The sequence below is a fragment of the Sorex araneus genome, chromosome X, assembly GCF_027595985.1.
Source record: "Sorex araneus isolate mSorAra2 chromosome X, mSorAra2.pri, whole genome shotgun sequence".
NCBI classification, from domain to species: Eukaryota; Metazoa; Chordata; class Mammalia; order Eulipotyphla; family Soricidae; genus Sorex; species Sorex araneus.
The window spans coordinates 154844741-154905103 of NC_073313.1; the positions used below are offsets into that span (position 1 = coordinate 154844741).

General features: G+C 45.3%; 1 pseudogene and 2 gene segments (V, D, J or C); all 3 read right to left on the bottom strand.

The window, feature by feature from the left end:
* Positions 1-5802: 5802 nt before the first annotated feature.
* Positions 5803-16575, bottom strand: LOC101547922 (immunoglobulin heavy variable 4-39-like). The segment is given in 6 exon segments: positions 5803-5832; positions 7121-7375; positions 7681-7685; positions 7788-7811; positions 16111-16428; positions 16509-16575. Coding segments are annotated over 6 exon segments (699 nt in total).
* A 19553-nt stretch (positions 16576-36128) lies between these two features.
* On the bottom strand, positions 36129-36792 carry LOC105943482 (immunoglobulin heavy variable 3-23-like). The segment is given in 2 exon segments: positions 36129-36646; positions 36747-36792. Coding segments are annotated over 2 exon segments (564 nt in total).
* Positions 36793-48068: 11276 nt separating this feature from the next.
* LOC101540707 (immunoglobulin heavy variable 1-2-like) lies at positions 48069-48508 on the bottom strand (annotated as a pseudogene).
* Positions 48509-60363: the final 11855 nt, after the last annotated feature.

A 60363-nucleotide genomic window follows, 5' to 3' on the forward strand; every position in this document is an offset into this window, starting at 1 on the left:
GTCAAACACCAACCAGTTAGTGCACTAAGAATCTAACCTGGTGACCCCACCTACTACAATAGTGCTGGGAGCACAGTCCTAACTGGCCAGGATCTGAGAATCCCAAACTCATGGCTGCAGTATAGGTCAGGGAACATTTGTGAGAGTGAGGACAAACTGACCACAAGCAGTCCCCCACCCCTGCCGCCTCCATAGGGTCCCACTCCAAGTTCCACCTGGTTGACTGTGGGGCTGAGCTGAGCAAACTCAGGCCCTGTAAGATGCTATAATCAATCAATGTGCTACAGGGCCCTGGACACAGCAAAGAACATGGGACAGAGACCCCCATGGTGGGGTGTGAGATTCTCCCAGAGTCTGTGACACCCTGTGACCCTGAGAGGCACTATGGAGCCCCCTCTGAGCACAGTCTACAGAGCACTGAGCAGTCTGAGGTCTGAACCTACAGCCTCCTGTGGTTATAGATGAAGGAGGCGGACTGGATGGGTAGTTCATGGTAGTTCACCTTTCAATGCAGAGCTGGCCCCAGAACACACCCTGTATCTGCTCTATCGTGCTCCCTCTCCGGGAGTGTTTCCCCTGGAGAGAGCCCTTGACAAAGTTTTGATCCCATTAATAAAACACTCAGATATGATAAGATACAACCCAGATCGACCAAGAGTTTTATGCATCACACCCGATGTTCTTCCCATTCTTGGTGGTTACTGGTTCTGGGCACTAAAGACTGAATGTGGAGAAGAGTAAGGGATTTTAGTCCAGGAGGCTATTATTCCATGAGCCCGTGATTTCCTCTCATATTTCTCTTTTCTTAACTCTAACAGCAGCCTTGCTTCTGGCCTATACAAACAGCTAGTCTAGGCAAAGGCCGTGCCTGACTGTTGGAGATACAGTGTGAGGAACCCAGTCCTGAGAGAGTGAGACTCCTTGAGGAGAGGTGGCTGGTACCATGGCTCAGGGCATCTCCCTGTGGGCACTGGAAGTCCATTCCAGGACTGAGTCCAGGACTTCTGTGGGCCTCAAGACTCACTGAAGAAGTTGAGGGTTCCCATGGGATCTGCCTCTTGTCTCACTGGGTGGGGGGGGGGGGTCAAAGCTGCACATGTCACAGGACTTGGTTTCTCCACTAGAATGGCCGAGATGTGCAAAGGGAATGGGAAACCTTGCACGTCCATCTGAAGAGTGGATGAGGGGACAAAGGTCAACCCATCCCTGAGTGCAGGATAGCAGGTAGAGGCTGCCTCGTTGCAAGTCTGAGGGGAAAAGTCAGAAGGGACAGAGTGTGTATCTGAGAGCAGAGGGACAGGACAAGAACACAGCTGAGTACAGGCCATTGCTTCACTTTCTGAAGTGACTCTTCCCAGAGGGAGGATTAAAATCCTTACAGGGTGATTTTATTTTATGCAAGACAATAATGGGCTTCTCGGCTGAGTTATGGTCCCGCCACTGGAAAATTCCATCAGAGGGCAGATAATGTGAAAAATTTTCCTGCTCAAAATTGGTATGGAGGACTCAGGCACAGGATAAGTTGCCCATAGGGCCATCTGAGAGCTGAGGGGCAAGATAGTCCTGATTACCACAGAAACATGGTTCATCTGGTCATGAGCAACATTTACTCATGGGAGTGTCCTCAGAGGCTTCTGGGGGCCTGTGCCCCTGAAACTCACCCTGCTTCCTCCTGCAGGTGGTTTGTGTCTGGGCCCACAGGGCCTTCCCCTCACTGTGTCTCTCGCACAGTAGTACAGGGCCGTGTCCTCCTCCCTCAGGCTGCTCATTTGCAGAGAGAGCGTGTTCTTGCTGTTGTCTCTGGAGATGATGAATCGGCCCTTCACAGAGTCAGCATAGTATATACCACCATCAGTACTAATGTGTGAAATCCACTCTAGGCCTTTCCCTGGAGCCTGGGGGACCCAGCCCATTTCATAACTGCCAAAATTGAATCCAGAGGCTACACAAGAGAGTCTCATGGTGACCCCGGGCTGCACCAAGTCTCCCCCAGACTCCACCAGCTGCACCTCACACTGGACCCCTGCAAGCACAGAGACATCCTGGTCAGGAAACTCTCCTCACACAGAGGATCTTCCTCTCCCATCTCTCCCATGCTCCATGTCTCGGTCGCCCATGAGTTACCTCCTAACACAGCCACCAGGAGAAGCCAGCTCAGCCCACACGCTATGTTGGTTCTGTGTGAGTCAGGATGGAGCCCCTGGGTACCCCGGAACTGACTCTTCTCCCAGAACTGTGGCTGGGCTGGGCTGTTTTCATCACTGTGGAGAGTCTTATTTGCATGTCCTCCTCCTCTATAAAAAGTTCTCTTTGAACTTGTAGAGAGAAGGGAGGACTCCAGGGCGGGTGAGGGTTCCTGAGTTCCCGTCACCAGGATAAAGTTCAGAAAAATCTCCCTGTTCCAGCATTCATTATTACATGATAACCAATTTAATTGGTTTTAAATATTTATTTTTATATAAATCCTATACTGTATACAGTGTTACTTCTATTTCATAATATGATATGACACATAAAATCATAAATGGTTTGTACAATGTAATCACAGTACATTTTAAGAGTTGATCCCACTGTCTAAACAATAGGAATCCACATCCACAAAGTCACTCACAGTTATCAATGTTTTGAGAACCAAGTGTTAAGATAGAATCAAGAGGAAAGCAGAATGGACAGAAAACAGAACCCTGGTATCTGCAACACTAGTGAGACAGGCTCCTGTATCTGCTCTGTCTTTGCTCTTTCTCCCAGAGGGAACATCTCTGGGGTTAAAGGTATTTATCCCGATGTCCTAAGGCGCTCGTATGTGTAAGAGCTAAACTCAGACAGACTAAGACCATGTTAGAAAATTGACTTTAGAATGTCTCTCTCCTGATGATTCCTGGTTCTAAGCAGTAATTATCAAAGTGCTGCACGTTTGGAGCTCTCAGACCACGAGGCTATTAGTCCCCTGAGCGACACCCTTTCTCTCTTCAGCCTGTCTGTCTATTCACACAGCATCCCACAGTTGGTCCCTGTTCCCCAGGATCGGTCCCGTTAACTAGAGATGCAGGTGCATTAGGGAAGGGAGTCTCCTCCCCTGCATCTAGTTAATCACGTTGATCCCCTGCACTCCATGTGATTTCCATGACCCCATCAGGAGTGATCCCTGAGCAGAGCCAGAAGTATACCCAAAGTGGCACAAACAACACAACCAAAAACACAGGGGCTGAGAGATAGTACAGTGTTAGGGCACTTGCCTTGCACATGGTCAAACCAGGTTCAATCCCTCATGTTCGTTTGTTCTCTGAATTCCTTTAAGAGTCATTTCTGAGTACAGATCAGGAAGAACCTCTGAGAATCACTGGGTCTGGCCTAAAAATAAAAAACAAATGAACAATAAACCAAATCCAGAATCATAAACAAAATTTGGGTTAGATAGCTATCAAGAACTTTTCCCCTGTAATGAAACAAGTTGTTTTTTTTCTAAATTTGTGTTTACCTGGAATATGCTGGAGAGCAGAGTGCATGGAGGTATATGAAGTATGAGTGTTCACATCAGTTTTTGCTCCATCTCTCTTTAATACCATGTGAGCATTTGAATAGTAATAAAATTCACAACAGGCCATCACCTAAACAGAATACTGATTATGGATTAGTAATGTTTCAGGAGCACTGACATATATATATATATACATATATACACCAGTGTATATATATACACCAGTGTGTATATATATATATATATATATATATATATATATACACCAGTGCAGTGATCATGATCCCTAAACAGTGGATAAATCCATCACCCCAGTGTTTCCCCTTGGTCCATGGTATTCCTTCACTCTCACCTCACCCCTCCCTCATGCTCTCTGCAGTACTGATTCTTTGTGTAAGTGTATGTAGTGTGTTTCAACAGAATCTGTTGAGACTGAAGTGGTCATCAAAGCCCTAACCAAACAGAGCATTCAAATTCAGTACATCAGGATCCTCCATCAGCTGTATTATGGTTTCACCACCAGGATCTCACTCTTCTACAAAGGGGTGATAATTGACGTTCTAGAGAGGGGTTCAGCAGGACGATACCATTACACCAGTTTGGCAGGGTGATACCATTTCACCAAAACTCTCCAGTGCCACCCTCGAAAATGTCATGCGACGACTAGAATGGGAAGGAATGGGAGTGAAGATAGACGGTCAGCAACTACACCACCTCCACTTCGCTGATGACATCATTCTCATAACACCAAGCATTAGTCAAGCGGCAAGACCATGAGTGTGGAAAGGTCGAACTGCAGCTGAATCTCATGAAGACAATGTTCACGAGAAACGGAATAGTCTCTGACATTCTTTTTGCCCTCAATGGAGTGAACATCTCTGAATGCAGCCGTTATGTGTACCTGGGTCAAGAACTCAACATGATGAACGACCTCACTCCTGAGCTGCCGATGAGGATGAGAGGGGCGTGGAACAACTTCAAGAGCATCGAAGAAGTGGTTAACAGGACAAAGATCCTCAGGCTCCAGGCACATCTTTTCGACTCCACTGTTCTTCCTGAAGTAACATATGCCTCAGAGACCTGGGCCCTACGAAAATAGGATAAGAACGCTGTTTGGGTGTCCCAAGGAGAAATCGAAAGAGTTATGCTTGGAGTATCACGTCTTACTCAAGTGAGAGAAGGACTCTGGAGTTCCGACCTCCATCAACGATCAAGAATCAGGGATGCTGTCTCATTTGCCAAGGCGTCGAAAATCAAATGGGCTAGACATTAATGCTACTTGGAGATGACTGCTGGACTAGTCAAAATAATGTGTGGCTGCCCACCTATGAGATAGTCAGACTTCTTCATCAAGACCCTGAATGAACGATTTGAGGCTCTTCATGTTTCTGGAGTGATCAGACGCCATTGGGCTACACTGGAGTGAGACAGCTATGATTGGAGATGTTACTGGCACCCACTTGAGCAAATCTAAGATCAACGGGATGACAAGTGATGCGAGTGATGTAGGGTGTTATTAAGAAGATTCAGTCTCAATATCCTTCCACTCTAGGTATATATTATGGGTTTTTCCTCAGTCCTAAAGACTTCTTGGATTCCTCTCAGTCCCAGACTTTTAAAATAGGTCACAGAGCTTTCTAGAAGGAGGAAAAAATTAAGGATAAACTGTTCTACATCTTATATGAATACGAAAGAGAAAGCTATGTAAATAATAACAAACAAGAAAGTACCGGTAAATACTCCCTCATCCAGGCATTGAAGTCCTGGGGGCCTGGTGGGGTGAGTGTTAGGGACAGGGAGGACAGACCACAGGGAGGGGGTTGGAATGTGAGGGTGTCACTGAAAGTGGAGCTGCTCTGGGAGCGATGGGGAAGGGTCCTAGGAAAGATGCTGGAACTGGGCGTGGATGGGAATGGGTGGGATGATGGGGGCTGAGTGTCTCTGTGTTGTGACAGAATATTGGCCTGTGTGGGCTTCTAGCACATGGTGACCCTCTTCGCCCCCTGGTGGGGCTGAGGGCTTATCCGAGGTGGCTCCCGAGTGCCCTCTGGTGGTCGGCAGCTCCCCTGCAGACCCTCCTGTGGTCTGGGGGATCCTTCAGCTTCCCCCAATTCCCAATATGAATAGAGACATGTGTCCTCAGCACCAGTGGGGACAGGAAGTGTGAGCACTGGGAAATGAGCCCAGTCCGATTCACACCAGTTTCCTCAGGGAGGTGTGTTCAGAGACAGCCCGTGGAGAAGGGAATCCTTCCTGCTTCTACATGGAGGTCACTCATGCCTGAGTCCCATCACAGCTCACAGAGACCTCAGAGTAAGTCTGGTTTACAGAGAAAGGGCCGCATGGGGGAAGTCCTACAAAGGGAGAGCAAAGGGCCACAGTACAAGATAGAAATGCTGCGAAAGAAAAGATTAACTTGTGAAAACCAATGTCACTGTCGGTAAATTACTATGGCTGTTTGATTCATAGGCCAGTAGAATTTCCAAGTCCCGTTAAGGATCAATATCCTTGAATATCAGCTGGGTATTTGACATATTGTGAAAACTTGAATGACAATATCTGTGAACAGAAATACTCCTTGCAGTGTCTTTGAATTCAGTGTCTCTGAATATTATGCGAACACTTTTTCTCAAGAAAATAGATTTTCTCTATAAAGTGTGACCATCCAGGACATTCCAGTTCCAAAGGACTAAGATCAAATGCAGGAGCAATGAACCGTTATTCCTGCCTCCTTCTGGGCATGTCAACTCATCTGCCCCCTGCCTGGGGGAAACAACGTGGGGGACCTGGATCTCAGGGTGCAGAATAAGATGTAATCAATCACCTGATTTCCTGGTTGCCAGAATTCACAGGGCACAAATTAATCATCATTGATATATGTGTTTCAGATGATATCTTTTTTGGCAGTCAATGAGCATTCTAGCTACCAGGATTAGTGTTTTACTTTTATCCAGTGCAGTTGTGACACCCACAGCACCCTCATGACCAATAGACACTAGTGAGTAATAGGGACCCTTCCTGAAGGCCCTGCAGGGCGAGTGCCCAGTAGTGAGCTGAGGGGTGTGCGCTGGAGCCTCTCCCGAGTCCTCATGCAGCTCCTCCCTTAGCCCTGCACAGAGGGACACAGTAGAGTGAGGAAAAAATGGGGACTCGGGGGTCACAGGTGGGTCTTCAGGTGACCAGGCACCCCCTGACAGGAGACTTGGCTGAGCCCATCTTTGGGCATCCTTGAGCACAGGAGTGAGAGTCTCCAGGGAGCAGACAGGAAGGGATTATGCTGAATCACTACGGGGAGGGTCAGAGACATTTCCCCCCACCCCCATATGGCTGGGCAGAAACAGGGGCTGCAGGAAGTGTGAGATCCTGGAGGAAGTCGGTACAGAGATCCTTGCGGGAGATTTGAGGATGGGCCTGTCCTAAGAGTGAGTGATGGCAGGACAGGGACCCCTGTGTGACCCTGTGGTCACTCTGAGTACAGTGTGGGTTAGTTACTGTGCTGTTAGGATTCCCTTTGTGTGCCTGACCCCCTCCTGGTCCTTGTTCCCCTTTCAGTCCTGAGCGCCCTCTGGTGGCCCTGGAGACCCCTGCAGCCCAGCCTGTCTCAGCAGGTTTGTGTCTGGGCTCACCCTGACTTCCTCTCACTGTGTGTCTCGCACAGTAATACATGGCTGTGTCCTCAGGGGTCACTGAGCTCAGCTGCAGGGAGAACTGGTTCTTGTTCGTGTCTCTGGTGATGGAGATGCGGCTCTTAAAGGACGGGCTGTAGTAGGTGCTTCCACTAGGACATATGTACCCCAACCAGAGCAGGCCCTTCCCTGGGGGCTGGCGGATCCATTCCCAGCAGTAACCACTGGTTGTGATGGAGAATCCGGAGACAGAGCAGGTGAGGGAGAGGGTCTGGGAGGGGGCCACCAGTCCTGGGCCTGACTCCTGCAGCTGCACCTGGGACAGGACACCTGGGGACAAGGAGAATCAGTCACTGTCAGTTCCTGCAGTCACTCCCTCCCCTAGACCCTGTCATATCTGGGACACTCACCCAGGGGGGCTGTCACCAGGCAGAGGAGAAGACCCCACAGAATCATCTTCTCGAGCACACCTCTGCCTTCCCCAGAGACTCAGCCCTGAGTGAGGAGACAGCTGTGAGCTCCACAGCCCAGAGAGCATTTGACCCCAGAGCCTGAGAGGGATTTGCATGAGGTGACCCAGTCTGTTATAAGGGGAAACTTCCTGACCTTGGATCTCCTTGTCCCATTGGGGCATTGAATTCACACACCCTGTCTGGTGGTTTGAGCACTTGGTAATGAAACACACTGAAACAGGTAATAGGAGGCTCCTCACTTATTTTAATAATCGGTCTTCGTCAAGTTAAAATAATCACAATCATTTGAACTTCAAATTGCTAATGAAAATAGTTTGCATTGTTTACGTTTAAATTTTTTTAATATAACCACCATTTATCACCGTACCACTGTCATCCTATTTCTCATCGATTTGCTGGAGCAGGCACTAGTAACGTCTCCATTGTGAGACTTGTTACTGTTTTTGGCATATCGAATACACCACGGGTAGGTTGCCAGGCTCTGCCATGCGGGCAAGATACTCTCGGTAGCATGCCAGGCTCTCTGACAGTGGCAGAGGAATCAAACCTGGGTTGGCTGGGTGCAAGGCAAACGCCCTACCTGCTGTGCTATAATTATAATCATACTTAAATTTGTTTCATATAAGTCTCTCCTAAAATAATATCCAAATGAAAACTGCCCTCCCCAGTACTCATTTCTTTCCATATTAAATTATGACATAGTTGCATCTGATAACTGTTTGCAATGTATATAGTTAATAAAAAAAATTCTGGGTCCGGAGCGATAGCACAGCGGGTAGGGCGTTTGCCTTGCACGCGGCCGTCCTGGGTTCGATCCCCTGCATCCCATATGGTCCCCCAAGCACCGCCAGGAGTAATTCCTGAGTGCAAACCCAGGAATAACCCCTGAGCATCGCTGGGTGTGACCCAAAAAGCAAAAAAAAAAAATTTAAATTTAAAAAAAATTTAAAAATTCTGTTTGAGTTTTGTTTTTGTGGTTTTGTTTGTTTCTTTGGGACCACACTTGGTGATGCCTGTTGGTAACTCATAGCTTTTCACTCAAGAAATACCCCTGGCAATGGCCATTTTATTCTGGGCTACCCTAAGGGGGGCCGGGTGAAGCCCCTTCAGCCCCAACTGAGCCATCTCCAGCAGCCAAGACTCTGCAGAACTCAACCGCCACTGTGCTCAAGACCATTCTCCACATGGTTGTACGGGCCTCACTCAAGAGCCAGTCTGTCCCTGGACATGTCACACTTCACCCCACCAATATACCAAGAGTAGCAAACCTCATTTGATGGGGTTTAAAGTAGAAGGCACCCGATCTTAGTGTTAAATATATTCATATGTACATATATATATATATATATATATATATAAATGTCCAAAAGCAGATAAGGCTCAACCTTTAACAACATATTACTAATCTCTTATACAAGGGCTTAATGGATCCTGGGTGAAATACAACAATCTTCACAATCTTCACAAACTTTCCTCTAAGCAATCGTTTTTTGTCTCATTTTTGTGGATTATTCAGAACTAGCAATAAAAAATAAATTATTTTTGTTCTGATTTGAGGGCAGGGGTTGGGATTCAAGATGGAAATATGGTAGTAGGAATATGGAATGCTGGTGGGATTGGTGTTTGGATATTAAATATAATCAAATATCGTGAACAAATTTATAAAACTAAAATTAATTTTTTAAAAAAGAATTACTCCTGGCAGTGGTTGGGGGAACCATACAGGATGCTGGGGATGTCCCCTTTTGGGGAGGGCAAGAAAAGAAAGCTACAAATTATACTATCACTCTGGTTCTCTGATATTTGCATTTTGGAGTAGGGATCTACCGTGCATTCTCATGGGGCAGATATTTGATATATTGCAAAATTTGAACAATTCTATATGCTCTTTCATATTTTTCATGGAACCTGTAGTTTTTCTAATTTTCAAAAAAATATCTACAACTGCCACATCTCAATGTTTCCACTGAGGTCACTCTGCTTCTGTCCATATCTGCACATCTTTCATCTCTATCAGAACTTGGTTGTCCCTGCTCAGAGTCCTGCTGTTCCCCCCCTTGTCACCCTCCACCAGTGCCACAGCCGGTTCTGTTGCTCTGTCATGTACCTCTGCCAGTGGGTAACATCAAATGACACTGAAGTGGAACGGAACAAATGTCCCAGGAGGAGTGGATTTCTGCAGATGACTGAAGGGTGTCTGACAGACCGTTTCCCCAAACTCCCTTGTCCCTGCAGACCCTGGCACGAGCTCAGTCTGAACTGACCTGTTCATACTCGGTCACTGATGGAACACTGTCATCTCTGTCTCACTCACTCTGTATCTCTGTCTGTCTCTCTGTATCTCTCTGTCTCTCTCTATCTCTTCATTCTTACTTTAAACAGAGTGATTTAGAAAGTTCTTCACAATAGAGTTGTTTCAGGTACTCAGCATGCCAACACCAATCCCACAACCAATGTGCTCTTCCCCCCACTAACATTCCCAGCGCCCCCCCCCCAAGCAACATCACTGAGCTGGCACTAATTAATTGACTTTACAATTGACAACACCTGTCTCCTAATGCTACTACAATCCCAGCCTGAGGCTTGGGGCTTCTGTGGTGTGTTTCACTCATGAGCCCCGTGGGCTTCCACTCAATGTTCCCATCTAATTCCCCGTTTCTCCTGGACTAGCAGTCTTGTGAAGTTTGCGGATGTTGCACAGTTGCATAGATGGTGGCAGACCTCAGGCTTTGAGCCTGGACACTCAAGTGCAGGTGATTCTCTGGCCTCTCTGAGATCAATCCTGAAGATGAGCCATTTTCTGTCAATGGCAAGAGACAGATGCGGGTGGGTCAAGCACTGGGCTTTGGCCAAAGTAAGGACTCCATCTGTCCCCATCCCACCAAGGGTCAAGAGATCTTGCCCTGGGGGCATTTGGGTCTTCCTGGGATGAATCAGTTGCCAATTTCTCTCCAAAATGCTGTCACCACAAGCAAATGGGGTTGGAAGACGCTGGTCATGGCACGGGGAACTGACTTGGGGTATGAGCTTTACAGGACTTAGCCTCCTCCTGTCCCTCTGTCCCCAGCGGTCACCAGAGTTGATGTGATATCCCCTGGGTATTGTAAGGTGAGACGGAAGGCAGAGAAGCACCCCAGGGTGACCCTGACCTTGTTCCTTTCCACTCTGACCCCAGAGCTACAGAGCCTGAGTTCAGGAGCCAGCCCTCCTGTGAAGAGTGTTGACACCAACCACGTCAGAAACCCAAGAGGAGCCACCGCTGTGCTGGACTGAAGGGGCCTGGAGGGTCGTGAGAGAGGGGAGTCAGAGACCAGCAGTTACTTTCACAAAGGGCACCTTGGAGTGGGAAGCAGGTAACTAGTAGCACTTTCCCTACAGAGCTCAAGCTTCTGTCTACATGTAAAACGTGTGTCAGGAGGAGCATCATGCAGGCCTGGGGGGGGGGGTAAGAAACCAGTGAATCATGTGACTTGCTCAACTTGGAGTGTGTGTTGTTGGAAATCCACAATACTTGTCCCGTGCTGACCACACACACAGAACCAAAGTCACCTTCCGTGCTGGGTGCAAACATCCTAGATTGTCGGTGAATTCTCAGATGTGGAATTGTGAAGAACTCGAATCACAGGGTGTTGGAGTCGGGACACTCCCCTTTCGTGTCTTCACAGTGCGTGTTGCTCTCCCCTCAGCCTCTCTGTGCAAACAGCACAGTCTGGGGTGCGGTTCCAACTTCCACAGTACAAAAGCAAACCAGAACTGACACTGGACTCACAACCCCCAGTAGTTTCTCAGGTGATTCACGGGGTTTGAGACCTTCAGACTTGCCTTCCACACGAAGATGAGCCTTGCATACTTGTATGAAAAGTATTACTCTGAGAGATGTTTGTGTGGTTGTGCTCACTACAGCATGAGGCACGGTGACAAAATGCACACAGTACTTGAAGCCCAGTCCTCGTTTCCGTTTTTACCTTCTTCATTCCCCTTCAAGTCCGTTCTTCAGTGTCTTCATTTTAGTTGGAATGTGTTTTTCTTTTTTGTGTATTATTGTTTTAGAGAGACAGCCAGTTCAGTGCTTAATTCTGTCTCTGTACCCAGAGGCAGGCTTCTGACAGGCTTGGGGACCACATGAGATGCCAGAATCTAACCCTGGTTGGCCATGTGTAATGCCATCACCCTGCCCACTGTATCATCCCTCCAGCCCTCAAACAATATTTTCATTAACTCCTTTATTCCTTCAGTGAGGGTTTGAGTCTTCCTTTCTGTGTTTTCTGAGGCTCAGTGACCACTGAGAGAAGTGTTACTCTCAGGTCTTCCACAGAGAGCATCCATTGTTCAGATGTACCAGAGTGTTTACCTGATCGGTCCCCACGCACTGAAATCATTGCATTTCTCTGTTTTTCATTATTCCTGGTGCTTCGTGGGATCTAGGGGTGTAGGTGCCGGGTAATCTGGACATGGATTTGTGCTCTGCTCACAGTATCTGACCAGTGCTGAGACTCTAGAACTTTGTGACTGTGATGTAATCCCACTATGACTGTCTGGGCCTGAGTTAGGTTGGAATGAGCAGGGTGGGTTCTGGTGCTGGTCAGGGTCTCACTGGGAAACTATGTTTGTTATCAGAATATACATAAATGATCACACACTGGAATGAAATCTGGAGCCCAGAGATAAATCTTTAGAATTCCCACAGTAATTGGTGGCAAGTGGCTGCTTGAATGGACAAGCAGAGCAAGGAAAGCGCACTAATAAAGAATAAAAAGCAACTGAATCTATGACTCACATCGTTTACAGAATTTTATTGAAGGTTCATTAATGGCCTGTAGATTGGGCCAAAGTCTTTATGAACACTGAGGAAAATGTAGGCAGAACTCTCCATACTGATCAGAGAGGTATAGTTAATAGTTTGACTCTGATTGGAAATCACATCTAAAAGTAAAATCAAACAAACAACAAAAACCCAATCAGTTCTAAAGATTTTACATGGCAAGGCAAACTACACTAAAGTAAAAAGATTACAGATGAAAAGGCAGGAAATGTTTACCCATAACACATCATGGCTCCGACCCTAATATCTAAGATACTGATGGCACCCACAGAGCTCACACCAGGAAATCCCTGAATGTAAATCCCCCATCATAACATGCTGTGGGGACATGCACAGAGACTGCCTTAGAGGTAACACCTATGGGCTGTAGGCATAGAAAGTGTTTATCAGCGCTGACATCAGGGAAATGTCAATCAGAAGGACAGTGGTGGATCCTCTCAGCCCAGTGAGAAGGCCAATATCGAGACTGGAAACAACCAGTGTAGGCTGGGATGTCCCCAACGAGAAACAAGGTTTCAAGGTTGGTTTGGGATGTCAATGTTTGGTTCTAACCATGAAAAATAGTAAGGCGATATCTCAAAAAAAAAAAAAAAAAACGTGAACACACAGTTTCCACAATATGAATAGTTTTGTAACTTTGTTATTAATGGTGATTAAATACATAATTAAAATAGTTTCTCTATGACCAAGTGTTTTCACCCAGATAAATACACCCAAACCTGAAAACATTAATTTGAGAAAAATATGTCACTATATGATTGTTGTAGTGCTTTCATTAATGGTAGAGACATGAAAACTATCCAAATTCTTCATAACAGGTTCTCTATTATGTTTCTAACTTGTGGATTGTTGTCTCATTTAATGTCTATGCAAAACACTAGTAAATTTCTACAAAAAAGTGAAAATAGAATTTCCATATAAACCAGTGATTTCACTTTTGGCAACACTGCCCAAATTTGACAACATCAATTTCAGAAGATATAAGTAAATATAATTTCAGTGCAACATTTGAAATACTGTCCAGGACATAAGAATAATCCTAATGCTTAATCACAGTTTCATGGATAAGTTGTGGTGTATATTCACAGTGTGCACTATGCAGTTCCAGGAAAACACAATACCACAGATTATTGCAACATGGGTGGAATTGAAAAATACCAGATTGAATGAAGTCCAGGGGGAAGGATAAATTCGGATAATCTCATTCACCTGTGGTACACAGAGAACAGAGGGTCAGGATGGTCAGAATCCAATAATAATGGCCCCTGCATCCTAACCAAACACTGTGTTCCCGAGAGGAGTCAGGTGGGGGCTCAGATCACTGGGAAGAAGGGGCCAAGTACAGGGGACACACCAGTGTGTGGGGGTCTGTGGGGATTTGTTGCTGGGAGTTTGGGACCCACAAGCATCAGTTCTCAGACTATTTCCTCAGTGAAAATAACACAAAATAAAGTCGGAAAACTCTCAGTTGTTTAAAAGTATTTTTTAAGAAGGAAAATCAGGACACACACAGAAATCTTGGGCCCAAGCAACTTGCGGCAGAGATGGCCGGGACTTTGCAATAGGCCTTCTCCGCTGGGCAGCTCCAGACGGGGGCAGGTGCCATCCAGGTGCCATCCCACCGCCTGCCCTCTAAGAGCCCCAGTGGTCGCCATTTTCTAGAAGCCAGCAAGAAGCACCAGCTCCCACGTGGCCACAATCCAGAGACACACAGGAATCTTGGACATGAGCAACCTGCGGGAGCAATTTTTTCAGACTCTAATTATTAAAATCTTAGAATTCCTAAGGCGGGAGCGGCCTTAGGACATTATATTATATCTATAACAAGCAATATAAAACACATTGTCTACCAATTGCATTTTCGGCAGATAACAGGGGAGGTAGGACTGGTCTGAAATATTGGAGGTAACTAAAGTAGCGACAGGATACCTTCCAAATTGTCTGCCACACAAGGAGGGGGAGGTATGGAAAGGAGGGGGGAATACTGCGGATTTTGGTTTTAGAAAACGTGCACTGTTGAAGGGATGGGTGTTGGATGACCATATGATCAAAGTGCAAACATAAAATTCTTGTTACTCTATCTCACGGTGAACAAGTGAAAAAATAAAAATTTAAAAATAAAATAAACTGACACTGTCACTGTAATCCTGTTGCTCATCGATTTGCTCGCAGGTACAGTAACATCTCCATTGCTATACTTGTGGTTACTGGACTTGGCATATTGAATATGCCACAAGTAGCTTGCTAGACTCTGCTGTGTGGGTGGGATACTGTTGGTAACTTGCCGGGCTCTCCGAGAGGGGCAGAGGAATTTAACCCGGATCAGCCGCGTGCAAGGCAAACACCCTACCGCTGTGCTATCGTTCCAGCCCAAAAAATCAAAACAAAACATAATAATAATAAATTCCATTGTTCATGTACCTGCAAGATCCAGCAAGAAGAAAAATATTTGACAAGCAAAATTTTATACTGTCACATAGTCATCATCATCATCATCATCATCATCATCATCATCATCATCATCCAGTAGATCGTCGAATGTCTTGAGGGGTCTCAGTAACGTCTCCATTCATCCTAGCCCTGAGATTTTAGAAAGCCTCTCTCTACTCATCTTTCCCAATGATGCCACATTGGAGGCTCTTCAGGGTCAGGGGAATGAGACCCAGCTTGTTACTGGTTTGGGCATATTAATACACCATGGGGACCTTGCTAGGCTCTCCCATGTGGGCAGGAAACTCCCAGTAGTTTGCCAGGTTCTCCCAAGGGAGAAGTAGGCTATACGATATTGCATGGCCGCTTCGCGCTTTCAGAGCTTGCTTTTAAGTCTCTGGATGCTGGCCGTTGATGGGGTTCCACAGCGCCAGGAGCAGTCCCTAGGTGTGACTGCCTAGCTACTGGGAAATGGGAAATTTGGAAGGAGGAGGCAAAGTCCTGATTCCAGCAGGCTTGGAGGTCTCGGCAGTTTGAGGTCCCACACACCTAGGTTCCTCTGCCGGTACTTTCATGCATGAGGCTTGTCCAAACCTGTGGATGGGGGCCTTGAGCATGCCTGTGGATAGGCTCTAGAAATCTTCATCTTCCATCAATGGTCAGCATCCAGAGACTTAAAAGCAAGCTCCCGAAAGAGAGCAACAGAGAGAGTCTCTTGCCTGCGCGTCTGGCTGTCTTCCCTGGGGCCCATCAGAGGGGATGGACTCCAACTTCCCTCCCCGCCCAGGCAGAGCTCCTGGTGACTATACTACCACAGCCAGACATATTTTGACTGGCAACTTCCTTCCCCACAATGAATTAAAAATGAGAGATTTCAAGGCTTTCAAGTTTTGACTAAATGAGAAGTAAGTGAGATTCCAGTGCAATTTGGATAGTTTAGTTATGTTAACTCTCCCTCCCATCAATTGATGTTTAATGAAATAAACTATTTTTTTCAAAACAAATAAGGAAAATTAAACATACCTTACATAACAATACATGAGTCTCCATTAGACAAGTAGACAGAATAAACAATTTTGAACTAGAAAAAGTAATGACTAAAACTTATATATGTGGAAAATGTAATATTCATTATATATTTAAACAAAAGGAAAAAGTGAGCCCTTAAAGCCCCTCTCCCCCTGCAGCGAGTGCCTTTAGCTGAGCGCCCCCTGCTGGTCACACGCACCCCTGCAGCTCCCCCATCGCCCTCAGCAGGTTTGTGTCTGGCCTCACAGGGACTTGCCCTCACTGTGTCTCTTGCACAATAATACACGGCTGTGTCCTCAGTTACTGAGTGGCTCAGTTTTAGGTAAACTTGGTTCTTGGAGGTGTCCCTGGAGATGCTGACTCGGGACTGAAGACTTGGGTTATAGTTTGTGCTTCCACTAGCCCATATAGCACCAATCCACTCCAGCCCCTTTCCAGGGGCCTGGCGGACCCAGTCCACAGAATAGTTGGTTAGAGAGAATCCAGAGACAGAGCAGGTGAGGGACAGTGTCTGCGAGGGTGTCACCAGGCTTGGTCCCGACTCCTGCAGCTGTACCTGGGACAGGACACCTGGGGACAGAGACCCACAGTGAGTCACGGGCTCAGAGGCCCCATGCCCACCTTGGAGCCTCTGTTCAGGGAATACTCACAACCGGGAGCTGCCACCAGAAAGAGGAGGAACCAGCGCTGATGCACGTTCCTGCACACAAGGTCCATGATCTCAGACACCGTGTCAGGGGGAGAGGGAGCCCGAGTTGGGGTGAGTGTGAACGTAGTTTTCACCCTGGGTCCCGAGTGCAGATTTGCATGGGGGAGCCTCTGTAGAGAAAGGAGGGGACCCGGGGGAGGCTGATGTGTGGGCTCCCTGGGAGGAGGTGCTGACTGTGCTCAGAGCACTTAGGCCTGTTCCTGGGGCCCTGTCAGAGCTGGGCCTCTTCCTCCAGCACAGGAAACGTGCTGAGGAGTCTCAGGAAACAGGAATTGCTGAGGGGGAAACAGCAGCTGGGGAGGAGAGTCCCTGTGTCTCAGGTCCCTGATGAACAAAACCAGCACCCCCCCCCCCCAGGGCTTCTACCATGTAGACAGATCCCTGTCCCTCCGTGTCCCTGTGTGGTGGCTCCTGTTCTCCCACTGTGAATGCAAATTATGGGATCTAACACACAGTGTCATTGTCCCAGTGAAATACGCACAGGACATGACCAATCCAAGATTATTCAAATTTTTCGGTATTTGTTCACTCACTTACCTTGTGAGTGAAACTCTGACATTTAAAGATAGTTATAAGGGTGGATCTTTTCATTGTCACTGATGGTGCTCAAGCAGACATTCAGGCAAGTATTTAAGGAACCGCCTCCCATGGAATTCTTGGGACATAATTCAAAAGCGCTAAAAACCCACCTGAGGCCTAATAAGACCTTGATAAGCGCCAGCAGAAACCCTACAGTGAGAAGTCACAGAGTGAACAGAAGCCAGGGAAAGAGTATCAAAGGACGACCAGGAAAGTCTCAGCCTCGACTACTTGACAATGACAAGCAACTGGTCTCATCCCTGGGTGACAGTTCCATGTGGCACAGGTAGGAAGATGTGGATATAGACTACACGGGACGGGGAAGAGAGCAGACATGGAGCCAGCCCATTCTGCCCACACATGAGCTGCCCACGTCTCCCCTCTTGAGACGTGACCCTCAGCTCTCTCTGCCTCTCCAGAAGCCCAATTAACTCAGGTGTGTGACTCTCTCTTACTCTCTCTGTCTCAGACTGTTTGTCTCTCTCTCTGTTTATCTCTATTTCTCCGTCTCTCTATCTCTCTCTCTGTCTGTCTCTATCTCTGTCTCTCTCCTGTCTCTCCCTCCCCTTCCTCAGATTAACTAAATAAAAGCCAATTTGCTTCACTGCTTTTCTCCTATTGGAATTCTTAATTGTGAAAAAAACACAAACCCATAAAGCTAGGGGAATGCCTAGGTCTAACTTTCCTTCCTGCGAAGAGCAATTCTCTCCATGTCACAGACAAGCACAGGAATGCGGTGGATCTTCCTCCTGGCTGCGATGCTGCTGTCTCGCTCCTCCTCCACTTCACACTTGTCACCTGTGGAGCCCTCCAACAACTCATTATTGGGACAAAGACGATGCTTCTGCCTCTGTGCCATGGTTCCTGCTGTGGGTGGCCTGGTCAAGGCACTTAATTCTGCTCAATTCTGCAGACAGCTCAGAGTCCAGCTGGTCACCTTGAGCCTCAGGACCCTCTTCATGGGCTGATCGCTGAGGGATCCTGACCCTGCAGGGATTCAGGGCAGAGCTAGTGGAGGGTCCTCAGCTCTCAGTCTATTAGCTCGGGATCTGGACTCAATGCACAGACTCACACTGTACAGGGTCCTTTACCTGCTCTCCGGGTCACCAGAACTGATTTCTCACTTCAGTGAACAGTGTTTCACAGCACCCAAGAGAGAGCTGCACAGTTCCTGTCCTGCCCCTCAGAAAGACCAGATGCAGATGGGGCAGCCAGCATGCAGAGCGGGTGTATGAGTGACAAGCCCCCCGTTCCTGACTGGGTCTCTCCATGGACACCATGGGTTGACCCCCACGATTCTCCCAGTACCACGAGTTGTGGATTGTTGAGAGCTGCTGGCTCAGCAGCCGTGTGTGGCCTCCCTGGCCCTGAGTCCCTGTGTGTAGGGCATGTGGGTGAGCAGGGTGAGGCCTCACCAGTCCACGTGAGAGTCACATGTCTGCAGGTCCATGGGAGCAGACACCAGAGATGTACGTTAGCGACGAATTGAGACTCAGCAGGGAGAGTGAGCAGGAGTCCAGCCCCTGGGCCTCAGGGTCAGCACAGAGTGGGGGAGAATTTAGACGTGGGCAGAGGTTGTTGGGGTAGGTTCCACGTCACCTGACGACAGGGTGCAGGAGGTAACAGTGTGGTGTGACACAGCCTTGAGCTGCAAAAGTTGGGGGCTGACGGGCCCTGTGTGTCCTTGAGTCCTGTCTGCAGCAGGACCGGTGTGTGGACAGAAGAGCCAATTTGGGTCCACTCACATGCACATGCAGCTGTCCACTGTCCAGCGGGTGAGGGTCCTGACGCCCAAAACTCTCATTAATAATGTCTCGGCTGCCCTGAGTAGGTCAGTTCTCACAGTGACTCGGGTGTTAGAGAGAAACCCGCACTGGGGCACACAATCCTGCTGACCTGTCATCAGAGCGTTTCTGCTGCTGTTCCAACAGGAAACCGGGACCCTTGGTGAGCATGCATCCCGGCCCTGTGCTCCTGATCCTGGGCTGCAGCTCTGCTGAGTGTATGTGAGCGCCCCCTGCAGAGAAGTCCTGTAGCAGCCCCAGTCACTGTCTGTTTGTCACAGTTTTCCCAATTTTATCCTCATGTAATGACTTTGTCCTTGGATGAGAGTGAGATTCACATAAGAAACACAGTTTCAGTCTTTGTTTCTGACATTGAAGTATTATATCTTTATTGATAAGGAAAGACTTAATGGTTCATTTTGAATGTCTAACAGGCACTGTGGAAGGTCACCAGAACAGGAGAGCTGCTCAGTGGGGTCACCTTGTGAGGGAGGAGGAATTTAGATTCTAATCCTTATGACAAATGCATTAATAATCATATCTGCAATGGTCTCCATTAACCTTAGTATAAGGAGTTTAAGCAGACCGTGGGTTGGTGAAGTTCACGAGAGCGGGGTGCCAGAGAGAGACTGACTCTGTGGCCTTCCTCTCACCTGCCCCGTGCAACTCTTCCTTCTACTCATCTTCAGTTCAACATTGAGAATTGTTAGAGAATTAGCGTTTCTCTAATAAAAATTATTTTCTAAGCTCTATGACCAAGTTGATCACAGTAATCTCACTAAAGATGAAGAAGTGAGACCCCCTTCAGTAGGGGTTGGTCAGAAGCCCAGGAGAATCCTGTGGTTCTTCCCTCACTGAGATTGAACCTGCGGGTGTGATGCTGCATCCAGGGAAATTCGCAGAATCAAGGAGAATTTGTACAGCACCCGGTTATTCTGAGGATTGCTTGGTGGTTTATGGAAAATTCTGCAGAGCAATAGATGCCCATGATGCTTATAAACAGGTACATGGCTTTAAGAGTTTAATGTGTGACGGGGAAGAACTAGGAAGTTAGAGGGTCACTTAGTTCCGGGGGCATGATCCCTGAAGTGTATCTTTGCTCTCAAGGTCTGCTAGATCTTCAATCATGAAAGTCCATCCCTCACGACTATTGAAAATAATTGTGTTAAAGCTCTGATCTCGTGACGCCACCTTCTCCTACAAAAGTGCTAGGAGCACAGTCCTCACACTGATGTATCTGTGAATTGCTAACTCACTAGAATTTTATAGATGAGGTCCACGTGGGAGGGTGAGGTCAGGTCAGGACCAAGGACAATTTCCACCCAATCCCATCCTTGTATGAGAGCCCAAGGATAGGCCCCTTTCCTAGAGCTACACCAAGAGACCAATGAGACACTTCTTATCTCTATGAAAACGGGGTTCCAAGCACCACCTTAAACTTAAGATTTTATCAATCTCTTTGCTTGATTTTCATGCCATTACATTACATAGATATTTTTTTCTCATTCTTGATCCATTTTATCGGTGTTCCATGCCTTCAGATGTAAATTAAATAAAATATTTTGTTTATAATAATTTCATTGTAAGTATTCTAGATTTTAATTAGTAATATCCTACAGATACTGAAAGAAACATTAGAAATGAAAGTCCAGATCATTCATTTTGTTTTTTCTCATTAGTAGACACTGTCACAAAATAGATAGACTTTAAAATTATTTGAGGGAATGAAGAAATTATGCAGTTTGCTGCAACATGGGTGGAACCATAATATATCATGTTAAATGAAGTAAGCCAGGAGAACTATGAACACATGGGGACATTTTTATATGTGGTGTTTCTGTCAGCTGGATGAGGGAATGCAGTGATTTAAAGGGTGGATTTAAAGGATTGGTCCCAGAGTTTGAAGGGGAAGGGAGAGGAGATAGATAAACAGCAATGTGGGCGCGTGCTAGGGGGCTCAGGGACACGGGTGGTGTCAAGGAACGATGAGCTGATATCCCAGCCACAGAGTCACAACACGGACCCCAGACCTGGGCATGTTGTCCCTCCCCTTCTCTGCCCCTGAGCAAAGAATCTGGTTCCTGTCCTTCAGGGCACACGGCACGGTGTGGAGGGACAGTGGGGTCAGCTCTCAAGACAGGACAGGGTCCTGTGAAGATCTGGAGCAGGACAGGCAACTGCAGTGAGGAACTGCATGGCGGGCAGAGAATGGGACGTGGTCAGCAGGCCCTGCAGAGGGTCAGCACACACCTACTGGGAACTAGCCCCAGGGGAATGAAGCTGAAGCAGGGTCACCGCCAGGACTAAGGAAACAAGACAGACACACGAGAGAGAGAAGCACCGGACCGGGGGCTCACAGGCTTGTGGACTGAGAGTCCTGACTCGCCCCTTCTCACTGCTCTACACCAACGGTCATCAGAAGCGCAGGGGCGGCTACTACAGACATTCACCTGCTTACCTGACCAGGGAAGCTGGTCCCTGTCAAAGGGTCTATCTCAGGGGTATTTCTTCTGGGAGAAGAAGCATAAAGCGTTTTTATGTGGACCCTGCCCACAGACCTCACCCCCTCCTAAGTCACAATCTATATTTTCCATCTTACCTTCTAGAAAGCACCCATAGGACTTAACTCTTTGTTTCCCAGTGTTGTCAGAAATCTCCCTGGGGTGACTAACAACACTGGGAAACCGTGTCTCCAAGACTGTGACAGGTGGGTAGAAGCTGTGCTGGGCCGTGTGACTCCATGAGTTTGAGCTCTGCACCCCTGGAGTGGGGGTGGGGGCTTGTGTGCAGCCCAGTCTAGGAGTTCTGAGCCTCAGGTCTGATGGAAGCTGGTACCAGATGCCTCTTTTCAAGGTAGCCTCTGGGTGGACACGGCTTCTCTCAAGCCCTAGATTGTGGAAGATTGAAGTGGCAATGAGGGAAGTTTTGGGGTGCCATGTGCTGAGGTGGTTCCTCTGGCTTTCGCATGTGATGGACAGTGATCGGCAGGGGAGCAAGGGCGAGAAAAGGCTCCAAGAGGGGTCAGAGGTCAATTCTACCCTGGTACTGTGGGTGGGCAGGGAGTGTGGGGACAGATGTTGCTGGTGGACTGTGTGAGACTTATGCATTTGTGTGTGGATATATGTCCTTGATATCAATTTTGAGCAAGTGATAAATTGTGATTATTTATTCCCATGTTACAAGGCATGGACAAAATTAATGTCTCACTCAATACATGTCCCAGGAATATTGGTCAAATGGTGAGATGAGACCTCAGGTAAACTCTTCTGGGATGCATGACCCTGGGGTGGAGGGAGCAGCACCTGAGGCCTCGCTCTAGATCCTGTCTGGTGGTCCATGCCACAGTGTGTCTGTGCTTGGGTAATGACCTTCCCCTGAGCTGGGCTGAGATGTCCCCAACATCAAGACTGCACAGACCCTGACACTGACCATTTCCTTACTACCACATTGCCAAAAACCAATGCCTGGGGACCTCCAGGAATCAATACCAGGGAACTACTATGTTAGTACAGCCTGACCTGTAACTAAGGAACAACCACTTATTGGGAAAAATATCAAAGTACCTTTTGAAGGTTGCAGAACAATGCCCAGAGGAATTGCCATCAGAGCCCACATCCAATTTCATTAAATTTTGCATTCTTTGCTATTCCCCCACTCTGCCCACTTCCTCATATAATCAACTATAAAAAGCTATCTTAAGAGAATTAAAACAGGAGATTGCTCCCATTCTTCTTGTGTCTATCTCATTCTTCTTGTGTCTATCTCCTTTTCACTCTCGCACCCTATCCAGGACACCCACGTTGACCAATTTCCACGGGACAGGACACCACATGATAGGAGAAATGTGACCATGGTCCCTTTCATAGAGGGTCCTCTCCTCCACTGTCCCTTGAACAATGGCAGGATTCCAGCTCAGGACTATGGAGATACAAACATGCACAGAGGGGCAGGGCTCCAAAAAACTCCAGAAAGGGGTCTGGACCACACCAGGATTTCAGCTCAGAGAAAAGGATTTCTTGCAGAGACACAGAATTTCAAACAAAATGTGAAACATTGTGAGTCTGCCATGGGTACATCTTCAGTTCAGGAATCAGCAATGACACCAACCCAAACTTCTACGTGATTCTTCCTGTACCATCTGTGGTGCTCCACACAAAATCCTAGAAGAAAATATGAGTGAGGCCCCGCTTCCCACCGCCTGGACTCCCCGAGACCTTCCAGCCGCCCCAGCCCGTGTCCTCTGCGCCCCGGCTCCTCCCCGGGCCCCCTAACTGCGGCCCGCCCTCGCAGGAAGACACTGGGGGCGTGTTTGTATCTTAGTGGGCGTGGTCTAAAAGTGGGCGTGGTCTAAAAGTGGGCGTGGCCTACTCTCAAACCTGCGCCCGCTAACGTGGCCGCAGTTATTCATTCTTACCTCAGCTCACACGGTACTTGTACTTTTTTGAAAATTCACTTTTGCGATCTCAAACATGCAAAATAGCCATTAGTTTATTCTGACACTATAAAAGCTGTCAGTTAATAAGGGAACTTTAGCACGATCAGAAAACCTTCTTTCCACAAGAAGAAAAAGGAATAAATAACTACAAAGCTCCAACTCTATACTTCCGTAACAATATGAAGAAGCAGCGAAAATCCCCTCCGAGAAGAGAGGGGGAAGAAAAGATACCAGAAACCTCAACAGGGGCTTCTCACATCTACGACCTCTCAGATAAACAATTCAGAGAGGAAATCTGGAGGAGAGTCGACCTACTCCAAGCAAATATGGAACAGACATCCAATAAATTAAGGGAGGAGATGAATGAAGCGCTGGAACGGTCTACCAAGAAAATACAGGAAGAAATGAGAGCAGAAATGAGAGCAGAAATTTCAAACCTTCGAACGGAAGTCTCACAAATAAAGGAATCGGTAGATGAAATAAAAATCTCACTAGATGCCCTCAACAGTAGAATGACTACAGCCGAAGACAGAATCAGTGATCTGGAAGGTGAGCTGCAGAAAGCTTATAGACAACAACAAATCATGGCCAAAGACCTCAAAATGGCTATAGAGCGAATCAGAGCCCTGGGGGATGACTTCAAGAGAAACAACATAAGAATCATTGGAGTACCAGAACCGCAGGGAAGCAACCCCAATGAAAAAAACACAGTCAAAGATATCATTGCTAAGAAATTCCCAGAGCTGGAGAAGGCAGGCATCCAGATACAAGGAGTCCGAAGAGTACCAGCAAAAAGAGACCCGAATAAAAAGACCCCAAGGCATATCATAGTCAGAATGACGGATACCATGGATAGAGACACAATTCTGCAAGCAGCAAGGGCAAGGAAGGAAATCACATACAAAGGAGCACCCCTCAGATTTACTGCCGATCTGTCAGAAGAAACCCTCCGAGCCCGAAGACAATGGTGGGACATAGTGAAAAAACTCAACGAAATGAATGCCTCGCCAAGAATACTTTATCCGGCTAAACTCTCACTCAAACTCGAAGGAACCATACGCTACTTCTCGGATAAACAACAGCTCAGGTCCTTCATAGACTCAAAACCAATCTTGAAAGAAGGTCTAAATGGGCTACTGTAAGACAAGGAGGAGCCCCATAAGAACAACAAATACCACAGAAAGATGACACAAAACCACATCACAATAATCTCTCTCAATGTCAATGGCCTAAATGCACCTATCAAGAGACACAGAGTGGCTAAATGGATCCGGAAATTAAACCCAACATTCTGTTGCCTGCAAGAAGCACACCTGAACAAACAGAGTAAACATAGACTCAAAGTCAAAGGATGGAAAACAATCCTCCAAGCAAACAACCCCCTTAAAAAAGCTGGAGTGGCCATCCTGGTATCCGACAACATAGATTTCAGGATGAAAAAGATCAAAAGGGACAGCGAAGGTCATTTTCTGTTTATCAAGGGATATGTACAACAGGAAGAAATCACACTCTTAAACGTATATGCTCCTAACGAACGACCGGCTAAATATTTAAAACAACTCCTAACAGACTTCAAAGAGGACATCACTAACAGCACAATTGTAGTCGGAGACTTCAATACGGCCTTATCGCCTCTAGATAGATCCACAAGAACAAAACTCAACAAGGAAACACTGACTCTGAAAGAAGAAATTGAAGAGAGAGGCCTAATAGACCTATACAGGGCCTTACACCCCAAAAAGAAAGAATACACATTCTTTTCCAGTGCACATGGAACATTTTCTAAAATAGACCATGTACTGGGCCCGAGAACATACCTCAATAGAATCGGAAAAATAGAAATTGTATCAACCATCTTTTCAGACCACGATGCGCTGAAGATAGAAGCTAACCACTCACAAACACGGAAAATCAAATCAAACACCTGGAAATTAAACAATTCAATGTTGAACAATGAGTGGGTCAGGAAGGAAATCAAGGAAGAAATCAAAAGATACTTAGAAACAAATGAGAATGAAGACACGAGCTACCAAAACCTATGGGACGCAGCTAAAGCCGTGTTAAGGGGAAAATTTATAGCTCTCCAAGCATTCCTCAGGAAGGAAGAAAGGACCCACATAGATAGCTTGACTTCACGACTCAGGACCTTAGAAAAAGACCAGAAAAAGGATCCCAAACCAGACAGAAGGAAATAAATAATAAAAATTAGAGCAGAAATTAATGACATCGACACCAAAAAAACAATCCGAAAGATCAATGAAACAAAGAGTTGGTTCTTTGAGAAAATAAATAAGATTGATAAACCGCTAGCAAGACTCACAAAGAAAGAAAGAGAGAAAACTCTAATAAATCGAATCAGAAATGAAAAGGGGGGCATCATAACAGAAACCAGTGAGATTCAAAAGATCATTAGAGACTACTTTGAAGGTCTTTACGCCACAAAAAAGGAGAACCTAAAAGAAATGGATGGATTCCTTGATTCCTACAATCTCCCAACACTGAAGAAAGAAGACCTGGAATACCTGAATAGACCCATCAATGTTGAGGAAATTGAAACGGTAATCAAAAACCTCCCCAAAATCAAAAGCCCAGGCCCAGATGGTTTCACTGGCGAATTCTTCCAAACATTTAAAGAAGACCTATTGCCTGTTTTCCTCAAACTTTTCCAGGAAATTGAAAAAACAGGAACTCTCCCAAACAGTTTCTATGAAGCACATAACTCCCTAATACCAAAAGCAAACAAAGACACCACTAAGAAAGAAAATTACAGACCAATTTCCCTGATGAACACCGATGCGAAGATCCTCAACAAAATACTAGCAAATAGGATCCAACAACTCATCAAAAAGATCATACATCACGACCAAGTGGGATTCATCCCAGGGATGGAAGGATGGTTTAACATTCGGAAATCAATCAACATAATCCAGCATATCAACAAAAGTAAAGACAAAAACCATATGATCATATCAATAGATGCAGAGAAAGCATTTGACAAGATCCAACATCCTTTCATGATGAAAACCCTCGCCAAAATGGGGTTTGGAGGAACTTTCCTCAAGATAGTCGAAGCCATCTATCACAAGCCTACGGCAAGCATTATCCTCAATGGGGAAAAACTAAGGGCCTTTCCTCTGAGATCGGGCACAAGACAAGGATGCCCACTCTCACCAGTCCTCTTCAATATAGTACTGGAAGTACTTGCGATAGCTATTAGACAAGAAAAAGAGATTAAGGGCATCCAGATAGGAAAGGAAGAAATCAAACTCTCACTATTTGCAGACGACATGATACTATATCTAGAGAAGCCTAAAACCTCTACTAAGAAACTCTTAGAAACAATAGACTTATACAGTAAAGTTGCAGGCTACAAAATCAATACCCAAAAATCCATGGCCTTCATATATACAAACAATGAGGCAGAGGAAAGGGACATGAAAAAAGCAATCCCATTCACAATCGTGCCCCAGAAAATCAAGTACCTCGGAATCAGCTTAACCAAGGAAGTAAAAGACCTTTACAAAGAAAACTACAAAACGCTACTCCATGAAATCAAAGAGGACATGAGGAAATGGAAACATATACCCTGCTCGTGGATAGGGAGAATCAATGTTGTCAAAATGGCAATACTCCCTAAAGCATTATACAGATTCAATGCGATCCCTATAAGTATACCCATGACATTCTTCAAAGAAATGGATCAAGCAATCCTAAATTTCATATGGAATAACAAACGTCCAAGGATAGCTAAAACAATTCTTGGGAAAAAGATGATGGGAGGCATCACCCTCCCCAACCTCAATCTTTACTACAAAGCAGTAACAATTAAAACAGCATGGTACTGGAACAAAGGCAGAGCCGTAGACCAATGGAACAGGGTGGAATATCCCTACACACAACCCCAAATGTATGATCATCTAATCTTTGATAAGGGAGCAAGAGATGTGAAGTGGAGCAAGGAAAGCCTCTTTAACAAATGGTGCTGGCACAACTGGACAACCACATGCAAAAAAATGGGTTTAGACCTTGACCTGACACCATGCACAAAAGTCAGTTCAAAATGGATTAAAGACCTCAACATTAGACCACAAACCATAAGGTACATTGAAGACAAGGTCGGCAAAACCCTCCACGATATTGAAGATAAAGGTATCTTCAAAGGTGACACGGAACTAAGCAATCTAGTAAAAACAGAGATCAACAAATGGGACTACATTAAACTAAAAAGCTTCTGCACCGCAAGAGATGCAGTGACCAGAATACAAAGACTATCCACAGAATGGGAAAGGATATTTACACAATACCCATCAGATAAGGGGTTGATATCAATGGTATATAAAGCACTGGTTGAACTCTACAAGAAGAAAACATCCAACCCCATCAAAAAATGGGGCGAAGAAATGAACAGAAACTTTACCAAGGAAGAAATACGAATGGCCAAAAGGCACATGAAATAGTGCTCTGCATCACTAATCATCAGAGAGATGCAGATCAAAACAACCATGAGATACCACCTCACACCACAGAGATTAGCACACATCCAAAAGAACAAAAGCAACCGCTGTTGGAGAGGATGTGGGGAGAAAGGGACCCTTCTTCACTGCTGGTGGGAATGCCGACTGGTTCAGCCCTTCTGGAAAACAATTTGGACGATTCTCAAAAAATTAGATATTGAATTCCCATTTGACCCAGCAATACCACTGCTGGGAATATATCCCAGAGAGGCAAAAAAGTACAATCGAAACAACATCTGCACATGTATTTTCATCGCAGCACTGTTTACAATAGCCAGAATGTGGAAAAAACCCGAATGCCCCAAAACGGATGACTGGTTGAGGAAACTTTGGTACATCTATACAATGGAATACTATGCAGCTGTTAGAAAAAGGAAGTCAAGAATTTTGTAGTTAAGTGGATGGGCATGAAAACTTTCATGCTGAGTGAAATGAGTCAGAAAGAGAGAGACAGACATAGAAAGACTGCACTCATCTATGGTATATAGAATATCAGAGTGGGAGACTAATACCCAAGAACTGTAGAAATAAGTACCAGGAGGTTGACCCCATGGCTTCGAGGCTGGCCTCACGTTCCGGGGAAAGGGCAACTCAGAGAAGCGATCACCAACTACATTGTAGTCGAAGGCCATGTGGGGGAAGGGAGTTGCGGGCTGAATGAGGGCTAGAGACTGAGCACAGCGGCCACTCAACACCTTTATTGCAAACCACAACAGCTAATTAGAGAGAGAGAACAGAAGGGAATGCCCTGCCACAGTGGCAGGGTGGGTAGGGGGGGAGATGGGATTGGGGATGGTGGGAGGGACGCTGGGTTTACGGGTGGTGGAGAATGGGCACTGGTGAAGGAATGGGTTCCCGAACTTTGTATGAGGGAAGTATAAGCACAAAAGTGTATAAATCTGTAACTGTACCCTCACGGTGATTCTCTAATTAAAAATAAATAAATTATTTAAAAAAAAAAGAAAATATGAGTGACACCAGGTGTTCTAGAGAGAGGTGGCCTTCATCTTGCCTGTTTATGACAGACAAAGAGAGATCCTGAGTCTTTCCCTCAAATGAAGCCTGGCCCTGTGAGCCCCATTTTGTGTCTCAGACCCTGACTGTGTGAGGAGGAAGTCTGGAGGATCAGAGTCCCTGTCATCTCCTCACCCAGCACAGCTGCCTCTCCCTCAGTTTTCTGACACACTCAGGATGTGGTTGTCACACTGTGTCTTGCACATTAATATATGGCCGTGTCCTCAGTGCTCAGCCTGCTCAGTTCCATGTAGGCTGTGTCCTTGGACTTGTCTACAGTGAGTGTGAGTCTGCCCTGGAACTTCTGTGTGTAGTTTGTATTACCATTGTCAGGGTATATGTAACCCATCCACTCGAGCCCTTGTCCCGGGGCCTGCCGCACCTACTGCATCCAGTAGCCGATTAAGGTGTATCCGTATTCCTTGCAGGAGATCTTCACTTATGTCCCAGGTTTTCCCACCTCAGCCCCTGACTGCACCAGCTGTACCTGGGAGTTCACACCTGTGGACAGCAGACAGGAGTGGGTGGACTCCACTTGACTGGCCCCGTTCCCTCAGCCCAAGGAATTGGGACGCTTACCTGCAGCCACTGCCACCAGGAAGAGAATTCTCCAGGTCCAGTCCATGGTGGGGACCATCACTCAGGGGCTTCTGAAGCTGTGGGTGTGGCTGCTGTGTGAGGTTGTCAGGACACAGACACATCTGTATTTAACTCAGTGTCCCTCGTGATATTTGCATATTCATGAGGAGGTACAATTCATAGCTGAAGGCCTGGTCCAACCTGAGAAGGGACTGGTGCAAGCTACCAGGTCCATCTTCAAGGGGTGTGAAGACGTCCACGGTTTGATCCTTGTTTGAGGAGATGAGACCTGCCCTGTCCCAAGACTCTGTGCACACAGTGCTCCCCCTGCAGAGGGCCAAACCCTTTCAGGACCTTCCCGTGGGGGTCCCCACATCTGTATGGCCTGGAGACATATGGACACATCTGGGCTCTGAAGTTATTTCTGGGATCCTGTAACTCCCCCAGGGATACTACAGCAAGACTACAAAATTATCCTAATGCTCCAGTGGTTTCCATTGGAGTTATTAAGTCCAAAAACACCACCTGAACACAGGTTTAACTGTCTACCAATAAATGTTCCTCCCCAACAATATGTATGCACAACTTAACGTTCTGTGTCCTGTACTTAATTTAATTCTTTTTTTGTAAGAGCGCAAAATTTAGTTTTTATTTTTTTAAACTCATTATTTTTCTTTTTCTCGAATCACTGTGTGATACAACCTTAAAAAACTGTTCATGATTCGATTTCAGTCATACAGTATTCCTGTTTCTGAAGAAAAATCCCTCTCACCTCTGAACCCACTTCAGGCCTGCAAGTTTCTGATCCTGGGACTTGGCGCCCCCTGCAGCCTGTTCCCACCCTGCAGGGAGAGCCTCTGGGCTCTCAGGACCTTTAACCTCTTGGTGTCTCTAATACAGGATTGAATCCTGGGACTTCCCTTCAGAAGCCTTGTTCACAAGTAATATTATTTTATGGGACTTCTGATTTGGTTTTGAGCCTCACCTGGCAGTTCTGAGGACTTACTCCTGCCTCTGTGCTCAGGAATCGCTCAGGTCATGCATCCTAGTTAAAAATTAGAAAATCAAATAGTTTTATATATATATATGTATACATATACATATATAAAACAATTACAAGGTGACACTGTGTGTTCTTTGATGAAATTATGTAAAAGGGATACAATCAATATTTCACTCAAAAATGATATAAACTATCAATCTAATAGAGGATTTAAATATATAACTACAGACTTAAAATATATCATATTGATTTTGCTATAATATTGGAGACTTCAAAAACCATATATGAGTCAAACACTGCTGCCAACATATTTATTACATATCAGTATTATTCTAACAAATATAAGTAAGCACAAAATGAGTAGGATAAAATAAATAAAGATTCATGACACATATTACTTAACTCTAAATTTTTTCAGTGATACAAAGTAATATTATTTAAAGAAATTTACTTAGAGTAATGTGAGGGGAGAGAAAGAGAGAGCCGTGTTCATGAGAACACATGGGCTTCTCCAAATGGGAAAAATCCTTGAGTTCTGATTTCTGGTCAGACGTGTTAGAGGTCTGGAAACATCTTTCCACCCAGCACAAGTGAAAACCTGAGCAACTGAAACTCAGAGAGACTGAAACTTTCAGTCTCTCTGTGAACAATAGGAATAGACAGATGAAGAGAGAAGCAAACTATTATCATTATCACTGTCATCCCAGTGATCTTCGATTTTCTCAAGCCAGTAATATCTCCATTTGTCCCTGTCGCGTGCAAGTGTAGCCCAGTGATATCTGCTTGATCCAGGATAACGAAGAGTCTCAAACTTCATTCAGGGATTTAACGAGGTCTGACCATCTCATAGGTGGGCAGCCATGCAGTTTTTTGATGTCCCATAGAATCCAGTCTGTAACAGCTCTAGTCCAGTGGGCGTCTCTCAGTCGCATTACATGTTGGCCCATCTGAATTTTGACACCTTGGCAAATGAGACAGTGTCCCTGATTCTTGATAGTCGATGGGGGATAGAACTCTGGTTTCCTTCGGTCACTTGAGTGAAACGTGATACTCCAAGCATAGCTCTTTCAATTCCTCTTTGGGATACCCAAATAACATTCTAATCCTGTTTGCATAGGGCCCAGGTGTCTGAGGCATATGTTAGCGCAGGAAGAATGGTGGAATTGTAAAGATGTTCCCGGAACCAGAGGTTCTTTGTCCTCTTAACCACTTCTTCGACGCTCTTGAAGGCATCCCATGCTGCTCTCTTCCTCCTGCACAGTTCTGGCGTCATGTCATTCTTCATGTTGAGTTCCCAACCCAGATACACATAGATGCTGCATTCAGATTTGTTTGTTCCAATTAAAGCAAATGGAATGTTGATAAAATAGCATAATCTAAATAAATTTACCTAGAAATGAAAGCAGAGAGAGAGAAAGAGAGAGAGATGGTACAAGATTGTGACAGGAAGGACAGTCCAAACACAGAATCTGGTCATCATCACTTGAGCCATCCTTCTCCTTTATTGATCCCTAGGTTCATCTCTCTATCTCTATCTCTCTCTTTCTCTCTCCTCTCTCTCTCTATCTCTATCTCTCTCTTTCTCTCTCCTCACTCTCTCATCTACGTATTGCAATATAGATACTGAAAGGTTATTATGTATGTCCTTTTTGCTACTTTCAACACTTCGTTCTTGTCCAGAGTGACCATATCTAACTATTCCTGTCATACTGGTCCTTCACTGTCCTTCGCCCCCCACACAATTGTAGCAAGTTTAAAATAATTGACCTGTCCTTCTGGCACCCATGTTTCCTAGCATTGATTATTAATCTCAGACAAAAGTTTAAATCCCACAGAACAGTGAAATTACTCTACATCTGTCCCTGTCCTGACTCATTTCACTCACCCTGACTCTACATATCCCTTCATTTATAAGTGAATATTCTGATATCATTTTTCCTGGTAGCTTCATGGTATTCCATTGTTAGATATACTCTACTCCAACCAGTTGTCTGTTCTCAGATACTCACATTGTTACATATTTGGCTATTGTGAATACAATATTGTGATGCATTAAAGATGGGCGGGCATATACATTTCCAAATTAATATTTTGTTTCCATTGGGATCAATGTCATATGGAACCTCAATTCTTAGCATATTGGCTAGTATCCAAGTCGTTTTTGAAAGAGGGCAATCGGTTTGATAGTCCTACCAGCAGAGAATGAGGATTGAATGTCCACCAGATCTACGCTAACACAAAATATTTTGGTTCTTTTTGAGATGAGACTTTTCCCCTGGTATGAGGTGATATCTGATTATTGTTTTAATTTGCATTTCTCTGAAAAGAGATGGGGAGAATTTGTTCCAACAGTTCTTTATCTCAATGTCACCTTTAAGGGTGCATCCCTTCCAAACCTCCATTTCAGATGGGGTTTATTTTTTTTGTTAAATTTTACAAGTGATTTATATATGTTTTATTAATACTGCATCAGATAAGGTGCAGGCAGATATTTTCCCCAGTTTTTGGCTTATCTTTTGATTCTGGTCATCATTTCATTTACATTGATTAGGCCATTTAAAACAGAGAGACTGACAACTCAAAGCATGAAAAAGGGAGAAAACTTGGCTACACTTTGATCCCAAAATAATTATATGGGAGGGAAATTGAAACAAGATGACAAAGAACCATGCGTTTAAACTCAGCTCAGAGTAACCACTTGTTGGGCACACAAAACGTTTGTCACGGGCTGACCACAATCACAAACACAAAGTCACCTTCAATGTTGGGTGCACAAACAGCCGAGAGAGTCGGTGGGTCCTCAGGTGAAATTTTGATCAATGTGGGTGGGTTATTGCAGGTTCAGAGTCGGGACACACCTCACACCTCACATGTCTTCACAGCGCAAGGCCTCACGCAACCTCTGTGCACACAGCAAGGTTCTAGGATGTGGTCCCTCCTTCCACAAGCACAAGGCGAAACAAACTTAACTCTGGCCTCACTCCACTGCCTTCTCAGAGAGTCACTAGGGTTCAGCACTTACCCTTCACACTAAGCTGAGCCTCAGGTACTTTCTGTGTCTCCTGGAAACCCAAAAGCATTAACTACTGGAGATGATCATAGTCGTGTTCACGGCAGCACCAAGTACAGTAGCCAAGATACATACACAACACTCAAACGCAGAGTATGTTTCTGTCTGTTTCCTCATTCAGCCATGGAGTCCGTTCTTTCTCTCCTTCAGTTCTGTTTGAAGGACAGTGATCATTGTTCCCTTCCTTTACTCTCTGAGATTCCCAAGTCTCCCTGTCAGTGTTTTCTTCAGGTCAGAGAGCACTGAGAGGATTGTTGCTCTCCGAACACCCACAGCACATCGGAGGTTCTGATGTTCTGACCTGGATTCATATTCATTGCAACAAAAGAATCATTTTTTCATTGCTCTGGTGCTCTTTTGGAGCTAACAGTGTGAGTGCCCTGTGGCTGGACATGGATTTGGTGAAGTTTCTCATTCTACTCAGCTAGGTCTGTGGCTCTAGTTACTTCTGGTAGCCACAAAGCCTGTGGTGTTTTCTCAGTGGGACTGGGAGGGCCAGAGGTCAGTTGACAGGAATAACTGTGGGTTCTGGTGTTAACGGGGCCTCACTGAGACCTGGGATGTCCCCTGGGAAACAGACTTTAAATAACATCATGAAGCTATAGAAATTAACCCGTGAGTTTCAGGAATATAAACTCACAGTACAACTGCATAGAAATGGAAGCCCAGAATAAATCTTTAGATTTTTTATGGTGAAACTTTGGAAAAGGATTCCAGCCTATGGAGTGAAGCAAGGAAAATCTCTTCAACAAATGGTGTTGGGAAAGCAACACCACATACAAAAACAACAATAGAAGATCTAATTAAATCCATATATCACAGCAGATACAGAATATAATTAAAACTGGATTTATGGTTCAGCGTTGACAGCAGAATCCTTAAAATACACAGAGAAAAATCTTGGCCAGTATCTCCATGACACTGATCTTAGAGGGATCATCTATAGTTTCACTCCATTGTCAGAGATAAGATAAAGTAAAATAAATAAATGGGACTAAATCAATTAAAAGATTTTAATGATAATGTAAACAACAATTAAATTAAAATACCCTATTTAATGGGAGAAAATGTGTACCCACTGAAGCTCAGATCTAAGCTATGCTTAGATCCAACACATCGAACCTAATATTTAAGATAATCATAGAATTCACAAAACTCAACATCAGAACAAATCACTCATCACAATATGGTGTGGTAAATAAACAGATTCTTTCCTAATGCAACATTCCAGTGGGCTGTAGGCATATGAAAAGGTGTTTATCAACACTTACTATGAGAGAAATGTTAATATGAAGGACAATGAAACCATCTCTCCCCAGTGATAATGGCGTATATGAAAAATACTGGAAACAAACAGTGTTGGAACATTGTCAAAGGAAAAACTCTTTCTATGTTTGTGGGAACTTATCTATGGAAAACAGTACGATATTTCTCTAAAAAGTGAAAATAGAATTTCCAAATTACAATTGATTCTATTTTTGGAGACTTCAACCTAGCGTGAAAACAGTCATTTGAGAAAATATTTGTAAGCATATGTTCATTGCAGCATTTAGAATAGTTGCCAGGGCATGGAAACAAGCCTAATACTTAATGACAATTTTGTGGATAAGGAATTGTGGTGTTTATATACAGTAGGATACTGTGCAGTTATAAGAAAAGACGTAATATCAATGTTTTCTGCACCATTAATGGAAATAGAGAATATTAATGAAGTTTGTCAGAGGGAGAAGGCCAATTCAGACGATGTCATTCATCTGAGGTACACAGAGAACAGAGCGTCAGGATGGACAGGATCCAGTGATAACGGCCCCTGCATCCTAACAACACTCTAGGGTTCTCGAGAGGAGTCCGGTGGGGGATCAGATTACTGGGAAGAAGAGGCCGAGGACAGGGGCCACAGCAGAGTGTGGGGATCTGTGGGGATTTGGTGCTTGGGGTAGCGCATGGATTTTGTGACCCACAAGCATCAAATTCAGACTATTGTCATCGTGTTCCCTCACTGACAATAAGAAGGAAATGAGAGAAATCTCTCCTTTCTGTGTAAAGGAATGATCATTATGGAAAAAAAAATCGACCACACCTTACCTAGCAGCACATAACAGTCTCTAGTAAACTCAGAATGGAAGAGAAATAAGAATATTTGTAATAGGAGAAAAAATAGTTATTAAAATGTATATAGGTCATATATTAAAGTTTGTTCATATATTTCACCTACAGAGTAAAGAAAGCGCCCCATTTACAGCTTCTCTCCCCTGCCCCTGGAGCAGAGCACTGGAATCCCTGCATCACAGCGCCCCGGGTGGGAACATGCACCCCTGCAGCTCCCCTGTCTCCCTCAGCAGGTTTGTGTCTGGGCTCACAGGGACTTGACCTCACTGTGTCTCTTGCACAATAATACACGGCTGTGTCCTCAGTTACTGAGTTGCTCAGTTATAGGTAACTCCAACAGGGTCATTTTAATTCTACAGGAGAATAATGTGCCCCTCAGGCCCCAGGGAAGTAACATGGTCCTGTCACTGGAAACTTTTCATCAGAAAAGAGAGTGTGATAAAGTCGTTACTGCCCACAGTGGGGATGGAGGACTCAGCCACAACCCACAAGGAGAGTTGGTGTCATCTGAGAGCTTAGGGGCAGGCCAGTCCTGACTTCCACAGAAACACGATTCATCTGGTCATGAGCAACGTTTCCTCGGGGGCGAGTCCTCAGAGTCTCCTGGGGGCCTGCACCCCTGAAGCTCACCCTGCTTCCTCCTGCAGGTGGTTTGTGTCTGGGCCCACAGGGCCTTCCCTTCACTGTGTCTTTCACACAGTAGTACAGGGCCGTGTCCTCCTCCCTCAGGCTGCTCATTTGCAGAGAGAGCGTGTTCTTGCTGTTGTCTCTGGAGATGGTGAATCGGCCCTTCACAGAGTCAGCATAGTATGTACTACCACCACTACTTATGCCTGAGACCCACTCTAGGCCCTTCCCTGGAGCCTGGCGGACCCAGTTCATCCCATAGCTGCCAACATTGAATCCAGAGGCTACACAGGAGAGTGTCAGGGACCGGCCAGGCTGCACCAAGTCTCCCCCAGACTCCACCAGCTGCACCTCACACTGGACCCCTGCAAACACAAATACATCCTGGTCAGAAAACTCTCCTCACACAAAGGACCTGCCCTCCCATCTCTCCCATGCTCTGTGTCTCTGTCGCCTTTGAGTTACCTCCTAACACAGCCACCAGGAGAAGCCAGCTCAGCCCACATGCCATGTTTTTTCTGTCTCACAGAATCCCTGAGTTCCTCTCTCAGAGCCGAGGTTGTGCTCTTTTTATCATCAAAGGGAACAACTCATTTGCATGTCTTCTTTCTGCATATAAAGTTTTGGTTGAGCTGGGAGAGAGTTTGTAGGACTCAGAGCAGGTGTGTTTATATGGGGATGCTGTGACTAGAAAAGATTAGGAACTGAGGGTCACAGCATTCAGTTATTACATACAATAAATTATGCGACACTATTGCAGTTTTGAATACCATTCTTTTTTGTGTATAGTATTACTTTTATTTTGTGATATAAATTGACACAATAAAGCTGTGAATGTTTGCATAATGTGCTCCTATCTGGTACAAGTTGGTCCCAGCATTAGACAAAGGTAATCCACTGAGTCACTCCAGTTTAACTCTGATGGGCATCCAATGTTTATTTTTTTTGAAGAAGTTTTATTGTTTCACCGTGAAATACAGTTACAAACTTGCGTGATTATGTTCCAGTCACATAATGCTTGAGCACCCATCCCTCCACCAATGCACATTTCCACCACCATTGTTCCCAGCGACCCACCCACCACCCCCACCCCACCCCACTCCCTGCCTCTATGGCAGATGCAATTCTTATTTTCTCTCTAATTTTGGGCATTACAATTTGCAATACAGATACTAAGAGGTCATCGTGTTTGGTCCTTGGTCTATTTTCAGCACACATCTCCCACGCGATCCCTTCAAACATCATTTATTTAGTGGTTCCTTCTCATTCCCAACTCCCTCCCCCCACCCAAGCATATGGGGCCGCCTTCCAAACCATGACGTGATCCTCCTGGTGCTTCTGTCTACTGTCATTGGTGTTGTCTCATGTTATGCTACTTTATAGTCCACAAATGAATGCAGTCATTCTATGTCTGTCCCTCTTTTTCTGACTAATTTCACTTACATGATTCTTTCCTTGTTTGTCCACTTGTATGTGAGTTTTATGATTTCATCTCTTCAAACATTTGTGTAGTATTCCACTGGTATAGATGTACTAGAGTTTCTTTAACAACTCATCTATTTTCAGGCACTTAGGTCTTTTTCAGATTCTGGCTATTGTAAACTGTGTTGCAGTAAACATACTGGTGCAAATGTCATTTCACTGTATTTTATTGCATCTCTCGGATATATTCAAAGAGTAGTATTGCTGGGTCATAAGGAAGCTCAATTTCTAGTTTTGGGAAGAATGTCCATACTGTTTTCCCAAAAGCCTGGACCAGTTGGCATTCCCGCCAACAATGAATGAGAATCCCTTTCTTCCAGGTATCAAATGTTTAGATAGAAAAATGAGAAAGGCCAGATTTCAGGACCCTGAAATGTGGAAAACCACTGAGGCAGGTTCCTGTGTCTGCTCTGTCTCTGCTCTTTCTCTCAGAGGAAACATCCCCTGTGTTAAAGATGTTTGTCCCCCTGTACTAAGGCCCTAAGATGTGTAAAATCTTAGCCCAGACAGACAAATTTAGCAAGTGACCTAAGTGAGTTGTTCTTCTGACGATTCCCTATTCTAAATGATGATTATGAAGGTGTTGGCATTCAAGCTCTCTGCGCATGAGGATGGGAGGCCCCTGTCTCCCACGCCTTTTCCTTTCTTGTCTCTGTTGTCACTGACACTTGCAGCATTCCATGGTGCATTCCCGTTCCCCAGGACTGGTCCCAGCAAAAACGGAGGAATCATTAGTTCAGGTGTAAGGTGCTCTCTTGCATGCAGCTGATCAGGCTTTATCCTCAGCAGGGCATGTGGTTACCCAAGGCCCCAGCACTAGGGATCCCTGAGCACAGAGGCAGGGGTATGGCCTGGGAACACTTGATGTGGCACAAACAACCAAACAAAACACACAAAATTGGAACCAATGAGACATCATGAATATCGCCCCTGAAATGAGAATAAGTGTGTTTATCCTGAACGTTTTGTGGACCTGCAGCATGTTGGAGCCCAGGGTGCAGGAGGGGCGTGGAGTGTGACTCTTCACATCAGCCCTGGCTCCTTCCCGCCTTCTAACTCTGGAAGGGTTTAAGCAGTAACAAAACTCACATCAGGCTATGCCCTGCCCAGAATACTGACTTACAGAACATTGTGTTTCATGACCACTGACATACATGGACACCTGTGTAGTGATCATCACCCCCAAATGGTGGGCAAACCCTTCACCTCAGGATTTCCTCTTGGCCCATGTTATTTCTCCTTCCACACCTCACCCCGCACACAGGCTCCCAGAATTCATCCTGTGTGTTTGGTTCAGAGGAGACTGACCCTCAGTGGGCTTCCCTCTATGGAGGGATTGTTCTGTTTGTTTATTCATGCCCGGAGGGGGGAGTCCTGGATTAACCTCAGCCCAGAACTTTAACAAAGAAGGTCACACTAGCATTGTAGAAGGGTAGAAACGAATAAAAGTTGCTCTAGAATTTTACCGAAATCTGAATGAGAAGAAAGCTAGAAACTGAAAGGTTTCGGTGAACCTTCAGCCCATCAGGAAGTTGGAGTCCTGGGCTTCCCTCAACGCTGAAACATGGCAAGTCAGGGCCTGGGTGAGTTTCCAAGTTCCTCACTTTGTTGTCAGGAAAGTCTGCAGTTGAGTCCACACTCTCCGTCCTCCCTGTCCTCCTGCAGCTGTTCCAGGGCGTCACACCCCAGTGTTCAACAGCCCAGAGGACAGTGACAGGGGTCGTGTGGAGGGACTGAGCCGGCAGCTGAGGGAGCCTGAGCCTGAGTCTCTGAAGAAAGTGACTTTGCCTCAGGGACTCTATCCTCCCAGACTGGGGTGAGGGGAGATTATTTCTAACTGCACATTCCAGAGCAGGATGTGGTGTTTAAAGAGTGTTCTCTGTAAGTTTACATACAGGGCTAAGGATCAAGTATTCCAGGTACAAGTGACTAAATATTGAACACAAAATTATGACAGGCCAAAAAAGTATAGTCGAAGTGACATATGCACTTATATGTTCACCGCAGCACTGTTTACAATAGCCAGAATCTGGAAAAAACCCGAGTGCCCTAGAACAGATGACTGGTTGAAGAAACTCTGGTACATCTATACAATGGAATACTATGCAGCTGTTAGAAAAAATGAGGTCATGACGTTTGCATATAAGTGGATCAACATGGAAAGTATCATGCTAAGTGAAATGAGTCAGAAAGAGAGAGACAGACATAGAAAGATTGCACTCATCTGTGGAATATAGAATAATAGACTATAAGACTAACGCCCAAGAATAGTAGAAATAAGTACCAGGAGATTGTTTCCATGGCTCGGAGGCTGGTCTCTCATTCTGGGTAACTCAGGGAAGGGACCACTAAGTAAAATGTGGTTGGAGGTCATGTGGGGGAAGGGTGATGCAGGCCGAATACAGACTAGAGACTGAACACAATGGCCACTCAACACCTTTATTGCAAACCACAACACCTAATCAGAGAGAGAGAACAAAAGGGAATTCCCTGCCATAGTGGCAGGGTGGGGTGGGGGGAGGCGGGACTGGGGAGGGGGGAGGGATGTTGGGTTTACTGGTGGTGGAGAATGGGCACTGGTGAAGGGATGGGTTATCGAACTTTGTATGGGGGAAACATGAGCACAAAGATGTATGGATCTGTAACTGTACCCTCACGATGACTCTCTAATTAAAAATAAACTAATAAAAAAATTATGATAGGCCAGCTCAGATATAATATTGTTTCATACCCCTGAGCCATCAGAGACACACACCGGGCAACACGGCAGTTACAGTAAATGGGAAGTGGCCTGACTCGGGGAGCGAGCACCATCCAGCAGAGTCTCATCTGGGATGCAAGGGAAGGGCCTGTCCTACCACTCAGGGCACAGGTTGGAAGCCCCCATGGGAGCCCCTGAACCCCTTAGAGTGTGGCCCTTGTGGGAGGCACTTCCTGTCTCTCCCAGAGGAGCAGGGAAGGGGCTGGTTCCTGGAGGGGCTGCAGAGACTTTCCCTCAGCACCACTTCTCCCTCAGGCCACAGTCCGTCATCCCATTTTGATAAATTTAGTAACATTTTTCAAACTGCAGGTATGAGTCTTGGATTCTGCATAAGAAGAAGAGGTCATTGTCCAACTATGGAAGCACAAATATCCCCAGTAATTCTGTGGTCTGCATTAGTGATAGCCCATCTATGTGGTCATGCTGTCTGAGGCTTCTCTAGTCTATGCATTTGTGCATGGATACGTGTCTTCGATATCAATTGTGTAAAGTGATAAATTTTGATTATTTATTCCCATATTACAAGGCATGTACAAAATTAATGTCTCACTCAATACCATATATCTCCCAGGAATATTGGTCAATGGGTGAGATGAGACCCAAGGTAAACTCAGCTTGGATGCATGACCCTGGGGTGGAGGGAGCAGCACCTGAGGCCTCGCTCTAGATCCTGTCTGCTGGTCCATGCTACTGCCAGCCTCCTGGGCACACCCCAGACCGTGTGTCTGTGCCTGGGTAACGACCTTCCCCTGAGCTGGGCGGAGATGCCCCAACATCAGGACTTCACAGACCCTGACCCTGACCCTTTCCTTACCACCACGTGGTAGTAGAAATGTGACCATGGTCCCTTATATTTAGGGTCATCTCCTCCACTGTCCCTTATCGAATGGCAGGTTCACAGCTCAAGAATATAGAGATAGGGGCTGGAGTGATAGCACAGCGGGTAGGGCGTTTGCCTTGCACGCGGCCGACCCGGGTTCGATTCCCAGCATCCCATATGGTCCCCTGAGCACCGCCAGGGGTAATTCCTGAGTGCAGAGCCAGGAGTGACCCTTGTGCATCGCCAGGTGTGACCCAAAAAGCAAAAAAAAAAAAAAAAAAAAAAAGAATATAGAGATATATCTTCCCGGTCCCACCGCCCCAGCTTTCCCATCCTTCTGGCTCCCTCCAACCCGGCCCTTTCCCAGGTAATCAGGAGACTCCCAGCCACGCCTCCCGGGTGCGCCCCCGGTTCCCACAGGGCTGCCGAGACATCGGACCCTTGCTGCCGCCACTTCCCGCGTCCCACTGCCCCAGCTTTCCCGTCCAGCTGGCTCCCTCCAACCCGGGTGACCCACTTCCCAGGAGCCCCTGCAAGGAAGAAACAGGGGCGTGGCCTGTATCTTAGGGGGCGTAGCCTAAAGGGGCGTGGCCTAAAAGGGGCGTGGCCTCCTGCCAGAGCGGCCGCAGTTATTATTTCTACCTTAGCACATTAAGTATAGTCTTCTTGCTTTGAAAATTGCTTTAACACATCTCAATCACTTATTTGAACTAGCCTATTACCTCTAAGTTTAGAAAAATTATCAGTGAATAAGGGAAGCTTAGCAAAGCCTTTGTAAAGAGAACTTAGCCTTAAGTCTTCATTAAAGCCCCCACATCAATCAGGAAGAAGAAGCTGAGTGTAAGGAAGAACTCTAGAATAGGAATAAAGCTGCCATCAGCAATAGCACAAACAGAGCCCCTCCTTCTCTCAGCAAGAGGTAGTAGGAATAAACACCTACAAAGTTCCAATCCTACACCTCCATAACAATATGAAGAAGCAGCGAAAATCCCCTCCAGGAAGAAAGGGAGAAGAAAAGATACTAGAAACCTCAAAAGAGGCTCCCAACATCTATGACCTCTCAGATAAACAATTCAGAGAGGTAATCTGGAGGAGAGTCGATCTACTCCAAGCAACCATGGAACAGACGTCCAATAAATTAAGGGAGGAGATCAATGAATCACTGGAACGATCTACCAAAAAAATGCAGGAAGAAATGAGAGCAGAAATTTCAAACCTACGAATGGAAGTCACACAAATAAAGGAAACGGTAGATGAATTAAAAATCACAGTAGATGCCCTCAACAGTAGAATGACTACAGCCGAACACAGAATCAACAAGCTTGAGGATGAGCTGCAGAAAGCTTACAGACAAAAACAAATAATGGCGAAAGACCTCAAAATGGCTATAGAGAGAATCAGAGCCCTGGGGGATGACTTCAAGAGGAACAACATAAGAATCATTGGAGTACCAGAACCACAGGGAAGTAACCCCAATGAAAAAAACATAGTCAAAGACATCATTACTAAGAAATTCCCAGAGCTGGAGAAGGCAGGCACCAGATACAAGAAGTCCGAAGAGTACCAGCAAAAAGAGACCCAAATAAAAAGACTCCAAGGCATATCATAGTCAGAATGGCGGATGCTGTAGAGACACAATTCTACAAGCAGCAAGGTCAAAGAGGGAAATCACATACAAAGGAGCACCCCTCAGATTTACAGCAGACCTGTCAGAGGAAACTCTCCGAGCCCGAAGACAATGGTGGGACATAGTGAAAAAACTCAACGAAATGAATGCCTCACCAAGAATACTTTATCTGGCTAAACTCTCACTCAAACTCGAAGGAACCATACACTATTTCTCGGATAAACAACAGCTCAGGAACTTCATAGACTCAAAACCAAACTTGAAAGAAGGTCTAAAGGGGCTACTGTAAGCTAAGGAGGAACCTTATAAGAACAACTAACCCCACAGAAAGATGACACAAAACCCCATCACAATAATCTCTCTCAATGTCAATGGCCTAAATGCACCTATCAAGAGACACAGAGTGGCAAAATGGATCCAGAAATTAAACCCAACATTCTGCTGTTTACAAGAAACACACCTGAACAAACAGAGTAAACACAGACTCAAAGTCAAAGGATGGAAAACAATCCTGCAAGCAAACAACTCCCTTAAAAAAGCTGGAGTGGCCATCCTAGTATCCGACAATATAGATTTCAGGTTGAAAAAGATTAGAAGGGACAGCGAAGGCCACTTTCTATTCATCAAGGGATATATACAACAGGAGGAAATCACACTCTTAAACATATACGCACCCAATGAACGACTGGCTAAATACTTAAAACAACTCCTTACAGACCTCAAAGAGGACATCACTAACAGCACAATAGTAGTTGGAGACTTCAATATCCCCCTATCACCTCTGGATAGATCAACAAGAACAAAACTCAGCAAGGAAACACTAACTCTGAAAGAAGAAATGGAAGAGAGAGGCCTAATAGACCTATACAGGGCTTTACACCCGTAAAAGAAAGAATACACATTCTTTTCCAGTGCACACGGAACATTTTCCAAAATAGGCCATGTACTGGGCCCAAGAACATACCTCAACAGAATCAGAAAAATAGAAATTGTATCAACCATCTTTTCAGACCACGAAGCGCTGAAGATAGAAGCCAACCACACAAAGACACGGAGAACCAAATCAAACACCTGGAAACGAAACAACTCAATGCTGAACAATGAGTGGGTCAGAAAGGAAATCAAAGAAGAAATCAAGAAATACTTAAAAACAAATGAAAATGAGGACACGAGTTATCAAAACCTATGGGATGCAGCTAAAGCCGTGTTAAGGGGAAAATTTATAGCTCTCCAAGCTTTCCTCAGGAGGGAAGAAAGGGCCCACATAGAGAACTTGACTTCACAGCTCAAGACCTTAGAAAAGGACCAGAAAAAGGAACCCAAACCAAACCGAAGGAAAGAAATAATAAAAATTAGAGCCGAAATTAATGACATTGAAACCAAAAAGACAATCCAAAAGATCAATGAAACAAAGAGCTGGTTCTTCGAGAAAATAAATAAGATTGATAAACCGCTAGCAAGACTCACAAAGAAAGAGAGAGGAGAGAACCCTAATAAATCGAATCAGAAATGAAAAGGGGGACATCATAACAGAAACCAGTGAGATTCAAAAGATCATTAGAGACTACTTTGAAGGTCTATACTTCACAAAACAAGAGAACCTAAAAGAAATGGATGGATTCCTCGACTCCTACAATCTCCCAAGTCTGAACAAAGAAGACTTGCAATACTTGAATAGACCCATTAATGTTAAGGAAATTGAAACTGTAATAAAAAATCTCCCCAAAAACAAAAGCCCAGGCCCAGATGGATTAACTGGCGAATTCTTTCAAACATTCCAAGAAGACCTGTTGCCAATTTTCCTCAAGCTTTTCCAGGAAATTGAAAAAACAGGAACTCTCCCAAACAGTTTCTATGAAGCACACATCGCCCTAATACCAAAAGCAAACAAAGACACCACTAAGAAAGAAAATTATAGACCAATATCCCTGATGAACACCTATGCGAAGATCCTCAACAAAATACTAGCAAATAGGATCCAACAACTCATCAAGAAGATCATACACCATGACCAAGTGGGATTCATCCCGGGGATGCAGGGATGGTTTAACATCCGGAAATCAATAAACATAATCCACCATATCAACAAAAGTAAAGATGAAAACCATATGATCATATAAATAGATGCAGAGAAAGCATTTGACAAGATTCAACATCCGTTCATGATGAAAACTCTCACCAAAATGGGGTTTGGAGGAACTTTCCTCAAGATAGTCGAAGCCATCTACCACCAGCCTACGGCAAGCATTATACACAATGGAGAAAAACTAAGGGCCTTTCCTCTAAGATCAGGCACAAGACAAGGATGCCCACTCTCACCACTTCTCTTCAATACAGTACTGGAAGTACTTGCGATAGCTGTTAGACAAGAAAAAGAGATTAAGGGCATCCAGATAGGAAAGGAAGAAATCAAACTCTCACTATGTGCAGATGATATGATACTATATAGAGAGGATCCCAAAGCCTCTACTAAGAAACTCTTAGAAACAATAAACTTATACAGTAAAGTTGCAGGCTACAAAATCAATACCCAAAAATCCATGGCTTTCCTATATACAAACAATGAGGCAGAGGAAAGGGACACGAAAAAAGCAATCCCATTCACAATCGTGCCCCAGAAAATCAAGTACCTCGGAATCAGCCTAACCAAGGATGTAAAAGACCTCTACAAAGAAAACTATAAAACGCTACTCCATGAAATAAAAGAGGACATGAGAAAATAGAAACATATACCTTGCTCATGGATAGGGAGAATCAATATTGTCAAAATGGCAATACTCCTCAAAGCATTATACAGATTCAACGTGATCCCTATAAGGATACCCATGGCATTCTTCAAAGAAACGGATCTAGCAATCCTAAAATTCATATGGAACAACAAACATCCAAGGATAGCTAAAACAATTCTTGGGAAAAAGACGATGGGAGGCATCACCCTCCCCAACCTCAAACTTTACTACAAAGCAGTAACAATTAAAACAGCATGGTACTGGAACAAAGGCAGAGCCATAGAACAATGGAACAGGGTGGAATATCCCTATACACAACACCAAATGTATGACCATCTAATCTTCGATAAGGGAGCAAGAGATGTGAAGTGGAGCAAGGAAAGTCTCTTTAACAAATGGTGCTGGCACAACTGGACAACCACATGCAAAAAAATGGGCTCAGACCTTGACCTGACACCATGCACAAAAGTCAGATCAAAATGGATTAAATACCTCAACATTAGACCACAAACCATACGGTACATTGAAGACAAGGTCGGCAAAACCCTCCACGATATTGAAGATAAAGTTATCTTCAAAGGTGACACGGAACTAAGCAATCTAGTAAAAACAGAGATCAACAAATGGGACTACATTAAACTAAAAAGCTTCTGCACCGCAAAAGATACAGTGACCAGAATACAAAGACTATCCACAGAATGGGAAAGGATATTTACACAATACCCATCAGATAAGGGGTTGATATCAATGGTATATAAAGCACTGGTTGAACTCTATAAGAAGAAAACATCCAACCCCATCAAAAATGGGGCAAAGAAATGAACAGAAACTTTACCAAGGAAGAAATACGAATGGCCAAAAGGCACATGAAAAAGTGCTCTACATCACTAATCATCAGAGAGATGCAGATCAAAACAACCACGAGATACCACCTCACACCACAGAGACTAGCACATATCCAAAAGAACAAAAGCAACCGCTGTTGGAGAGGATGTGGGGAGAAAGGGACCCTTCTACACTGCTGGTGGGAATGCCGACTGGTTCAGCCCTTCTGGAAAACAATATGGACTATTCTCAAAAAATTAGAAATTGAGCTCCCATTTGACCCAGCAATACCACTGCTGGGAATATATCCCAGAGAGGCAAAAAAGTATAATCGAAACAACATCTGCACATGTATGTTCATCGCAGCACTGTTTACAATAGCCAGAATCTGGAAAAAACCTGAATGCCCTAGAACGGATGACTGGTTGAGGAAACTTTGGTACATCTATACAATGGAATACTATGCAGCTGTCAGAAAAAAAGAGTTCATGAATTTTGTATTTAAGTGGATGGGCATGAAAAGTTTCATGCTGAATGAAATGAGTCAGAAAGAGAGAGACATACATAGAAAGATTGCACTCATCTATGGTATATAGAATAACAGAGTGGGAGACTAACACCCAAGAATTGTAGAAACAAGTACCAGGAGGTTGACTCCATGGCTTGGAGGCTAGCCTCACATTCTGGGGAAAGGGCAACTCAGAGAAGGGATCACCAACTATAATGTAGTCGAAGGCCATGTGGGGGAAGGGAGTTGCGGGCTGAATGAGGGCTAGAGACTGAGCACAGTGGCCACTCAACACCTTTATTGCAAACCACAACAGCTAGTTAGAGAGAGAGAACAGAAGGGAATGCCCTGCCACAGTGGCAGGGTGGGGTGGGGGGAGATGGGATTGGGGATGGTGGGAGGGATGCTGGGTTTACTGGTGGTGGAGAATGGGCACTGGTGAAGGGATGGGTTCCCGAACTTTGTATGAGGGAAGCATAAGCACAAAAGTGTATAAATCTGTAAATGTGCCCTCACGGTGATTCACTAATTAAAAATAAATAAATAAATTTATTTAAAAAAAGAATATAGAGATATGGAGATGTACAGAGGGGCAGGGCTCCACAGAAACTCAAGACAGGAGTCTGGCCAGCACCATGATTTCTTCTCAGAGAAAAGGATTTCCTGCAGAGACAGAATTTAAAACAAAATGTGTTACATTGGGAGTCTGCCATGGGTTCAGGAACCTGCAATGACACCAGCCCAAACTTCCATGTGGCTCTTCCGCTATCATCTGTGGTGCTCCACACAAAATCCTAGAAGAAAATATGAGTGACACAAGGTGTTCTAGAGAGAGGCCCCCTTCATCTTGGTTGTTTATGACAGACAAAGAGACCTGAATTTTTTCCCTCAAATGAAGCCTTGCCCTGTGAACCCCATTCTGTCTCAGACCCTGACCCTCTGAGGAGGAAGTCAGGAGGATCAGCGTCCCTGTCATCTCCTCACCCAGCACAGCTGCCTTCTCTTCAGTTTTCTGACACACTCAGGATGTGGTTGTCACATTGTGTTTGTCGCAGAGTAATACATGGCCGTGTCCTCAGTGCTCAGCCTGCTCAGTTCCATGTAGGCTGTGTCCTTGGATTTGTCTGCAGTGAGTGTGAGTCTGCCCTGGAAGTTCTGTGTGTAGTTTGTACCACATTGTAAGGGATTATGTAACCCATCCACTCGAGCCCTTGTCCCAGGGCCTGCCGCACCCAGTGCATCCAATTGCTGGTGAAAGTGTATCCGGACGCCTTGCAGGAAATCTTCACTGATGTCCCAGGTTTTGCCAACTCAGCCCCTGACTGCACCAGCTGTACCTGGGAGTTCACACCTGTGGACAGCAGACAAGAGTGGGTAGACTCCACTTGACTGGCCCCGTTCCTTCAGCCCAAGGAATGGGGACACTTACCTGCAGTCACTGCCAATAGGAAGAGAATTCTCCAGGTCCAGTCCATGGTGGGGACCGTGCACTCAGGGGCTTCTAAAGCTGTGGGTGTGGCTGCTGTGTGAGGTTGTCAAAATACAGACACATCTGTATTTAACTCAGTGTCCCTCATGTCATTTGCATATTCATGAGGAGGTAGAAGTCATAGCTGAAGGCCTGGTCCAACCTGAGAAGGGACTGTGGAAGCCACCGGGTTCATCCTCAAGGGAAGTGAAGAGGTCCACAGTCTGATCCTTGTTGGACGAGATGAGACCTGCCCCGTCTGAGGACTCTGTGCACACAGAGCTCCCCCTCCGGAGGGCCAAGCATCTGGACACACCTGGGCTCTCAGGTTATTCCTGGGATCCTGTAACTCCCCAAGTGATACTTCATGGAGATGACAAAACCATCCTAATGTCCCAGTGCTTTCCATTGGAGATATTAAGAAGTGCAGAAACACCACCTGCATACAGGTTTTACTGCCTTATCAATTAATAACGTTTCTCCCCAAACGATAAGTATGCACAATTTAACATTCTGTTAAATAATATTATATAAATATATAATTACATATTATTTAAATATATAATTTATATTATTTAATATATTATTATTTAATAATATTATTGTTAAATAATATACCTATTTATTTTTGGTTTTCTTGAGAAAGCAAAATTTAGTTTTATTGATGAAGAAATTCCATTCAGAGGAGATTTTTGCCTCACTGCACCCATTTCTCCTATCTCTGCACCCCTTCTAGCTTGCAACTAGATGCTCTTGGGACTTGGCGCCCCCTGCAGCCCGGTCTCCACCCTGCAGGGAGAGCCTCTGCGCTCTCAGGGCTATTAACCTCTTTGAGTCTCTAGCACAGAATTGAATCCTGGGACTTCACTTCAGAAGCCTTGTTCACCAGTCATATTCTTTTATGGGTCTTTTGATTTGGTTTTGTTCCGCATCCAGTAGTTCTGAGGGCTAATTCCTGGCTCTGTGTTCAGGAGTCGCTCAGGTAGATGCATCCTAGGAAAATATTGGCAAATCAAGTAGTCATATATAGAAAAATTAAAAGGTGACACTGAGTGTTCTTTGCTGAGATTATGTAAAAGTAATGTAATGAATAATTAATTCCCTCAAAGAAAAAAGTAAAAACCATCAAAATAAAGAGTATTTAGGTCTTTAGATAAAGACTTTAATATAAACAAAAATATATTAAATTTGTTAAATTAATGACGACTTTTTCAAAAAGCAGGCATAAGTCTAACACAGATGCCAAAACATTTATTATATAACTGTAGTAGTGGGACATTAGAGATAAATGGAATAAAATTAGTGAAGTTTTATTGAACAAATGATTTGAACTCTGAATTTTTCAGTGATACACTATAGTATTATTTAAAGAAATTTACTTAGAAACATGCAAGGTGAGAGAAAGAAAGTTTATGAAAGAAAGAATGTTTATGAAAGCACATGGACTTCTCCAAATGGGAAAAATCTTTGAGTTCTGATTTCTGGTGAGACGTGTTAGAAGTCTGGAAAACATCTTTCCACACAGCACACGTGAGAACCTGAACAAATGAAACTCAGAGACTCATTTTTTGTCTCTCTGTGAATACTGGGGACAGGGAGATGGAGAGAGAAGTAAAATAGTATTATCCAAATAAATTACTAAGAGATGCAAGGAGAGACAGAGGGAGAGAGATTGAGGGAGAGATTGAGGGAGAGAGGGAGAGGAAGAGGGAGATAAATTGGAGAGAGAGGGAGAAGGTGGGGGAGAGAGAGACAAAGGGAGAGAGGGAGAGAGAGAGACGGCACAGGACTATGACAGGAAGGACAGTACAAACAGAGAATCTGGTCTTCATCACATGAGCCTTTCTCCTCCTTTATTGACTGATCCCTAGGATCATATATAAGCTCATGCTCTCTCTCTGTCTTTCTCTCTCTCTGTCTGTTATTATCTTGGGTCTAAGGATTGCAGTACAGACACTGAAAGCTTATCATGTATATTCCTTTTCTTACTTTCAACACTCAGTTCTTGTCCAGAGTGATCATATCTAGCTATTCCTGTCATACTGGTCCTTCTCTGTCCTTCGCCCCCTATATACACTTTTAGCTAGTGTCCAACCATTGACCTGTTCTTAAGGCCCCTGTGTTTTCTGGCATTGAATATAAATCTCTACAAAAGTTTAAACCCCACAGAAGAGTGCAATTATTCTATATCTGTCCCTCTCCTTCTGACTCATTTCACAAATCCTGATGATCTCCATGTTCTTCCATTTATAAGCAAATTTCATGATGCCTTATTTTCATGGTGGTTGCATAGTATTCCATTCTGCAGTTGTACTATATTCCATCCAGTCATCTGTTCGCAGACACTCGGGTTGTTTCAGATTTGCTATTGTCCCCCTGCTCATGAATAGGGGGAATCAACAGATTTGCTATTGTGAATACAATACTGTGATGCAGTAAACATAGATATGCAAATATATTTCCAAATTAGTGTTTTGGGTCGTTTGGGGTCAATGTCAACAGTGATATTTTGGGTCATATGGAAGATTGATTCTTGGTATATTGGGCAGTTTTAGAGTATTTTTCCATAAAATTCTATCATGTTGATATCCCTACCAGCAGAGAATGAGGATTGCATTTCCTCCACATCAATGCCAGCACAGAATGTTTGGGTTCATCATGATATGTGCCCTTCTCCTTGGTATGAGTTGATATTGCATTATTGTTTTGATTTGCATTTCTATGTTAAGTGATGTGGATAATTTTTTCATTCACTTCTCTGTCTCAAAGTCTACTTTAAGGATATATCTATTTAAAACCCCCATTTTAGATGGGGTTTGCTTTTTCTTGTTAAGTTCTACAATTGCCTTGAGTGATAGCACAGTGGGTATGGCACTTGCCTTGCACGTGGACAACCCGGGTTAATTTCTTCTGCCCCTCTTGGAGAGCCCAACAAGCTACCGAGAGTATCCCGCCCTCATGACAGAGCCTGGCAAGATACCCGTGGTGTAATCAATATGCCAAAAGCAGTAACACAAGTCTCACAATGGAGACATTACTGGAGCTTGCTTGAACAAATCAATGAGCAATGAGATGACAATGTCAGTTACAGTAAGTTCTACGAGTGCCTTATATGTGTTTTATTAATCCTACCTCAGATGTGTGGTGGGTAGATATTATTCACCAGGTTTTTGGTTGTCTTTTGATCTTGGTCATTATTTCATTGATATTGATTGCCCATTTAAAACATATATAATACTGACAACTTGAAGCATGGAATGGGTGAAAACTTTGACTCCAACTTGACCCCCAAATATTTTTAATGTCAGAGAAATTGAACAAGAAACAAAGAACCATGTGTTTAAACTCAGCTGAGAGTAACCGCTTGTTGGTAACACCAAAAGTTTGTCACGGGCTGACCACAATCACAAACACAAAGTCACCTTCAGTGTTGGGTACACAAACAGCCAAGTGAGTTCGTGACCCCTCAGGTGGAATTGAGATCAGTGTGAGTGTATTATTCAGGTTGTTGACTGTGGGTGCAGGTTCAGAGCAGGGACACACTTTAAGTGTCTTCACAGCGTAGGGCCTCACTCAGCCTCTATGCACACAGCAAGGTCCTAGGATGTAGTTCCCTCTTCGATAAGCGCAAGGCAAAACAAATTCGACTCTGGACTCAGTCCCCACTGCCTTCTCAGAGAGTCACCAGGGCTCAGCACTTCCCCTTCAGACTAAGATGAGCCTCGGGTACTTTCTGTGTCCGCTGGAACCTCAAAAGCATTCACTTGTGGAGATGATCATTGTCTTGTTCATGGCAGCACCAAGTACAGTAGCCAAGATGCACACACAACACACAACCGCAACGTTCAGATCTGCCTGTGTTTCCTCATTCAGCCGTGGAGTCCGTTCTTTTATCCTTCAGTTCTGTTTGAGGAACAGTGATCATTGTTCCTCCCTTCTCTCACTGAGAGTCCTGAGTCTCCCTGTTAGTGTTTTCTCTAGGTCAGAAAGCACTGAGAGGATTGTTGCTCTCCACACAACCACAGGGCATTAGATGTTCTGATGTTCTGACCTGGATTCAGTCCACATTCATTAAAATATTAGAATTATGGTTTCATTGTTCCCAGTGCTCTGTGGGAGCTAAGGGTGTAAGTGCCCGGTGGTCTGGGCATGGATTGGGTGACATTCCTCACTCTATTCAGCTAGGGCTGTGACTCTAGTAACTTCTGGCAGCTACAAAGCCTGTGGTGTTTTCTCAGTGGTCTTGGGAGGGCCAGAGGTCAGATGGCAGGAATAACTGTGGGTTCTGGTGCAGACGGGGCCTCATTGAGACCTATGATATATCCTGGGGAACAGACTTTAAAGAATATCATGAAGCTATCAAAATTAACTCTTGAGTTTCAGGAAGATAAACTCTCAGTCTAATAGTATTGAATTGAGAACCCAGAATTAATCCTTAGAACTTTTATGGTGAAACTTTGGGAAAGGATTCCATCCTCTGGAATGAAGCAAGGAAAATCTCTTCAACACATGGTGTTGTGAAAACAACACCACATATGAAAACAAACATCGTAGATAGAATTGAATCCATATCTCACACTAGATGCAGAATTTAATTATAAGTGGACTTTTGGTCCAGCTTTTACAGGAGAATACTTAAAACACACAGAGAAAAACTTTGACTGGTCTCTCCATGAGACTGCTCTAGAGAGCTCAAAATAAATAAATGGGACTAATTAATTAAAATATTTTAATGACTTGTATCACTTGTATCACTTGTCCTCCTGATGATGGTTGATTTGCTCGAGGGGGCGCCAGTAACGTCTCCATTTGTCCCTGTTGCATGCTACTGTAGCCCAATGATATCTACTTCCTCCAGGAATAGGAAGAGCCTCAAACCATTCATTCAGGGTTTTGACGAAGAATTCTGACCATCTAGGTGGGCGGCCACGCAGTCTTTTGACATCCCGTGGAATTCAGTTGGTAACAGCTCTAGTCCAGTGGTCATCTCTGATTTTAGTATATGTGCTGCCGAAGAGAGCACTGGTGGTCATCTCTGAATCGCATTACATGTCCAGCCATCTGATTTTTGATGTCTTGGCAAACGAGACAGCGTCCCTGATTCTTGACCATCTATGGAGGTCGGAACTCCGGGTTCCTTCTCGAACTCCAGTGAGACGTGATACTCCTAGCATAGCTCTTCTGATTCCTCTTTGGGAAACCCAAATAGCGTTCTCATCCTGTTTGCTTAGGGCCCAGGTCTCTGAAGACCACCACGGGGAGCTTGCCAGGCTCTGTCATCTGGGCGAGATACTCTTGATAGCTTGCAGGGCTTGCCTAGAGGGGCAGAGGAATCAAACCCGCGTCAGCTGCATGCAAGGCGAACGCCCTACCTGCTGTGCTATCATTCCAGCCCATGAGACTTCTCTAAAAATAAAAATAGAATTTCCACATTACAAGTGACTCTATTTTTGGCACCTTCACCCAAGCATAAAAACAGTCATTTGAGAAAATAAATGTAAACATGTTGATTGTAGCACTTAGAATGGATACCAGTGTATGGAACAACTGTCCTAATGGTTAATGAGAGTTTCATGAATAAGAAGTTGTGGGGTATATAGACAATGGGAAACTGTGCAGTTATACAAATTATCAGCGTTGTCTGCATCCCGTGGAAGTAGAGAATATCAGATTAAGTGAAGTTTGTCAGAGGGAGAAGGACAAATTCAGACAATCTCATTCACCTGTGGTACACAGAGAACAGAGCGTCAGGATGGACAGTATCCAGTGATAACGGCCCCTGCATCCTAACCACACTCTGAGGTTCCCAAGAGGAGTCAGGTGAGGGCTCAAATCTCTGGGTCTGAGGCTGAGCACAGGGATCACAAAAGAATGTGGGGAATCTGTGGGGATTTGGAGCTGGGAGAGCGCAGGGAGTTTGTGATCCACCAGCATCAATTCTCAGGTTATTTCCTCAGTTAAAATAATAAAAACAAAAGTAGGAAACCTCATTTGTTTAGAGGTATTTTTTTCTTTTTTTCTTTTTTTTGGGATTATATGGTATCTTTATTTAATATTTTAAAGACTTAAGTCCCTACTCACATGTGAGGGAGCTTGGATACTCCAGTAATGTGCTCAGCAGAGCACATCTGAGGACTCTGCACCCGGGCAGTGAAGCTCCCCCTACTAGTATAAACACAAGGTTAGAGGTATTTTTTAAAGAATAAAATCAAACATACATTACATAAAAACACACGTATCTCCAGTATACCCTGAAACAAAGAATACACAATTTTGAAATAGAAGAGAGAGGAATGACTAAAGCTTATATATTGGATAATCGAATTTTCTTTATATATTTCAACAAAAGAGGAAGAAGTGAACCCTTACAGTCACTCTCCCCCTGCCAGATTGCCTGTAGCAGAGCGCCCCCTGGTGGTCACACGCACCCTGCAGCTCCCTGACTCAGCAGGTTTGTGCCTGGGCTCACAGGGACTTGCCTCACTGTGTGTGTGTCTCTTGCACAATAATACACGGCTGTGTCCTCAGTTACTGAATTGCTCAGTTTTAGGTAAACTTGGTTCTTGGAGGTGTCCTTGGAGATGCTGACTTGGGACTGAAGACTTGGGTTATAGTCTGTGCTTCTACATCTCCACATAGCACCAATCCAATCCAGCCCCTTTCCAGGTGCCTGGCGGACCCAGTGCACAGCATCGCTGGTTAGAGAGAATCCAGAGACCGAGGAGGTGAGGGACAGCATCTGTGAGGGTGTCACCAGGCTTACTCCTGCCCACTGCAGCTGTACCTGGGACAGGACACCTGGGCACCCCATGCTCAGAGACCATGCCCACCTTGGAGATTCTGTCCAGGGGATACTCACATCCACGAGCTGCCACCAGAAAGAGGAGGAACCAGCGCTGATGCACGTTCCTGCCCACGAGGTCCATGATCTCAGACACCGTGTCAGGGGGAGAGGGAGCTCGAGTTGGGGTGAGTGTGAACGTGGTTTTAACCCTGGGTCAAGAGTGCAGATTTGCATGGGGGAGCCTCTGTAGAGAAAGGAGGGGACTCGGGGGAGATTGGCGTGTGGGGTCCCTGGGAGGAGGTGCTAACTGTGGCTCAGAGCATTCAGGCCTGTCCCTGGGGCCCTGTCAGAGCCGGGCCTCTTCCTCCAGCACAGGAAACGTGCTGAGGAGTCTCAGGAAACAGGAATTGCTGAGGGGGAAACAGCAGCTGGGGAGGAGAGTTCCCATGTCTCAGGTACCTGGTGACTAAACCCAGCCCCCCGGGGCCTCTACCCTGTAGACAGGCCCCTGCCCCTCTGTGTCCCTGTGTGGTGGCTCCTGTTCTCCCACTGTGAATGCAAATCCTGGGATCTATCACACAGGGTCATTGTCTCAGTGAAATTCCCACAGAGCTGGACCAATCTAAGAACATTTAAAATTTTCAGTAATTGTTCACTCACTTATTTTGTGAGAGAATCTCTGAAATTTAAGGATAATTATAAGTGTGGATCTGTTCATTGTCACTAATGGTGCTGAAGCAGTCTTACAGCAAATATTGAAGGAACCCCCTGGCAATGAGTTCTTGGGACATAATTTAAAAGCTCTTAAAACCCACCTGATTCCTAAGAAGACTTTGATTACCGCCAGCAGAACCCTACAGAGAGACGTCCCAGAGTGAACACAAGCCAGGCAAGGAGTATCAAAGGACGACCAGGAAAGTCTCAGTCTGGCCTTCTTGACAATGTCAAGCAATGGGTTCATCCCTGGGTGAAAGTTCCACGTAGGACAGGTAGGGAGATGTGGATATAGACTACATGGGACAGGGAAGAGAGCGGGCATGGAGCCAGCCCTTGCTGCCCGCAAACAAGCCACCCATGTCTCCCCTCTTGAGACGTGACCCTCAGCTCTCTCTGCCTCTCCAGAAGCCCGATTCTTTCATGTGTGTGACTCTCTCTCTCTTTCTCTCTCTGTCTCTGACTCTTTATCTCTATCTCTGTCTCCCTCTCTGTCTCTCTCCTGCCACTTCTTCCCCTTTCTCAGATTTACTAAATAAAGGTCAATTTGCTTCATTGATTTTCTCCTATTGAAATTCTTCATTGTGAGAAAGACACAAACCCATAAAATTCGGGGAAGGTCTAGGACTAATTTTCCTTCCTGCGAAGAGCAATTCTCTCCAGGTCACAGAGGTGGACAAAATACAGTGGATCTTCCTCCTGGCTGCTGTGCTGTCTCGCTCCTCCTCAACTTCACAGTTGTGACCTGGGGACCCCCTCCAGCAACTCATTATTGGGACAAGGAAGATGCTTCTGCCTCTGTGCCATGGTTCCTGCTGTGGGTGGCCTGGTCAAAGGCACTTAATTCTGCTCAATTCCACAGACAGCTCAGAGTCTAGCCGGTCGCCTTGTGCCTCAGGACCCTCTTCATGGGGTGATCGCTGAGGTATCCCGACCCTGCAGGAACTCAGGGCAGAGCTAGTGGAGAGTCCTCAGCAATCAGTCTATTAGCTCGGGATCTGGACTCAATGCACAGACTCACACTGTGCAGGGTCCTCTACCTGCTCTCCGGGTCACCAGCACTGATTTCTCACTTCACTGAACAGGGTTTCCACAGCACCCAGGAAAGACCTGCACGGTTCCGGTCCTGTCCCTCAGAGAGATCAGATACAGATGGGGGGAGTCAACATGCAAAGAGGGTGTGTGAGTGACCAGCACGCTGCCCCTTACTGTGTCTCTCCATGGACACCAGGGGGCGGCCCCCTTGATTCTCCCTGTACCACGAGTTGTGAGTTGTTGAGGGCTCTTGGCTCAGCAGCTGTGGGTGGCCTACCTGAACCTGAGTCCCTGTGTGCAGGGCATGTGTGTGAGCAGGGCTGAAGCCTCACCAGACCACGTGCAGACATGTCTGCAGGTCCATGGGGGCAGAGACCAGAGATGGACGTTAGAGACAAATTGAGACTCAGCAGGGAGAGTGAGCAGGAGTCCAGCCCCTGGGCCTCAGGGTCAGCACAGAGTGGGGGAGAATTTAGAGGAAGGCAGAGGGCGTGGGGTGGGTTCCACCTCACCTGAGGACAGGGCACAGGAGGGGACACTGTGGTGGAGCCAGACCTGGGCAGCAGAAGTCGGGGGGCTGACCGGCCCTGTGTGTCCTCAAGCCCTATCTGCAGCAGGGTCGGTGTGTGGACAGAAGGGTTAATTTGCTTCCACTCACACGCACATGCAGCTGTCCACTGTAAAGCGGGTGAGGGTCCTGATGCCCAGAAACCGTCATTAATATTGTCTTGGCTGCCCTGAGTAGGTCAGTTCTCACAGTGACTTGGGCATTAGACAGAAACCTGCACTGGGGCACAAAATCCTGCTGACCTGATATCAGAACGTTTCTGCTGCTGCTGTTTCAACAGGAAACCAGGATCCTGGGTGAGAAACCCTCCGGGCCCTGTGCTCCTGCTCCTGGGCTGCAGCTCTGCTGAGTGGGTGTGAGCGCCCCCTGCAGGGCTGTCCTGTAGCTGCCACATTCACAGTCTCATAGTTTCCCCAATTTTATCCTCATGCAATAACTTGGTCCTTGCATGAGAGTGAGATTCACAGTAAGATACAACGTTTCAGTCTTTGTCACTGACATTGAAACATTATATCTCTATTGATTAAGAAATACTTAATGTTGTATTTTGAATGTCTAACAGGCACTTTGGAAGGTCACCAGAACAGGAGAGCTGCTCAGTGGGTTCACCATGTGAGGGGAGATTGGAATTTAGATTCTAATCCTCAAATTTCATGTTCTTGATAAAGTTGAGTGGAGAAAGAGGTTAGTCGACAGTGACAAACGCATTAAGAATCGTATCTGAAATGGTCTCCTTTAAACTCAGAATAAGGAGATTAAGCAGATCACAGATTGGTAAATTCAGGAGAGTTGCCCACAGTCATCTCACTAAAGATGAAGTCGTGAGGCCCCTTCCAGAAGGTGTTGGTCAGAAGCCCAGGAGAAGCCTTTGGGATCTTCCCGTACTGAGATGGAACCTGTGGGTGTGATCCTGCATTCATGGAAAGTCACAGAATCAAGGAGATCTTGTACAGCACCAGGTTAGTCTGAGGACTTCTTGGTGGTTTGTGGAAAATTCTGCAGAGGAATAGGTGCCCATGATGGTTATAAACGGGTATATGGCTTGCAGAGTTTAAAGTGTGATGGGGAAGAACTAGGAAGTTAGAGGGTCACTTAGTTCCCAGGGGCATGATGCCTGAGGTGTATCTTTGCTCTTGACGTCTGCTAGGGCTTCAATTATAAAAGTTCCTGACTTACTACTATTGAAGATAAATTGCGTTAAAGCTCTGATCTCGTGACTCCAACTTCTCCTACAAAAGTGCTGGGAGCATAGTCCTCACACTAATGGATCTGTGAATTCCTATCTCACAGTATTTTATAGATGAGGTACATGTGGGAGGGTGAGGTCAGGCCAGCACCAAGGACAATCCCAACCCAATCCCATCGTTGGATGAGAGCAAAAGGTCTGGACCCTTTCCTAGAGCTTTCCTAGAGCTACACCAACTTTCCTAGAGCCACACCCCCTGACCAACAGGACTCTTCTTAACTCTGTGAAAACGTGGTTCAAAGCATCAACTTTAAGATTTTATTAACATCTTTTCTTTATTTTCATATCATTCATTACATAGATTTTTTTCTCATTCTTGACTCATTTCATTGGTGTTCCATGCCTTCAGATGTAAACTAAATAAAATATATTGTTTATAATATTTTTATTGTAAATAAAGTATTCTAGATTTTAATTAGTAATATCTTGCCAATACTGAAAGAAACATTAGAAATGAAATTCCAGATTATTTCTTCAGTTTTTTCTTGTTATTAGACACTGTCGCAATAAAGAAAGACTTTAAAATTATTTTAGAGAATGAAGAAATTATTCAGTTTGCTGCAACATAGGTGGAACCATAAGATATTATGTTAAATGAAGTAAGCCAGGAGAACGATGGGGGCATTTTTCATATGTGGTGTTTCAGACAACTGGATGAGGAAAGGCAACGATTTAAAGGGTGGATTTAAAGGATTGGCCCCAGAGTTTGAAGGGGAGGGGAAAGGAGACAGATGAAGAGCAATGGGGGCAGGTGCTAGGGGACTCAGGGACACGGGAGGTGTCAAGGAACGATGAGCTGATATCCCAGCCACAGAGTCACAACACGGACCCCAGACCTGGGCGTGTCGTCCCTCCCCTGCTCTGCCCCTGAGTAAAGAATCTTGTTCCTGTCCTTCAGCGCACACGGAACCATGTGGAAGGACAGTGGAGTCAGGTCCCAGGACAGGAGAGGGTCCCGTGAAGGTCTGGAGCAGGACAGTCAACTGCAGTGAGGAGCTGAGCTGCATCTCAATGGCGGGCAGAGAATGGGACGTGGTCAGTAGGCCCTGCAGAGAGTCAGCACACACCTGCCGGGGACTGGCCTCAGGGGAACGGAGCTGAAGCAGGGTCACCGCCAGGACTAAGGAAACAAGACAGACACGCGAGAGAGAAGCACGGGGCCTGGGGCTCACAGGCTCGTGGACTGAGAGTCCTGACTCGCCCCTTCTCACTGCTCTACACCAACGGTCATCAGAAGCGCAGGGGCGGCTACTACAGACATTCACCTGCTAACCTGCCCAGGGAAGCTGTTCCCTGTCAAAGGGTCTCTGCACTGCAGGACTGAGGGGCAACGTCTCTGAAGTGGGTTTATCTCAGGGTTGTTTCCTCTGGGAGAAGGAGCATAAAGCATTTATAGGACCCTGCCCACAGACCTCACCCCCTCCTCAGCCACATTCTATATTTACCATCTTACTTCCTAGAAAGCGTCCATAGGACTTAACTCTTTGTTTCCCAGTTTGTCAGAAATCTCCCTGG